Source organism: Protopterus annectens, chromosome 1.part0 (assembly GCF_019279795.1).
Source record: "Protopterus annectens isolate FY-2018-M chromosome 1.part0, PAN1.0, whole genome shotgun sequence".
In the NCBI taxonomy this organism is placed as follows: domain Eukaryota; kingdom Metazoa; phylum Chordata; order Ceratodontiformes; family Protopteridae; genus Protopterus; species Protopterus annectens.
The window spans coordinates 1,846,269,362-1,846,341,450 of NC_056725.1; positions in this window are offsets into that span (position 1 = coordinate 1,846,269,362).

Here is a 72,089-nt window from a genome sequence, read left to right on the forward strand (position 1 = left end):
TTGTTGCTATTGCTCAATAACTGTGGAATGGAGTTCTGCAATTTTGTGACTGAAGTAATCATCCAGGGTGTGAAGTCTGTGGTTAGCTTGGTCATTTTCTAGAGGCTTGTTTGTCATACATTTCCTGCTTGCTGAGTATAGCTGATAGCACCTCTGTGTTATAATGCGACGTCAGTGAACTAGTTGTATATACTGCATGTCTGTTTGCCTTAATCTTCTAGGAAATGTTTGTGGCCTTTAGGAATGTATTAAGAGGAGGAATGTATGTTACCGGTATGAGATATCCCCCAGCTGATACAGCATTTTTTAAGTAAACCAAAGTACTCATAGACGAGCTTGAAAAAAATTACAATATGTGATTACAACTCACAGTTGCAGAAAAAAACTATGAAAAGGAAGCTGGCACGTCTGATAAATAAGTGTGCAAGTTTACAAATGAGCAGCACACAGACTAATGGTGAATGGAGATGAGTACTCACTATTGTGCAACCCACAGTGATCACTTTTCTATTAGCATCTTATTATGAAGCTAATACTGACTGTCTAGTATATCTCAACAAATTGTTTCCATAATTCCCAAGGAGAGGCAGCCAAATTGTCTAGTAGCTATGGGCAACAACTTTAACATTGCTCTCCATGATCAATTAGAAATCATACACACACATCTGAGAAGATCAGTGCCAGACTTGCTTACGTGAAAACTTGCCTGCAGATCCTAATTCTGGTAGCCATTTGGGTGGTGATATATCTAAGTTCGGCTGAGTTTTCTTACTTTGCCTCTTAGTGGAGAATGGGGAGCCACTGTGGGACTTGATCATTACATTAGCAGAGTACAACATTAGGAATCAGTATATCTTTGATCACGTAATTACTGAATCATTAATATTTCTGTGGACTGCCAAGAAGAGTCCTTTTACATGGAGAATCAATCACAATCTCTTTAATGTTCAGTCCCATTTGGAGAAGATGTATTCAAGAATGAAAGAGTTTTGGACAAATTATAAGTGCTATGATGATCTCTAAGTTCATCTAAGGGAAACCCTGAAGCTTTGGTTTAGGTACTGCATCATGGTTTAGGAGACTAAATGTAAAAGGAATAGACACTGGAACACTGTTTCAGTGGATGGAAGAAGAGGAACAAAGAGAACAAACCGAAAGCTGAATCTGACAGTAATTATTTCAGGGCTAAGAAGTAAATACATTTAAAATCATGTGTAAAATATCCCTGGTCATGTTTAGGATAGTATTTTGGTACTGAGGTCATGGAGATCAAGTGGGTAACCTGTTGACCTACCAAGTAAAGGCTAGGCAAATGTAAAGACTATTTACAACTTTGAAGATCTTTATAAATCCTGACCAAGGTTTAAAGATGGAAGGGTAATCCAGAGTCCCATTATTTGATAAGCCATTTGTAATAAATGAGAATATCTAAATAGACCTGGAACCACAATTACATGAAGTAAAGCACTGGGAGCCAGAAAGGAGTTGAAGTTGAAGAAATTGCCAAGTAGGGCTAGTTTGCTGTTGAATTAAACAAGGTAACATGTGTGCATAATGCATCGGCCTTGGGCTTTGCATGAAAAAGCTTTCAAAACAGGTTATTTCCTCCTACCACCACGGGGGTAATTCTTATACTGCTTCCTAAAACAGGACTTCATCATGATATAATGAAATCAGTGTAACAGAGATGAAGTTAGACTGGTTTCATTACATCATCTTCTTCCCACACTCTCTTTAATGTGGACGCCAATATATTAGGTACATTTTTAGCTGACACAGAGATGAAGGTTTTTCAAAGGTTAGCCCCCTTAAACAAGCTGGTTTTGAGAAGGGATGATACACTCTAAACCATTAGTGATGGCTACCTACGCTTACTCTGGCAGCATTGACTATAGCCACTCCTGCTTTGGTACTCCTCCCACCATAAACAAGACCATCAATAATTTCTTTGGAAAGAAACTTTCTATTTAAATTGGTAAAAGCCAATGACTTCACAACCCTTCTGTACTATTAATCTTTTCCTTCTGACTAATTTGCTTAACAATTGTACCTATGCTTCACATACATGTCTGTTACAGTGCATTTATACTTTTAAGACCTATGCAAATTATATTTTGTAATGAATAACTGTTATTGCCTTATCTGAAAATTTTATAGTGGTATTCCCTTGGAAAGCAACATAAATCAGTAAATAAATCACAGCAACTCTGCAAAATATCAGTAATATTCTAACTACTCTGCTTCATAATTCTCAGGAAGCCAGTTCTGACTGCATTACTGTTTTCACATTTGCTACAGTTAGGACTTTCAGTTTATTTATTTATTGATATGTATTAACATTTGATTACCAGGGAAGTCCAAATGAGTAGGAACCCATTTTCAGTGGAGGCCCAGGGAGAAAATCTCTAAAGTATTACAAAACATTTTAAGAACGATAATTTTGGTCTTCAAAAATAAAACAAAAAGATCTATCCTTTACATAGTTATACCAGATTAGACATATATGACAACATTGGTTAAGAATAGAAGTTGTATGACAATGATTTAATATTATGATAAACTTTAACCAGTTTAAGACAGTTTAATACAAATAAGAACTGCAATATGAAATGTGAGAAAAGCAGGCTTATGGTATATTTAGGGAGAAAGCCAGGGGGAGAGAAATTGATAGAAGTATGAATGTAAGTAAAGAAAGGAGAGTAAGGAGAGGTAAGTTATGAATAGGTACTTGTTCACATTTCAGGATATAGTTTTTCCTTGTGTCGAACAAGAACAGAGCCAGCGTTTGGAAAGAAACACTTTCAGAATAGTTTTTGAAGGACAGGTAGCAGGGTATTGACCTGATGGATAAAAGTAAGGGGTTCCAGGCTTTAACAACATGGGGCAAGTATAGATAATGCCATCAGATTTGATAGGTTTGTGGACAGACAGGAGTGTTTAGTCATTGGATCATAATGACGAGTGGACAAATAGGTGTATGGAATGCTATTTAGAGCTGGACAAGCAGATGGATACTGGATAATTTTATAGGTGGTAAGAAGCTGTGTGTACATTAGTTGATGGGGTACTTCTAAACAATTTAGCTTTTTTACTGCTATAACGTGGTGGGTTTTATTTTTATTTATTTATTTATTGCATTTGTTAACCGGGAAAGTCCACTGGGCCTGTAAAGGGCCCATTTTCAGTTGAGGCCCGGGGAGAAAAGCTCCACATTAATTACATACAAAAGTAAAATAATAATAATACATAGAACAGAATGGTATGAGCAGTGCATTCAAATTTAAAGAAAAAATAAATAGCAAAAATAGAGATAATGTTTACAATCAGGTATAAATGCGGCAGTAAAAGATGACAAGTATTTAAATAACACATGAGAATAAATATTTCTGTAGAATCTTTTAGCAGAGTGGGTTGACTATAGGGTAGAAAGGAGGTAGCAGCAGGGATATAGGAAGAAAGTCAAGTTAAAGTGACAGAAAGTGGTTAGTATGGTATTGTTGAAGGAGAGGAGATGTCTATAATAGAATAGTTAAAGTTGAGACTGCAGAGAGAGAAGTCGGGAGTTGGGGTTATATGTTGGGGTACAGGAGCATAGCCAGTGTGAGGAGAGATGCAATTTGAGGGATTTTTAAAGGAGCCAGAGTTGCTGATAGTCCTGAGTGAAGGAGGGAGAGCATTCCACAACTTGGAGACAGTATGAGAATACAACATTTGGCCGGCTGAAAGCTTGGGTTTCTCAACAGTCATTAGCATTCTTTTTGCAGACCTGAGGTGGTGATTAGGATGGTACATAATCAGTATGAAAAATCTTTTGAAAAATAATTCTATCAAATCTGATGTTGAGCACCACAAACAGGCCACCGGAGCCACCACTGGGGCCGTCCACATCGCCACACTCACCAACGGGGCACTGTAGAGGCAGGAGCTGAACACCCTACTCCACATGCCCCTGCTTAAGTTCTGCAAAAACTTTTCTTTTGAAAAGAATATTTGCCACAAATTTAGATTCTTTGTTATAGCCTTGTTTAAGTTTTGATTTTTGTGATATCTGAAGGTTATTAAGGATAGGAGCCCCATAAAGACATGTGGGAAGGAGAAAAATAGTGCAAGTGCAGTTTTAGTTACAATGGTGAGAAAGCTTTTTGCACTGTAAAGCTTCCCTAGATTTTGATAACTTTTTCTTATCTAATTTTGTATAAGCAAGTTGAATTTAAGATTATCATCCACCATCATCCCTAATAATTTGCTATCACAATGATGATATTATCAAGAGACGAGACTTTAAATTTTGTTTTTGCATGAGATGAGGATTTGGGGAACAAAAGTAGCATTTTTTGTAGGGTTCAGCTTGAGTTGTGATTTACAAAGCCATGTTTCAGTGGCTATTAAAGCTTCCTGAGTAATGTTTTGGTGGTTTGCAATGTTCTCAGTTATACAAATGAGTGTGGAGTCATCTGCGTACTGTATTAAAGAGGCCTGTTTTGGGGATGTGTGATGGGTGTTGCTGAGAATATTAAAGATGAGGAAACCAAGGATAGAGCCTTGTAGTACACCCATGGTGACCAGAAGGTATGGAGAGAGGATGGAGTGCCATTTTACTGACAAGTAACTACTGGACTGGTAGCTTCTGAACCACAGAAGGGTGGGCTAAGAGAAGCCTAATGAGAACATTTGAAGTAAAAGTTTGCTGTGACAAACTGTCAAAGGCTTTTAATATTTGTAGAATATTCTTAGAATTTCCTAGACGAAACATAAGCTGTCATCATCACAGTAAACACTTAGGATGTTTTTCCATCTGCTTTTCAGGCACTCATAGTGAGTAATATTAGAAACATTTATTTATTTTTAATAGTATCCAAGCTGTTTCCTAAACAAATTTTCAAAATATTCTTTAGTTACACTGATTTCATTGCATCAGTTTTCTCAAAATCCTTACTGATTTTCCAAGAATCTTGCCTGGGACATTATCTTGTACTTTTTCCAGATCCCTCCCCCCAAAAACCCACACCACACCATCTTGACATCAGACAACCTTTATTAATCACAGAATTTATGAATCACAGAATTTATTAATCAATGTGTGATGAAAGGTGATACTGCCAGCCCAGCTATCTGGAATTTTGTAAATAATTATATCTCATTTGTGAATATCAACATGATTAGTATAGAAGTGTGACAAAGGAGATACTGCCAGCACAGCTATCTGGAATTTTGTAAATAATTATAGGTCATTTGTGAATATCATCATGATTCATATAAGACCTTGTGTTACAATTGTATTAGAGCTGTATGTCATATAGGATGATTTGCACAGATGTGTGCTGAAGAGGTATTTTACAAAGAGGCACAGATATGTGTGCTGAAGAGGTATTTTACAAAGAGCTGTTTGAAATGTATCCACAGTGTACCCTATTAGAATAGAACACAAATGTACTAACACTATTGTAACTGTTTAAATGTATATATTTTAACAGGGGAAACTGCAATGCAGGAGGTTACTTTATGGACAAGCCATAAAAAAGATGTTGTCTTTCAGTTTCAGTGCAGCAAGGAGACACAATGTCTAAAACTAAGGAGCTTTCTGTATTGTCTTGGAAGTGTTTTAGTGTTTTATGACTTCCACCATTTGCCAAAGATCTGAGGAAAAGCCCTTGTCTATGTATTTTTACAGGCAGTTGCTAAATGGTATCAACTGCTATCGATGGTTGTTTTGGGACCTGAGATATAGTCAGATGACAAGAAATTATGTCATTCTGCAAACTATCCCAGCAGTAATATTTGAGATATTAATTTGAGAGGTCTCTGAGAGAGAGAGAGAGAGATAGCATTCTGTATTCTGTCTTGGACCTGACCAGAAGACCCATTCACTACACATTTGCCTTGCTCTGAGTAAGTAAGTCTAGAGAACAGTATAATTCTCTTAGATATAGTCAGGAATATAGCAAACCTTAGCTTAGATATGTTTCTTTATTTATTTGAGACTGTCCTAGAATGTTGTTTTAAATATTTCCTGTGATTTTAAACTATGATGTCACTGTAATTATATATTTAGTATTGTCTTGCTCTTTTAATATTTATTATTAAATATGTTTAAACATTTCATTGTGGCTGATCTGTCTAGAGATATTTAACTTCTGAAATGACTTGCATATTCATTTGGTGACACTGTGAGCCACTCCAAATTGCCTTGCTCTTGGTCAAACTACCATTTGTATTAGTAGCTGATAAGGGGTTCTGGTGGCAGTGATAACCACCTTATAGTCTGAGCAGAATGTGGCATAGCTAGTAAACCTGTGCCAGCCTTTCCCAGGTGTGTGTGTATGTGTGTGTGTAAAACAGATCTCCAAGAGTGTGTGTGTGTGTGTGTGTGTGTGTGTGTGTGTGTGTGTGTGTGTGTGTGTGTGTCAGCTACTTGGGCAGGGACATGAAGCACTGTAAAGAGAGTGTTGGAGGACTTGGCTTGGAACACTGGCTAAGGACTCAACTCACGTCTATATCATATTATCATATAATGTAAATAGCGGACGCTATTTCATCGTACCGATAATATTGAAACAACAAAATATTGAACAAACGGAACAGCAAATTTTTTCCAGGGAAAAAAATTTGCTGCTTCGTAAAAAAAAATAAATAAACTTAAACACAAATTTAAGTGGGGGGATTCACCCCACCCCCCATGTGGAGGGCTGTGTCCCCCACACCCCCCTACATAAATATACCAACTCCAAGATCGCACCATAGTGGAGGAAATGGCAAAGGCCCGTAGACGGCCCACCAAATTTTTTTCCCTGAGAAAAATTCGATGTTCCGTGACTTCGCTATTTTGCCATTTCGACAGTATCGGATCGATTAAATAGCATTCGCTATTTAGTCCATTCAATAGTGTCATATAGACCCACTCAACTCTATAGCTGTGCCAGTGGTGAGTCTTATTGGGGATCTGGAGAAAGAGGGAGAAACCAGCCCCGGACTGACTGTGGTATTTGTGTGTTCTTAAGGGAAATTGCACTTAACGCGGAAAGCTGAATCTGGAAATACTGTGTGTATGTGCATCTCATCCTCCAGTGTACATCCCCCGCTGTTGCCAGTGGCTCCTTGATTACTGGTCCAGTGGTGGGATGTTACACAAGGAATTTAATAATCACAAATATAATACATACCTTCAAACATAACAAATTATCATTGGCAGCATCACCCACTCACCTCCATCCCACCATAATGTAAGCAGCACTACCCCAACTGCTCACTTATTCAAACTTCACACCAGAAGCAGCAGGAAACCACTCAGTTCAATAACCAATCAACCACCTTGTAAGATCCAAAACCTAAACACCAGAGGTGGGGGGAGAGGGACATCCTAGTCCCTATTCTCTGCCTGTTAACCTATACACCTATGAAAACACCAGACTCTATCAGTGAACCAAAAAGTGAGGGCAGGAAGGGTGGGCAGCAGGCTCATGCCTAAGACTGATGTCCCCACTCCAAAGCTCCTGCATAAAACTGAGTTAATTCCTCCTTCCCCTTACCTCACTTCCTCTCCAACCATCTCTCCTCCTTAACCTTAACCCTTTTCCGCATGTCCCTTTGCAACAACACCATCCTCCCCTTATTTCTTAAAATCCTTTGTCCACCCACATTTCCCCCACCCCCTGTCCTTAATCCAGCAGGTGTCTCTAGACAAATTAGTTTGCATACAAATCGTGATTCTGCACTTGCCCTCCCTGTTGAACAAAATCTTGCTCCCGGGGTATGTCAAAGCAATGTACAGAGCTGTTGGAGATGTGATTTAACAATAAAAACAGACTGGTAACATGTTCTATGAATGCCATTTGATTAAACCATACTGGGATAAAATAAATTAGTTTCTGCAAATGGTATTCAATGACAAATTCCAGATTTCTAAATCTCTTATTTTGTTTAATGTGCCTGTACCTGACTGTGTACCAAGGACAAAATATGTAATCTTGTGGACTCTTTTAGCCATTGCAAGGAAGAACATTACATCAAACAGGAAATTCAAAGCTTCTCCAACTGTTAAGCAATACAGGAATATGGTGTCAGCAGTATTGCAGTTGGAAATGAACGCTATTAAAGGAAGAACTGAAAGAACTACATCATCATATACAGCATAGCAAAAAGTAACTGAAATACTGGAGAGTAATGACTAGCAAATTATAATCAGGAAACAATTGTATAGAAAGTCAGTTATATGCCAACAATAGACACCCTTGTAAATACTTTATTTTGGTTTTAATGTTGATATCTGTATATTTCTTTTAGCTAACCTGTTTAAATAATTTGTAAATACTTCGCTGTCATAAATAATTTGTATACATGTTTTTCTTTTTGAAAAGGAATAAAAATATTTTCAAATAAAACAATGTACAGAAATGTATACACTGTATTATGCAAACTGAAATATTTAATGGTAGTTGCTAAGAAGTATGGCATTTATCAGCAATAACTATTTCTAGTGTGATATTTCTGAACTGAATCAGGAGTTTCTCAGGCCAAAAATAATTTATAGTAACCTCTGTACTGCCTTCAGGAGGTCTAAAGAAGTCCGGTTATGAAAGGATGAAAGCACTCAAATCCTAAATAAAACTGGAATTCTTGAGTTCCTAGAGTTGAGGAGTTTCAGTTTAATCTTTTAAGTGTTTTTTTTTGTCTTAAATTATGTTTTTGCTGCATTTGCCTTATGGCTTTTGAATTCCTACAATATCTCATGGTAACATATCTGTTTACCAGTATAAAGAGACAGGAAACCACCATTATTAATAGAAAACTGAAAAAGTTAGGGATTTAAAAAGAGTATATAAAAAAGGAGGCTTATACTTTGTGTAAATGAACACATTTCTGGATCTCACAGTAGATATTCTATCAACGATGACAATTAGCAGCAAATAGATTTGTTTTAATACCCACAAGGAGATCTCCCTGATTGGCTGTTATAAGACAAAACTGTTTTTAACAAGGTCAACTTCCCATTCAACAAATCGGAATACAGAGGTAATCCAGAAAGCTCAGGTCTAGTATCTGACCTGTGACCCAGCAGGTGACAGGAGTAACAAGAAACTGTGTACAGAGGATTAGTGTACATAAAATCACTTTAGCTAGCAGATCTAGGAGAATCTGTTTCTCACTCTCTCTCTTTAATGCCCCTCCTGTGGGAGGAATAAGGATGCCTTTTTGAATTTTTAAAACAATGACTTCCTTAAAAAGTTTTTTTTTCTATGTGTGTTTCCACAGGTAGTCATACTAAAGTCGCATACATTATCATTTTTTTGTTTGTTTGTTTGTTTATTGAAAGCAATGTTAAACCGCATAGGGTTAGTAAAAAAGTATCTTTAAACCAGTCTTCTAGAACACACTGTCAGCATTTGAAAATATTTCTGAAAAAGAAATTAGTGAAGTGATGAAAACAAAACTTAAGAATCCATTTTACAATATGACAGAGGAAAGCAGAGACACTATGGCTGAATTAATTATGTTTGGTGTTAAGTACATAAAGTCTGACAAGGGGGAGAGATGATTATGAACAATTTGTTTTACAGCAAAGGTATGTTAGGAACTACTGATTGCTGAAAAAGACTATAAGAAACTCAGCATGAAGTACATTAAGTTAGAATATAAATATGGGGATGATATGTTCATTCAGTGTCTAAAGGGGTGATTGCTATGGCTATCTAGTTTTTTTATTGTATAATGAACCGAAGTTAGTGATATTCTTTAGAATACCCAAGATACACACATATCAGGGAAAGCTACTCTTTTGACTGACAGCAATTGCTGAATGGTATAAGATGAAGACTATTTATTTTAGGTGGTATCTTGAGACTGATGGTAAGTTCCTTGTACTCCTATATTAACAATATCTGTCATTCCTTGAGTAAGTTGCACTGGTTAAACAAAATCACTACTCCTGATAAACTGATTGGTTATAGTAGATGTAACATATTTATATGACTGCATTCTACAGCTAGAATTGCGCAATCATTTGCAAATAACCTTATCAGACAATCGGAAAGTATGTATTTGTACTTTTCAAAGTGTTGTTACCAAATATTGTTATATCTGAACTTTTGGAATGGTTTCTTATTTTTATGGAAAAGGACTAAGCATGATTTTGAAATATTTTTGGAAGACACGAACAAGAGCCCATCTTTTTTTGATATGTTTCTATGATCATTCCAAATATAGTGCTACATTTTCTAGAGGCTAACAAAATTATGGGCATAAACAGAACATTTAGATCTGACTTCCACTGGAAAAACACATTCCACAATATGTATTTACAGAATAAGAGTAATCATCCTGCTTATGTCCCATGTGAAATGTTGTTAGTCAAGTTGTGGGCTCTCTAGATGCTCTTGAATTCATTTGATAATGCTTACTTTTAACTTGAGTATCATTGTCAAGCCTTCCTTCAGTGCTAGCTGATTTGTTATTTGGCTCTCTAGAATGGTTTCAAATGATGTTGAGTACCAACATGAAGTCAGGCAATTGAAATGTATTTGAACAGAAGTTATACCACTAATTTATTGGAACAGTCCATCACTTAAGAAAACCTAGACAGAGAAGACCATCATAGACTCATTATTAGGAAAGGTTTAAAGACATATTAGTTTGAAGGAACCAGAAGAAGGTAGGCATGTTTTTGTTCTGCCATTTATTGTAGATGCTTGCACATTTAGGAAAATTATTAAAACATAACTGGGGAATGGTAAGGCAGAGTGAAGAAATGCTTAAATTCATAGTTGAGAGCCCAATGCTTTTACCTGGTAGTGTTAAAAATCTAAAAGGAATTTTAGAAAAAAATAAGTTTACCAGCAGCTTTACTAAAACAAACAAACTACCAGGGATTTACAAAAATGGTTTATGCAAGTAGTGTAGAAAGCTGCTTGATGGCCCTTATGTTAAGTTGGCATGTCTGCATAGAATATCATTTGAGAATGGATACTTAAGTTGTAACACATTAAGATTTGTTTACAATGGCTTGTATTTAGGTTGTAACAGCTTCCATGTTCTATTATGCCACCAAACAGAATGGCAAAATATTTTTTTTTTTACAAAGTGAAAAATATGTGCCTTTAGTGTATTGGAGAAGCTTAAATTAGACCTAAAGGGTAAGGATTATAATAGTAAATTAGAAAAAGAGAGAACTATTATGGCAGTTACATTTGAATTCTACCACTGTCCTTGGGATAAATAAACACATTGATATTGTGTCTCTTAAAGTTGACAACTTATGTTAAGCACACTTTTTCACCCATACAGTTTTATGATTTTAAATGGATGTTTTAAGGATATAGGTTAAATAAACATCAGTATCATTTATTCATTTAATTCTAGTACAACTATAACACAATTGTATAAAGAGTCTAAGAAACAATATATTACTTTTAAGTAGTAAACGACTGAATTTTATTTTATATGTCTTTGTACTGGTTGATTGTCATAAGTTGTAATGAATACATATGTTTTATAAAATAAACTATTTTTATTAGAATTTTTGTTCTGAAGTTGTCTTGATGTTAATTATGTGAGATGAAAGCACTAAATATGTTAAATACTCTGGTGTTTGAAACCATGCAGTGAGGCTTTGCCATTCTGCCTCTGGCTTGATTATTTTGATAGCTGTCTCAGCTCCTTCTCTTATCACTGAATAATGCACAACTCCTAACTCATTATCTGTCACTGTGTCTTTAAGCAGTCACCTATAAGTCAGTATTAACTACCAAAGACCCTTATTTCTGCAAACTTCACTCATTTAACCACTGACAATTGGGGCAACTCAGGATAAATCTGACTAGGCTTTAGGGCTGTTAGCCTAGTAACTTCCCATAAACATATGAACCTATAAGCATCCATTGATTCTTAAACTTTTTGGTTTCTGTAAATGCCTTATGCAGGAAAGAATTTTGTTTGGTTCACAATATGGCTGGACTTTTTCTCTAAGTACAGCTAACATGTTTTTATCCTCTTTCAACATAAAAATATTAAGTATTATTAATGCTTTCTTACATGACACATAAAAAACAGGCACATTATACCTTTCCTGCTTTCATTACAATTCCCTTTACAGTGAGATATATCTCATACTTTTGAATCAATTTTCCAGACAATTCAGACAAGCTATTGTGCAGCTTCATACTAACTGGAAAGATGGAATTCTGAGTGAAAAGACAGGAGCAATGGAGTAATACAATTTAAAACTTACTGTTTTCAAGAGAGAGAGGAAGGGAGATACAAGAATTAATAATGTTATTTATATATAACATATTGTAAGGAAACTCATTTCATTTTACAAATGTGGACATGATAAAATATGTTTTCAACAAATTTTGTATCAACAATTGGAAAAATAAATTGGCTGCTATAGCAGGTAACTATTGCACAGTAGTAATAAAATTTAGAAAGGATAGATTACATTCTGAACAATGTACCTTCAGAAGTAACATAACCACAATTTCTGGAAATAAATATAAACATATATCTGACACAATATAATGCATGTGTAATGTCAGTAATCACAGAATGTAGAGGAGACAGGCATGATATGCATCTATCATACATTTGGAACAGATGAATTCTCAGAAGTCACATGGTGTGCACATTGCCCCTTAAAGCTATACCTACTGTATCAGTTCTATACAAACCTATATGCTCTCTATATAATATTTGAAACTCTGCAAAAATGTCTTGATGGCATTACCCAGAGCATGAGATTTCCTCAATAGTCAGCTGTATGAATTAGCAATTTTTGGGCACTTTGCAAGAAATGCTGATTCTTCTGATGGGGTAACAGCCATAGGTATGTTTCTGTAAGCCATGCTACAGTTACCCTAGAACTGACTAAAATTATAACAGCAGTGTAGAATTGCAAATGTAGAGATGTTTGGGAAGACATTTCTCCCACTTACATAACAATGTTGTTCAAATACATTTTAATGGCATGCTGTGAGATTCAGAACACTTTCAACAACTCAATAAGTTGACACCTGCAGGGTAAGGACAATTCATAGACATAATGAGTGCGAGTGGGAATGGGAAAACCACAGTAAATTCTGAGGCGTGTATACTATGCAAATGGTATAATGACATGTTAATGAACATCATTATTAAAATAAGGGCACTTGTGAATACAAATGAGAGTAGACAATATAGAAAAGAGATCCAGAAATGTGTGTGTGTGTGTGTGTGTGTGTGTGTGTGTGTGTGTGTGTGTGTGTGTGTGTGTGTATGTGTGTGTGTATAGTGAGAGTATATAGTGTCAGACAAGATCGATACAAATTTGAAGAAAATTTATATAAAGACTGTCACACTGCCAGCCCAGCTATCTGGAATTTTGTAAATAATTCTATGTCATTTATGAATATTCTTATGATTTATATGGAACTATATGTTATGCATATATTAAACTACTGGTACAGAAGTGTGTGTGTGTTGAACAGGGTTTGTACAGTACTGAGGTTCAAGGATGCATCCACAGTGTACCAACTATATACCTGTACAAATGTATGTTTTAATATTCGAAACTGGAACATACAGAGTCAACTTGCCAAACTTCAAGAAAATAAGTTGAAATGAAATTATTTTACAATTGTGTTATAAAAGTTAGTTTCAATGTTGAAGGAGACAGAATGTCTAGAACTAGGGTGCCTTCTGCATTGTTTTGTAAGTGTTTTATGTCTTCTAGCATTTGCAAACATCTGAAGGCTATGCATTTCCACAGAGATGTTAAATGTTGGATACTGAGGGTTCTACCTTGGGAACTGAAAGTCAGGTGACAAAAAGTGATGTTATCCAAGCTAACCCAACAGTAATATTTGATATTAATTTAAGAACTCTTTCAGAGAGAGAGACTGTGCATTTTGTATTTTGTCTTGGACCTAGCAAGAATATCCACTCATCTCCATCTGCACCTGCTTTGCTAATAGTAAGTAACTAAAGTAATTTCTTGTAGATATAGTTAGAAATATAGTAAAGATTAGTTTAGATGTTTTCTGTATTTATTTTTTTTATTTTACATTTGTTGACCGGGCTAGTCCAACTGGCTATATGTCCATTTTCAGTAGAGGCCCGGGGAGAAAAGCTTCAAGACAGATACATTATACCAAATGTATAAGGTTACAATTTAAAACAGTATATATAAGGTTAAAATCAAGTTAACATACCAGATGTTTCAAAACATTTTACAGTGCATCGCAGAAAAATATTTACAAAAATATAGCACAAGATATTCACATGAGGTAGATTGAACTTTTCCAGGTTTACAATTCCTGAGAATGGTTGCATAAGAATATTTACAACATATAGAACAAGATATCCATGTGAGGTAGATCATAACTGTATGCAAGTTTACAATTCCTGCAATGCTTGCAGTAAAGAACATTGAATCAAAAGTCAGAGTGGAGTTCGGAGAAAAATTAATAACAAAGGTGGTAGGTTAGTCAGGGTTGGTGCAAGGGCATAACCAGTGTGTTTTAAGGTATATTTTGAGTTTTTGTTTGAAGTGGGGTAGGAAAGGAAGTAAAGTAAGTTCACTAGGTAGAAGGTTCCAGTTTTTCCCAGTTGTGTTTGAGAAAAGAGAATTATCTGCCATGTTGGGGTCTATATTATATCCTCGAACGCTTAAAAAAGCGAATGCTGATTGATTGAACTTATTTTCGCGAAACTGAAAAATATCGAAGCAGCAGAAACTCAAATTTTTTCATAGGGAAAGAATTTGGTTGTCCGTTTCTGTTGCTTTAGTATTTTCAGTGTTATGGTGGAAAGTTACCGGTCGGATTCAGGTAAGTGTGCGGTTGTGTGGATGTGAGTGTTAGGGTGATTTAGGTGAGTTAGGGTTAGGACTCGGGTTAGATGTGTGTGCGATTGAGTGGACATGAGGGTTAGGGCAGATTTAAGTGAGTTGAGGTTAGGGAGCGGGTGAGGTGAGTTTGCGATAGTGACAGACCTTAGGGTTAGGGTTTGGGTTAAGGTATGTGGGTAGTTAGTGGTGTGTGCATAGTTTAATGTAGGGTTAGGTATCAGATTTTAGGTGTATGTGTGTGGATTTCTGTTTGTTTGGTGTGCTTGTGTTGTGTGTATGTGTTTTGGATCAGCGATTTTTTTCCCTGGGAAAAAAAATCGCTGATCTGACAGTTCGAGATTGTAAGCTTTCGCTTAAATTAGGTCGATCAATCAGCGTTCACTTTTTTAAGCGTTCGATGATATAATATAGACCTCTATGTTGTTAGACTTACTAATGCTAAGTAGAAGTTTATTAGCTGAGCGTAAGGTATTATGATTTTTATAAGGAGTTATGAGGTTTGAGAGTATTAGAGTGTTGTTAGGCTGGTTGAGGATCTTATGGGCAATGGTAAGTTTTTTAAAATAAAGTGGATTTTGCAGTTCAAGCCATCCTAGCTGTTTTAGATTCAGACAGTGATGAGTTCTAAAGGGATTACCAGTTGCAAATCTGGCAATGTTATTATAAGAGGTAGTTAGTTTGAGAAGATTATGCTTTGATAGGTTGGTGTATATTGGTGAGGCAAATAAAAGTGTTGAGATTAGATGGGAGTGGGCAATAGTAGTTCTGGCTATTGGAGTGAGAAAGTATTTGATCCTGTATAGGGTGCCCATTTTTCTGTTCACTGTTTTTATAGTGTTATTAATATGGGTATCGAAGTTAAGGTTATTGTCTATTGTAATTCCTAGTAGTTTGGTGGTAGAATCAGGGGATATGAGGGTACCATTGTTAGAAATAACAGAGAAATCTAAAGGCATGGATTTACGGGTAGGAGTAAAGAGAAGGAGCTTTTGGGATTTAAGAGGAGACAACATTTTAAGAGCCAAGTCTCTACTATGTTAAACTTCTTCTGAGTTAGGCTTTGTAGTTCAGATGAAGATTTAGCAGTGCAGATTAAAGTTGAATCATATGCATATCGTATATAGGTTGCTTGAGGAATAGCTAAGTAGAGATCACTGATAAATATAGAGAATAAGAGAGGTCCTAGAATGGAGCCCTGTGGGACACCCAGTGAGCCTGGCAGGTGGGATGATAGTTTATTCTCCCAGAGCACAGCCTGTTGCCTACTGCTGAGGTAGGAACTAAACCATTGTACAGCCAGAGTATCAAGAGAGAGTGATTTCAGAATATTTATAAGTAAAGAGTGGTTCACCATATCAAATGCTTTTTGAGAGATCAATAAATAGAGTGGAAGAGAGAACATTGTTATTGCGGTTTCTGTTAATAGTATCAGTAAAAGATAAGAGAGAAGTAGTAGTACTGTGGAATGGCCTAAAGCCATGTTGGCTTTCAGCTAGTATGTTATGTTGAATTAAATGGTTTAAAAGCTGATGGTGAATGCATTTTTTCATTATTTTTGTTAAGGGGGATAGTAGGGCTATGGGTCGATAGAGTAATCATTAAAATTGCCACCTTTATGTAGGGGGATAATGTGTGAGATTTTCCATATGTCAGGGATGCTTCCCTCATTAGTAGTTCTATTAATCAGGATGGATATCGGGTAACCTACTTCTTTAGCTGCTTTTTTCAGGTATTCAGCTGGGATCTGGTTGGCAGAAGGAGTACAAGGCTTAAGTTTTAGAATGAGTTTGTAGATAAATTTAGTTGAGGTGGGTTGTAATCAGAAGGAAGGAAGAGAGCTGGGAGAAGAGTTAAGAAGACTGGATATGTCAGGAGATAGCTGACTGGCTAGTGATTGGATAGCCTATGTGAAGAAGGAATTGAAGGCATTGGCAGTTTGGATAGGAGTCTCATGTGTTGCACCTGTTGGGGTTGGTGTACAGGAGTGACCTGGGTATAGGAGCCTATTGATACTTGCCCAGAATCTTTGAATATTGTTTGGTGTGTTTGCTGCATTTTACAGAAAAAGTTTTTTTTGTCTGAGAGTATTGCTTTTTTTGTCATGTTTCTCATTTGTCTAAAGATTTGTTGATCTGATGTATTTTTGGTAGTTCGCCACCTAGTCCAGGCTTTATTTCTGAGGAGGATTTTTTTCTTGGTTTCATTAGTAAGCCAGTGGGCAGGTCTAGACCTAGTTCTGATAGTATGTCTAGGTGCATGCTGGTCCGGGATTTCTAAGAACTTAAGAGTTAAAGTATTTGACAGCCTCTTCAAGTGGGAGGGTTTTTAGTTGAGACCAATCACAGGCACTGAGTTCACTCTGGAACAGCCCTTGGTTAAATTGCTTGTTGGACCGTATAGTCCTATATGATGCTAGGTGAGAGGTATCAAACTTTTGCCTGATTATGTAGGTCAAGGAGTGGTCACTTACATCGTCAGGGAGGATACTAACTTTATAGGTTTGGTGGTAATTATTAATAAGGATCCAATCCAAAGTGCTCTCTTTTTTGTTTGGTTTGTTAATCCATGTTGGGGAGGTAATGGTCTGAGAGAAGCCATGAAGGTTAATATGAGAGGTAGGAAGTTTACTACTGATGCACTTCCAGTCTATATTGAAGTCCCTTAGCATAATTGTTTCCTGTGGGAAGGTTGATGAGACCCAACTAAGAATATCCTCCAGTGTACTGATATTGTTTCCAGGAGGTAGATAGATTCCAGTGTACTGATATTGCTTCCAGGAGGTAGATTGCTTTTGCATCATCTTAAAAGTACTTAATTGTATTTATTACTGCTTGGTGTAACTCATTCTAAGCCTTTTAGTTTAAGCACCTGGGCTTCAGACCAGTTTTACATTAAGAAGGTTTGTGGTCTGCACTGTAGTGGCAGAACAGGTAGCTTACATCCTTCTAAGTTGGGAACTGCTGATTGAGGGCTCAGTGTCTGTTATTCTAAAAGTGTATTAATTCTGGTTTAAGCACTTGGGCTTGAGGCCAGTTATTTTACACTAAGAGGGTTTGTGTTCTGCACTCTTGTGGGAGGAGAGGCTGGACTCTGTCCTTCTGAGCTGGGAATTTCTGGTTAAAGGCTTATAGTGCCTGCATATTTGAACTGCTTCTTACTGAAATTGGTACACCTTGTTTACTGTAGCATAGACGAGATCCAGGCCTGCTGAATCTAGCTTTGTTTGTATAACTTGAGCACTAATCCAGGCATTCTTTAAAGTATTCAGTTGTATTTATTACTACTGGTAGTAACTTGATTAAAGTGTAGCTATCATTTCTAAGTCTTTTGGATTAAGCACTTGGGCTTCAGACCAGTTGTTTTACATTAGGAAGGTTTGTGGCCTGCACTGTGGTGGCAGGACAGGTAGCTTACATCCTTCTAAGTTGGGAACTGCTGAATGAGAGCTCAGTGTCTGTTATTCTAAAAGTGTATTAGTTCTGGTTTAAGCACTTGGGCTTCAGGCCAGTTATTTTACGTTAAGAAGGATTGCGGTCTGCACTCTTGTGGGAGGAGAGGCTGGACTCTGCCCTTCTGAGCAGGGAATTTCTGGTTAAAGGCTTATAGTGCCTGCATATTCTAACTGTTTCTTACTGAAATTGGTACACCTTGTTTGCTGTAGCATAGACTAGATCCAGGCCTGCTGAATCTAGCTTTGTATGCTTGTTGTTTGTTTTTTTCCCTGAAACGCTAATTCCACCTAAAGCGTGGCCTTTTAGCACTTCTGTGGATCCCTAGTGATATCTGCATTGCTTACTGTACTTATTTCCTTGTTTCACCTGAAAGAAAGTTACTGTTTGTTGTTTTTGCATTTAAGTTACCTGTAACACATTGCATTTAAGTTACCTGGCACTTGCTCACTAAAGCAATTATATAAGTCAGCTCTAAAAAATTAAAAGCACTACACCCTCACAAACTCCCCTTGAGTACCTTGTCCCCCATTGGCCCTTTTTTTCAATGATAAAGGAATTCCCAATACTATTCTAGCATGTCCAAAGGTCAGTTGTCAATCTCCTCTCCGGTCCAGCTGGTGAATCTGGGAATCTTGAGGCAATGTTTCAACTGCCTTAGGTACACAGACAAACCTCTCCTCCTCCCAACAAATTCCAACACATGTGAGAGATGCAACCATATAGCCAAACTGGAGGCTAAGCTCTCTCAACTCAGTACTGGCATAACCAGTCAGGAGGAGAAGGAAACCACACTTACTACAATTCCAGTCTCACATAGACCTACCACGACAACAAACCAAACACATAAACACACAAAAACATACTTGAAGGCTCTAAATAAAAATCTGCCTAAGCAGCAGAGACCTCCAAAGCAGACACCCAAGCAACCGCTACCCCAAAACAAAACACGTGCAACACATAGCTCACAAAGCCAGTGTGCTGAACAGTCACAGCCCTTAAGGCTAAACAACACACCTGATACACTTGTAATAGGTGACTATCGTCAGGCACACTGACGTCCCGCTCACCAGGCTGAACAAAAAGAAGGTCACAGTGAGCTGCCTGTCGGGTGCTAGGATCCGCCACATAACACAAGCACTCAGGTCACTCCAAGGCAAGTACAAATATGACTCAGTCATTGTCCATGCTGGTGTGAATGACCTGAGACGTACCTCCCTGGACTACATGAAAAGAGACATAGAGGAGCTCTCTGAGCATGTAGCCCAGGCCGGTATGACCCTGGCCTTGAGTAGCATCTTACCCTCACCAAGAATGATGCCACAATATGAAGACAAGATAATCAATTTCAACAATTGGCTTAAGTGTTGGTGTCATTCAAAGGGGATCCAATGCCCGTCAGCCTGGGATGACATGCTCGACAAGCCATGATGCTTTGCTAGGGATGGCTTGCACCTGTCACCCCTGGGCTTTCGGATATTGGCAAAGGCTCTTGCTACCCCCATAGTGCCTTTTTTAGGCATGGCTCAAAAGACAAACCCACCTCCATAGGTATCACAAGGGATAAGAAACTAAGAGTAATGCTACTCAACGCCAGAAGTCTAAACCTCAAGATGCATGCACTCGAAACTCTCCTTAGCATGGAGAACATCGATATCTGTGCAGTAACAGAAACCTGGTTCAAGGCTCCCGAGAGCACCCCAGCACTACCAGATTATACCTCATACCATGCCTTTCGGCCCCAAAACTTGGACCGAACCACAAAGGAGGGGAGTATCAATATTCGTCAAAGATACCCACACCTCCAGGTTGGTGGCACAGCACGAAGCATCAGAGACTATCCATGTGCAACTAACTGTGGGTAAAACTGCCTTCCAGTTTATAGCCTGCTACAGACCACCCTCCCAAACACAGGAACCCCATTCGGCCTTCCTGAGAATACTGGAAAATATGAAGGTCTCTCCAAACACCATTATATTGGGCGACTTCAACTACCCACACATAGACTGGGAGCATTACTCTAGCTCCAACAACCTAGCCCAAAGGTTCCCAGAATTTATAAACTCAAATGCTATGGAACAACTTGTTACCACACCCACAAGAGGGGAAAACATACTGGACCTGATCATCACCAATATGGGGACACTATGCTCCAGACCAGAAGTGTATCCCTCACTGGTAAGATCGGACCATAAACTAATCTCACTGGATATTCACATCCCGACCCCACCCCCTGCCCAGAAAACCACAGTGAAAAACTTCTCTAAAGCAAATTTCACACGCCTCAAAACCAAAGCGAAATCCTTCAAAGCCGCCGGGCCTGTGGAAAATACGGCCCAGACCGCAGAATCCTTTATTAACACATTCTATGAACGCCTACAGGAATGCATGGATCATGCAATCCCAAATAAAACCAAGACCCAATCCTCTAAAGGCAGACGTCCTGTCTGGTGGACCCCAGCCATAAACAAACTATACAATAGAAGGAGGAAGCTACTACATGACAGAGCAAAATCCCAAAAAGGGAAGGCATCTCTGATCAGTATTAGCAAAAAACTACGGGCACTCATAAAATCGTCTAAGGCCAGCTTCGAGAGAAAAATTGCACAGGACACTAAGGATAATCACAAGGCTTTCTTTAGTTATGTTAGGAACCTGGGTGGGAATTCCCAGATATGCTCAGAATTAGTCCAAAATGACAAAAAATACACAGAGCCCACAGACATGCCAACATCCTAGCTGACAGGTTCAGTGCAAACTCCCCCCCCCACCACCAAAAGGGCAAATATCTATCCCAATTGAGTGCTGCCCCCCCTGACATCTCAGATGCTCAGGTAAGAGCCGCCCTCTCCAAAGCAAAAAACACAGCATCAATGGGACCAGATGGTGTCCCGGGCTGCGTCCTTCATGAACTCCAAGAAGAGCTAAACCCAAACATAAAACTACTGTTCAATCTTAGCCTTACAACAGGATATGTACCCAAAGAGTGGCGTACAGCAACAGTGGTCCCTCTCCACAAAGGTGGTGCCTCAACGGATCCTGGAAGCTATCGCCCCATAAGCCTGACTAGCTTGGTCTGCAAAGCTATGGAAAGGATCATCATGGACCTCATAAATAAAGATATTGGGGACCTACAGACACTGGATCCTACCCAGTTTGGCTTTGTTAAGTGCAGATCCTGCCTCTTAAACCTGATCGATTTCTTTGAAACAGTCACCAAGGCCATTGACAAGGGGAAGGTGGTCCACACAGCCTACCTGGACCTCGCAAAAGCCTTCGATACAATACCCCACTCGGGCATTATATATAAGCTCACCAGCTTAAATATAAACCCCTGTCACTAGATGGGTTGCCAACTGGCTCAAGGACAGAACCCACATGGTTAGAATTGCTGGAGCCATGTCAGACTCCAAACCAGTTACAAGTGGCATCCCACAAGGCTCAGTCCTGGGACCTCTTTTGTTCGGTATATATTTCTCGGCGGTACAGGCCAACACAGAAGGACTGTGGCTGACCAAGTTCGCAGATGACTGCAAACTGGGCGCCATAATCAACTCTCCAGCCGACACAAGCATCCTCCAAAAGGGCCTCATAGAAACAGACAACTGGTGCCAGAGCCATGGCCTCAAGCTAAACGCCAAAAAGTGTATAGTCATCCCTTTGGCAAAACAAAGTGCCCACAAATTACCACATAGATGGTAATCCATTAAGTACAGAAGAAGTCATTAGGGACCTGGGGACCCAAGTTGATAGCAATCTCTCATTTGACAACCACGTGGCCAAAGTGGTTAGAAAAACATTTTATATAGCCCACCTAATCATGAAGGGATTTACATCTAGATCAGGGGAGGTCATCGTGCCTCTTTACTCATCCCTCATCAGGCCCATAATTGAGTACAATGCCCCTTTTGGGATGTACCTTACCAGACACTTGCAGCAACTGGAAAGACCCCAAAAGTACCTCACCAAGAGGATCAAAGGGCTCAAACAGATGCCATATGCTGCCCGGTTAAAGAAACTCCAGCTCTACTCAGTGGCATACCGCCTGCTCAGAGGCGATCTGTGCCTGACGTATAAAGCCATGTCCAACCCTGAATTAATGGACATGCTGCACCTCAGAAAATCCAAATCCCATCGAGCTACGTGCTCAAGAGACTTGAACCTCAGCACTGAAATAAATAGGACATGCTGGAGGGACAGATTCATAACCCAGAGGCTCCCTTCACTCTGGAATAAAATCCCAGTCCAGGTTAGGCAGAATCCCACATTGACTCTCTTCAAGAGGAATCTTGATGAGTGGATGGGAGATCATAGGTTTACCCCGGCTATCACTTCTGTGTCACTGTTAGACAGAGGCACAGTATACTAACCTCAAAAAAAAGGCATAGCAAAATTAATTTAAAATGGGTGGCGAAAGCCAAACACACTCTGGCTAGGCTTATAAATGCCCTAGGGCAGATAACCTAGTATGAACCTATGAACCTATGAACCTATATATAAGGATTTACTAGAGTTAAGCTGTAATTTGGAAATAAGTACTTCAGCATTGTTGTCCTTTTGTGGGTTATAGGGTAAAGAGTTGACTTGTAGTCCATCCTTAAAAAGAAGTGCTACTCCCCCTCCCTTTCTCTTTTTATGGTCAAGTCTCAATATGTTATATTTATTTGAGACTGTCCTGCAATGTTGTTTTAAAATATTTCCTATGATTTTGAACTCTGAAGTAACTGTGTTTGTTTACTGAGTATTGTCTTGTTCTTTTATTATTTATTATTAAATATATTTAAACCTATCTTTGTGGCTGATATTGCTGAGACATATTTAAGCTCTCAGAGTACTTGCCTATGTATTTGGTAACACTGTACAGGCCACTCCTAAAAGCCTGGTGCTTTGTCAAAGCTACCATTTGGATTATTAGTAACATTACACCGTAGGACTGAACACCCTTTGTTAAGGGTCTAGAGTAGCTAATAAATGTGGTTGGTGGCAGTGATAACTACCTTATCTCATTCCCTCCAGTAGAGCTCTTTTGAGTGTGTACCTTTAACTCCTAGTGGGCGTGGCTTCAACATTTAAAAATTGAAGTTATCACCTTACAATTTTAACAAATTCCCATTGACAGAGGTCATATATCAATACAATTGTGTTTGCTATCATGTATGCTTCAAGATAAAATTTTCCGATACCTTGTATGTAACTTGGTTTTGGAATTATTAATGCAAATATGAACAGGCAATATTTGACGCCTAGAGGAGCAGTAGGGTGTAACTGCAGAAATGCCTGGAGACATCACTCGGCTGTAATGAGTCTAGGCAAAAGCTAGTAAACCTGTGCCAGCCTTTCCCAGGTGTGTGTGTGTGTGTGTGTGTGTGTGTGTGTGTGTGTGTGTGTGTGTGTATCAATCAAATCTCAAAGTATGTGTGTGTGTCAGCTACTTGGGCATGGACATGAAGCACTGGTTGGACAGAGAGGGTGCTGGAGGTCTTAGCCTGGCCACTCAGCTGAGATCTCAACCCTATAGCTGTGCCAGTGGGGAGTCTTATTGGGGATCTGGAAAAAGAGGGAGAAAGCACCCCCAGACTGACTGTTGTCTAAAGGGAAATTGCAATTTATTGTGTGTGTACTTGTCATCCTTCTAGTGTGTACATCCCCTAGCTGTTGCCAGTGGTAAGGACTGAAGCTCCTTGATTACTGGGCCAGTGCAGGGGCATCAAATATTAATTGGTTGGCAGTGGTGAGATATCCACATACCATATTAATTGGTTGACAGTGGTGAAATAGCCACATCACATATTAATTTGCTTGTAGTGGTGTGGATATTGAATTCCTGTAGCCTGTGTACAGTGGTCATTGAAGGTGTTTTTAGTTTCAATCAGCCATGCAGTGAACATTCATTGTTTCATATCACAATTGTTTTATTTTTTTTATTTTTTGTTAGCTTAGTTAGGGAGAGCAGGCAAGCATGTCAGGAGAGGAGTATGGCAAGCTGACAAAGAGCCATTTGATTGAGATGTGCCAGGCTAAAGGACTGGTGCATGCCAACCTGACTAAGGCAGACATTATTGTAGCTTTGGGCACAGCTGCATCACAGACCAGTGATCAGGAGGACAACCAGGCTGGCCTTGGAGATGTACGACTCTCAGAAAATGGACAGTTCAACCTTTCCAAAGAGGACTTAAAAATCCATCTGGAGTTAAAGAGACTTGAGCTGGAGGGAGAGAGACTGAGACATCTAGAAGCTGAAGAAAATGAGAAACTGCGACATCTAGAGGCTGAAGAGGAGGAGCAGGAGAGGCAGAAGCAACAAAAAGGACATGCTAACTCTTCACCAGAGTCATGTTGGTAATGGTGAAGGGAGTAACTGAACCCCAGAAGCTACAAAGGTCAGTAAATTTCTTCCACAATTTACAGAGGGGGATAATTTTGATAGTTTCATTCATATGTTTGAAAGGGTGTGTAAACAGTATAATGTTGACCAAGGGCTCTGGATAAAGTTCCTGAACAACTTACTCTATGGTAAATCTGTAACTGCTATTTCTAAATTGTCTGATACTGATTGCATAAATTATAATAACAGTCAAAATGTGTTTGCTAGTATGTTTTAAGTTAACACGAAGCTTACAGAAAAAAATTTCATGAACAAAGACGCAAGGCAGATGAAAGTGTGTATGAATATATTGCTGAACTAAGCACTTATTTTCATAGGTGGGTAAGTGGATGTCAGGTCACCACTTTTGAAGGGCTGGCAGAATGTTTGGTGAAGGAACAAGCCCTTAGCACTTTGCCTGAGGACATGAGAATCTGGTTAGCTGTTAGATAATGCACTACTGTAGATGAGTTGGGGAAGAAGGGAGACCTACACCTAGCAAGTAAGGCATCACTGCACAGGAAAGAGACAGCCAGTGCTGCTCATGGGTCTAAGGGAAGCCATGGTGGGCAGCTCAGAATGCCCCAATAGAGTCTGACAGTCACAGGGGAAGCCACTAGTCCAGGTACACATCCAGTGGGGCCATGTAGCATATAGATGTCCACCGAGGCAAGGTGGGGAACAAAAGGTAGGAGAGCCAGTAAGTGGGAATGACAAAATGCCAGCAGTAAGTTGTCTGGAGACAACAAGGGTATCAGACTACCACAAGAGGTTATATCCTATATTAGTGGATGGGAAAGAGGCCACTGCTAAGAGAGACACAGCCTCTGACCTAATCATTATGAAGCCTGCAATGGTTACAAAGGAGCACTACTTGCTTGGGCAGTCTACTCTAGTTAGAGCTTTAGGAGGGACCCCATTCCAAATAGCTTTGGATAGGGTTCATCTTGACTGGGAGGGTGGAAAAGGAAGCAAGCAAGCAGGTGTGTTTGAGGTTATCCTTGCAGATGTCCTGATAGGGAATTATATTGATAATGCAGGACTATGTGTGTATGCAGTTACATGCAGTCAGGCTTGGAGACATGCATGTGGGTCTGGTAGCCTGCAGGGGACCCAGACAGACTGCACACTTGCAGCCAGGACTAGTGAGGTGGTTACTTCAGAGAGGGAGCTACCCTGTAGCAGTGAGACTGAAGGTGAGCCACAGCTGCTTGTGGGTACTTATGTTCCCTCAGACGGAGTGACTGCAAGGACAGAGGTGAAGGTTTTGTATTAGAACAGTACTTCACATTTATTTCTGCACAGATGTGGTCGTGCCACTAGCGATTGACAGGGGAAATGGGTGTGGAAATGCCCGATGACTGACAGGCATGCTAATTCACATGTGAGGAAATGTATGTATTCCTGTAAACTGTTTAATATTCATGCATGATACCAGCTTCAACCCCGTAAAGCAGCCTTTATTAAACAACCCAGTTCCATCTTACTAAGGATATCAAATGCAAACTTAACCACAAAATAATTATTACTTTTTCTCTTTGCTTTTGCAGGGGGAGGCAAGCCCCCCTGCACCCCCCTTATGGGGGCACTGCTCCTCCCACCCCACCCCATACTACTTCAACATGCCAGCTTCGATATCTCACTATATTGAGGAAGAGGGTATGCAAAGACTAACCTACTCATGTCTTTCTGTGCTGTTTAAGGTGCTTACTGTATACATTTCCTTGCATTAATTAATGATTTGCTTCTCATTCTTGATTTCTCATTCAACTGTCATGCTATCATCAGTTGCTGCATTTCAAATAAAATGCCACTCTAGTACTGCCTACTTGCCAACCTCTGCAGTTCACCACAAAAATGAATATTCAGCAGAATGAACAGCACACCAGGAATTGTCGGCCTGGAGGCATGATTATGGTTGTATTTGCCACTGCGCATCCTGCAAGGTACTGTTCTAATACAAAACCAAGGTGAGTAGTAGTACCCAGGCTGACAGTGAGGCACCGCTGTCAGAGGATGCCAGACATCCTGTGGAAGGGGAGCTGGGAATGGTTACCAGGAAAGAGGTGAGACAGGCTCAGCTCTCCGACCCTACAATACAATGCCTGAGGGAGTTAGCCAATGAGCCACCTGATTCTCAAGTGAAGGGATAATCTGGATACTGGGACAAAGGGTTACTGTATAGAGTGTGGACCCCAGAGGGAGAGATAGAGGGTGAGAGAATACAGCAGTTGGTAGTGCCCATAAACTACTGTCTGGCACTTCTAGCCTTAGTCCATGATATTCCCTTTGTAGGTCATATGGACATAAAACATATAAAGAGACATATTATGCAGAACGTTTATTGGACTGGGATTTCCAAAGATGTAACAGGGTACTGCAGGATCTGTGAGCAGTGCCAAAAGGTAGGCAAACCAAGAGACAGGGTGAAAGCTCCTTTGATGCCTTTGCCTGTGATTGAGGAGCCATTTCAGAGGGTAGCTATGGACATTGTGGGGCCTCTGAATATCCTAAGTTCCACAGGAAAAAATGTATATCCTAGTGGTAGTAGATTATGCTACCAGATACCCTGAAGTGGAGGCTCTGTCCTCCATTGAGGCAGAAAATGTGTCAAATGCTTTGTTGCAAATTTTCAGCAGGGTAGATTTTTTAAAAGAAATACTGATTGACAGAGGTACCAATTTCATGTCAGACCAGCTGGCTTGTCTGTGTAAGTATTGTGGGATGAAGCACCTAAAGACCACCCCTAGCATCCCCAGACTAATGGTCTTGTTGAGAGGTAAACTCTACACTCAAGATGATGCTACAGGCATTTGCAGACCAGTTTAAGAGGGAGTGGGACAAATATTTGCCTCATCTGTTGGTTGCTTACAGAGAGGTGACCCAGGAATCCACAGGTTTTTCCCCCCTCTGAATTGCTGTATGGGCATAGGGTGATGGGACCTCTAGATGTGATTCAAGATGAGTGGGAGGGTGAGTGTGAATCTCACAAGGAGTCTGTTGGGGCATATGTCCTAAACCTCAAGACAAGTCTCAGGGTACTCATGGGCTTGGCCCAGGAGAACCTGGCAGAAGTGCAACAGCAGAAAAAGGTCTGGTATGACAGGAATGCTTGAGCTAGAGATTATGCTGTAGGGCAGCAGGTAATGGTTCTCATTCCTGTCTGTTACAATAAGCTGCAGACATGTTGGGAGGGACCCTACAAGGTAGTAAGGAATGTCGGTGATGTTGACTACATGGTAGACCTGCTAGGCAGAAGGCAGGGGCATAAATTGTACTATGTTAACATGATGAAACCTTACCATGATAGGGATGCCCTTGTGCTGAGTATTTGCAGTGGATGGCAGAAGGAGTCTGAGTGGGTTCTGGTGACTGATAGCCTCAGTGAGACTTGGACTGACACCTCAGTGGAAGGGGTAGCAATGTCCCAGCAGCTATCCCCTAACCAGGTTTGAGAAATCCAAGCAGTGTTACAGGAGTTTGGGGACATGGGAAACCAGGGTGCACCCACCTGGTGCAACACCATGTGGATACAGAAGCCCAAAGGCCTATTAAAAATGCCCCATATAGGGTGCCTGAGAGAGTCAAACAGAGTCTGAGGGAGGAGATACTGGAATTGTTGGAACTAGGGCTAATCTAGGAATCCAGCAGTCCCTGGGCCTCCCCAGTTGTGCTGGTACCAAAGAAGGATGGCAGCACAAGGTTCTGTGTGGACTACAGGGAATTAAATAGTCACACAGAGTCAGATGCTTACCCCATGCCTAGGACAGATGAAGCCCTAGAACAGCTGGGTGGGGCTAAGTATCTTACCACTATTGATCTTGCCAAGTGTTACTGGCAGGTGCCCTTGACTTCCATTGCTAAAGAGAGGTCAGCCTTTGTGACTTCTTTTGGCTTGTATGAGTTCATGAAGATGCCCTTTTGGATAAAAAGTGCCTCAGTGACTTCCCAGAGGCTGGTAGATCATATCCTAGCAGGAGATTTTGCTCTTGTTTACCCAAATGATATTGTCATCTACAGCCATTCCTGGCAAGAGCTCCTTCAACATGCCAGGGAGGTGTGGCGCAGACTACAGAGGGAAGGGCTGACCATTAAGCCCAGCAAATGTCAGTTGGGTATGGCAGAGGTCTCCTACCTGGGACATAGAGTGGGAAGTGGTAAGATCAGGCCAGAACCTGTCAAAGTGGAAGCCATTCAGGAATGGCCTGCCACTGTTACCAAAAATCAGGTAAGGGCATTCTTAGGGACAGTGGGGTACTACAAAAAGCTTGTCCATAGTTATAGTACCATATCTGCTCCCCTCATGGATGTGACAAGGAAAAACAAGCCAGATAAGGTAGTGTGGACGTCAGCATGTGAGCAGGCATTCCAGAAGCTTAAAGGAGTTTTGGGAGGACTCACTGTGTTAGCCGGTCCAAATTACAGCAAAGAATTTGTTGTGCAGTTGGATGCTTCAAACCATGGGGTGGGGGCTGTACTTAGCAAGGTTTCCTCATAGGGAGAAGAGCACCCAGTGGTATATCTCGGTCATAAGCTCCAACCCAGGGAGGAATGCTATGCAGCTGTAGAAAAGGAATGTTTAGCCATAGTGTGGGCACTGCAGGAACTTCAGCCTTATCTGTATGGAAGTTTCAGACCACAATTCCTTAACACAGCTACATCAAGCCAGCCTTAAAAATGCCAAGTTACTAAGGTGGAGCCTAGGGTTGCAAGCATATGATATGATAGTGGAGCACCACAGTGGGGATAACAATGCCAACGCAGATGGGTTCTCAAGACAGGGAATGCAGTAAGGTATTCCCAGATAGGCTAAACCTTCTCAAGCAACATTTCTCTAGGGTCACTTGAAAAACTAGCTTGATTTTTCATGGGAGGGGGGAGAAATATCACACTGCCAGCCCAGCTATCTGGAATTTTGTAAATAATTCCTATGTCATTTATGAATATTCATATGATTTATACGGAACTTTATGTTATGTGTATATTAAACTACTGGTATAGAACTGTGCGTTGAACAGGGTTTGTACAGTACTGAGCTTCAAGTATGTGTCCACAGTGTACCCTACTAGAAAAGAACATAAATGTATATAAACTACATACCTGTGCAAATTTATATTTTAATAGTAGAAACTAGAACATACAGCATTAACTTACAAAACTTCAAAAAAAATAAGTTGAAATTAAATTATTTTACACTTGTGTTATAAAAGCTTCAATGCAGCAAAGGAGACATGATGTCTAGAACTAGGGTGCCTTCTGCATTGTTTTGTAAGTGTTTTATTGTTTTATGTCTTCTAGCATTTGCAAACATCTGAAGGCTATGTATTTTCACAGAGAGATGTTAAATGTTGGATACTGAGGGGTTTAGCTTGGGAACTGAAAGTCAGGTGACAAAAAGTGATGTCATCCATGCTAACACATCAGTAATATTTGGTATTAATTTAAGAACGCTCTCAGAGAGAGACTTTGCATTTTGTATTTTGTCTTGGGCCTAGAAAGAACATCGACTCATCATCACCATCTGTACTTGCCTTGCTAATAGTAAGTAACTAGGGTACGGTAATTTCTTGTAGATATAGTTAGGAATATAGTAAAAACTAGCTTAGATGTTTTCTGTATTTATTTGAGACTGTCCTGCAATGTTGTTTTAAAATATTTCCTTTGATTTTGAACTCTGAAGTAACTGTGCATTGTTTTGTTCTTTTATTATTTATTATTAAATATATTTAAACCTATGTTTGTGGCTGATATTTCTGAGACATATTTAAGCTCTTAGACTACTTGCATATGTATTGGGTGACACTGTACAGGCCACTCCTAATAGCCTGGTGCTTGCTCAGAACTACCATTTGGATTATTAGTAACATTACACAGTAGGACTGGATACCCTTTGTTAAGGGCCTAGAGTAGCTGATAAGAGTGGTTGATGGCAGTGATTACCTTATAGTCTGGGCAAAAGGTGGCATAGCTGGTAAACCTGTGTGAGCCTTTCCCAGGTGTGTGTATGTGTTTGTGTTTGTATATCAATCAAATCTCAAAGTGTGTGTGTGAGCTACTTGGGCAGGGACATGAAGCACTGGTTGGACAGAGACGGTGCTGGAGGCCTTAACTTGGCCACTCAGCTGAGATCTCAACCCTATAGCTGTGACAGTGGGGAGTCTTATCGCGGATCTGGAGAAAGAGGGAGAAACCAGCCCCAGACTGTGGTCTCTGTGTGCTCTTCAGGGAAATTGCACTTTTCTGTGTGTGTACTTGTCATCCTCCCAGTGTGTATGTCTCCTAGCTGTTGCCAGTGGTGAGGATTGAGGCTCTTTGATTAGTTGGGTCGTGCAAGGGCATCACAAAAATATTGAGCCTAACAGGAAACAATTTTATACATACATAAGAGGTAGAAGGAGTAAAAACATACACATTGATAAACTGTATATAGATTCTAAAATTTATTCTCAACCACAACAGATTATAGAAACATTTACAAAATCTTATGCAAAACAGTTTGACTCCACAAAGAGGATGATACGTTGTCCTAGCGACATACAGGTTACCTCAGATAATGGAGTCAAATTAGATTCTATTGAAAATGAACTATGCAAACTGGCTCCAAACAAAGCACAGGGAGGAGACTGAATAAGTAATAATGACCTGAGAACTCTTTAGCAAGAACTTATATCTATTACTTATTAGGTCATATAAATATGGGGAGATTCCTCAGATAGGAGACATGCACTTATTAAACCCATCTTTAAGGGAAAGAGGAGTAGGACAAACACAGAATCATATAGACCCTTAAGCCTACTTTCATATTGTGGAAAAATAATGGAGAGGGAAATATTGGATAAGTTATTGTCAGAATTGAAAAGGTCGGGTCTCGACACCATATATCAGCATGCATATGTTGAAAATAGATCTATTACCACCTGTAACATGATGTTCTATAACAATATAATAACAGCTATGAATAAAAAATGTTGCTGTGATGCAATTTACATAGATTTAACTTCAGCATTTGTCAGAGTCAAACACAAAACACTGATCAATAAGTTAGTACAACTAGGTATTGATGTACTCTTGATAAGATGGCTAGCTGCATGGCTTATAAATAGCATGTGGCAGGTATCATACAGAAAGTGGACAGGTGAAATTCTTGGCTATAGTCAGGGTGTCCCGCAGGGCTCTGTCCTAGGCCCTTACTTGTTTAGACTGTATCTTCCAGTCTTAGCTTTTTCATCTGAGGTTTCTATAGACTGCATGTAGATTACTTGAAATTGGGTAAACTGATTACATGTGTCACAGATGCCTGCGAAAGAACTTAACTAAATTGACCATTTGGGCACAGGAGAATGATATGATTATAAATCATTAAAAACTACTCATATGAGATTTGGATACATAAATTTAAAGTTAAATATTTAATACAGCAACAGTGATTGAAACTGTAAAGTCATTTAAGGACCAGGGTATATGGGTAGATCTAGCTTTGAGTTTTTCTAATCATATCAACCAATTGGTTATTGATAGTTATAGAACTATAGGTTGTATGAAAAGATTTTTAAAGTCTATGACATCAGAAATGATAAAGTCATTGTTTGTTACATATATTAGATCCAAACCTGAGTATAGAATAACAATGTGGAAACCTTATAAGAAAACAAACATGTGTAAACAGAAAATAGTACAGCAGAAATATACCAAGTCATACATGGATGTGAAAATTTAAGTTATTATGAAAGACTAAAATATCTGAACTTGTTCAGTGTTTCGAATAGATATTTAAGAGGATATATTATTCAGGTATATAGGACATGTAGATACAACTACCTCTAAAAATGTTTTGGGTTATCAAAAAGTACCAGAGAATCATCAGACAACCTATGTAGACGATTCTATAGGAGTAAGAATTGTACTTTTTGGTTCTCTGAGAGATCAGCTGATGCATGGAACAGACTACCAAATTACATTAAAGCAAGTACTAGTTTAGATATTTTTAAGAACAGCCTGGATACTTATTATGGGAACAATTGTTTTAGTATATTGACAGTGTCCATACCTTGCATATATGGTTTTCTCATTTACATCTGATCTGTGATGCTGGATAGGCTTTGGAAACATTGTTAATGATGCCTTTCAGAAATCTACAGACTATGGCAGGGAATAAATATGACTATACACTATCACAAACCAAGAGGTTCTCCTGTTCGATTCTCGGCTGGAGCACCTTCTGTGTGGAGTCTGCACGTCCTCCCTGCAGTCAAATGATGTCTAAAGACATGCAGGTAGGAGCATGCATGAATGCGTGTGCCTTCTTTGAAGGTTGAGTGTCGGGCTGGCAACTTGGCACCGTAACAATCAACTGCCAATCAATTGCGGACCAAAGTTCCACTATGGCGACCCCTAACCGGGATAAGCCGAAAGACATACATACATACACTATCACAAACCTCATTCATTGTTGAATGTAGACTAGTCCTGCTGAATGCCCACTTCCACTATGAGTGTATCTGGGAGTCCCCTTCAGTATGACCCTGCTACATGTAGTAAGATATACTTAGTATGCTCTATGTTACATATCATCACTATATTCATACAGTTGCAGGAAGGCAGACACATTCGGGAAGAGGTAGTCCCAGACCTGGCACTGAGGGAGGTGCCTGATGAGGAACCTGTGGATGTACCAGCTGCAGGGGGGAACTACACTAATGAAAGCAGGTTCAATATGCAATGGGACTGGGTAGAAGACAGCATCTGACTCTTAACTATGGGCTAGAATATACAGATAAAAGTGAATCAAGCAAACCTTAACTCAGGCTGTGCTGATCAATTAACAGAGTGGCCATGTTATGCATCAGATATATTCTACCCAAGTGACAGAGTATAGAGGGCAGGTCATAGTTATTTTCATATACGGTGTGTGGAGAGCAGAAAGATATATGTCATCAATGGACAATTGTTTATGTACTGGCCTCTGTGAACATAATATTCATTTGTGGATGTCAGGCCTGGATGATGAATCTGGGGTGAACTGGAAAGGAAGGATGCGCTGTCTCCGTTGATGTGTGTGTTTGTGTGTGTGCGTGTGTGTGTGTGTGTGTGTGTGTGTGTGTGTGTGTGTGTGTGTGTGTGTGTGTGTGTGTGTGTGTGTGTGTGTGTGTGTGTGTGTGTGTGTGTGTGTGTGTGTGTGTGTGTGTGTGTGTGTGTGTGTGTGTGTGATTGGAGGTAGGTCTTGTGGAAGTCTGACTGTGAACATGCATCAGCAGATGTTGCATCCCTGTGGTGGGATCTGATAAACAGGTCTGGGGTAGCCAGGGGAAATGTAAGCCCAGACTATACACATCTATGTTCACAGGTGCACCCTCTTTTGGGAGGGAGAGGGTCACAGGCATGATCTAGATGATGCAGAGAAAAAGGAGTGTTCTGTGAGTAGTGGCCTCTGCCATTGATTGTTTCTGCATGGTCATCCCACCAATATGGATAGCCACATGACAAGCTACTTAACCTCAACACCAGATGGCAGAGTGGAGGTGGTTGCACTATGTGTCCTGACTATGTCCTCCACCTATCTGTCCCTTGAGGAGTGGTTCCAGCCCAGTGACCTGTAGCTTATTGGCTGTTTTGGGCCATTTCCTATCTCTTCTAAGCCCCTGTTTTAAAGCCAGCTTTAGCGCGCTTTTGCGCTTGAAATTTAAAGTTTGTCCTGTTTGTTGCATTTGCCTGTTGAGGCTACACACTCAAGTGCGCTAGCCTGTGTTACATATTTATTGCATTTTCCTGCTGTTTGTTGCAAAAAAGAAAGAAAAACAAAAAAAAATATCCTTGTTTCCCGCCTTTCCTGACCTAGAGTAGTCCAAATACAGGCGTTGCTGTATTCTGGACTTTTGGAAAGTTCCTGTGTTGCCCATTTCCTTTCTTGGATAAAGGGAGGCTTCTTTGTTCACCAGTGGCAGTGGGGAGCTTAGAGCAGCCAATCTATCCCTGGAGGAGTGTTCCCAGCACAAGAATCTGGTAGTCTATTGGCCGTTTTGGGCCAGTTTCTAGCTCTTTCAAGTCCCCCTGTATAAAACCCGCTTTGGTGCGGTTTTTGCACTTGCTACTACTCAGCCAAGCTCCTCGTGGTCCTGCAGAGTGGTGCTAGCAGCAGAGAGGCCAAAAGAGCAACTGCTAACCTGGTAAAAGTGTTTTTTTTTCCTGGTACTACCTGGGTGACTGTCCAATCTAGCTAAACTGCAAGTATTTCTGCTTCTTGAACTGTTTTAAACTGTTTAAAGTTGTTTTTGCACCTGCACTTTTAAAGTTTGTCCTGTTTGTTGCATTTACCTGTTGAGGCTACACACTCAAGTGCGCTAGCCTGTGTTACATATTTATTGCATTTTCCTGCTGTTTGTTGCAAAAAAGAAAAAAAATATTCTTGTTTCCCATCTTTCCTGACCAACAGTAGTCCAAATACAGGCTTTGCTGTATTCTGGACTTTTGGAAAGTTCCTGTGTTGCCCATTTCCTTTCTTGGATAAAGGGAGGCTTCTTTGTTCACCAGTGGCAGTGGGGAGCTTAGAGCAGCCTATCTATCCCTGGAGGAGTGCTCCCAGCACAAGAATCTTGTAGTCTATTGGCCGTTTTGGGCCAATTTCTAGCTCTTTCAAGTCCCCCTGTATAAAACCTGCTTTGGCGCGGTTTTTGCACTTGTTACTACTCAGCCAAGCTCCTCGTGGTCCTGCAGAGTGGTGCTAGCAACAGAGAGACTAAAAGAGCGACGGCTAACCTGATAAAAGTGTTTTTTTCCTGCTACTACCTCGCCGACTGTCCGATCTAGTTAAACTGCAAGTATTTCTGCATTCTTGAACTGTTTTAAACTGTTTAAAGTTGTTTTTGCACCTGCACTTTTAAAGTTTGTCCTGTTTGTTGCATTTACCTGTTGAGGCTACACACTCAAGTGCGCTAGCCTGTGTTACATATTTATTGCATTTTCATGCTGTTTGTTACAAAAAAGAAAAAAATATATCCTTGTTTCCTGTCTTTCCAAGCCTAGAGTAGTCCAAATACAGGCTTTGCTGTATTCTGTACTTTTGGAAAGTTCCTGTGTTGCCCATTTCCTTTCTTGGATAAAGGGAGGCTTCTTTGGTCACCAGTGGCAGTGGGGAGCTTAGAGCAGCCTATCTATCCCTGGAGAAGTGTTCCCAGCACAAGAATCTGGTAGTCTATTGGCCGTTTTGGGCCAATTTCTAGCTCTTTCAAGTCCCCCTGTATAAAACTCGCTTTGGCGCGGTTTTTGCACTTGTTACTACTCAGCCAAGCTCCTCGTGGTCCTGCAGAGTGGTGCTAGCAGCAGAGAGGCTAAAAGAGCGACTGCTAACCTGATAAACGTGTTTTTGTTTTTGCTGCTACTACCTGGGCGACTGTCCAATCTAGCTAAACTGCAAGTATTTCTGCTTCTTGAACTGTTTTAAACTGTTTAAAGTTGTTTTTGCACCTGCACTTTTAAAGTTTGTCCTGTTTGTTGCATTTACCCGTTGAGGCTACACACTCAAGTGCGCTAGCCTGTGTTACATATTTATTGCATTTTCCTGCTGTTTGTTGCAAAAAAGAAAAAAAATATATTCTTGTTTCCCATCTTTCCTGACCAACAGTAGTCCAAATACAGGCTTTGCTGTATTCTGGACTTTTGGAAAGTTCCTGTGTTGCCCATTTCCTTTCTTGGATAAAGGGAGGCTTCTTTGTTCACCAGTGGCAGTGGGGAGCTTAGAGCAGCCTATCTATCCCTGGAGGAGTGTTCCCAGCAGAAGGATCTGGTAGTCTATTGGCCGTTTTGGGCCAATTTCTAGCTCTTTCAAGTCCCCCCTGTATAAAACCCGCTTTAGTGTGGCTTTGCGCAATTTTGCGCATAGCGCAGCATTGGGCAACACTGCTTAATTGGGTTTAAAACATTCTCGGATCCACAAAGTCTGCTCTTCACTTTTTCCCTTAGAACTGATCTAGTTCTCATAATAAACACCCTATTCCTACTCTAAAGCCTGGCACTTGCTCACTAAAGCAATTATATAAGTCAGCACTAAAAAATTAAAAGAACTACACCCTCACAAACTCCCCTTGAGTACCTTGTTCCCCATTGGCCCTTTTTTCAATTATAAATGAATTCCCAATACTATTCTAGCATATCCAAAGGTCAGTTGTCAATCTCCTCTCCAGTCCAGCTGGTGAATCTGGGAATCTTGAGGCAATGTTACAACTGCCTCATGTACACAGACAACCCTCTCCTCCTCCCAACAAATTCCAACACATGTGAGCAATGCAACCATATAACCAAATTGGAGGCTAAGCTCTCTCAACTCAGTACTGGCATAACCAGTCAGGAGGAGAAGGAAACCATACTCACTACAATTCCAGTCTCACATAGACCTACCACGACAGCAAACCAAACACATAAACACACAAAAACATACTCGGAGACTCTAAATAAAAATCTGCCTAAGCAACAGAGACCTCCAAAGCAGACACCCAAGCAACCGCTACCCCAAAACAAAACACGTGCAACACATAGCTCGCAAAGCCAGTGTGCCAAACAGTCACAGCCCTTAAGGCTAAACAACACACCTGATACACTTGTAATAGGTGACTCTATCGTCAGGCACACTGACATCCCGCTCACCAGGCTGAACAAGGAGAAGGTCACGGTGAGCTGCCTGTCATGCGCTAGGATCCGCCACATAGCACAAGCACTCAGGTCACTCCAAGGCAAGTACAAATATGACTCAGTCATTGTCCATGCTGGTGTGAATGACCTGAGACATACCTCCCTGGACTACATGAAAAGAGACATAGAGGAGCTCTCTGAGTATGTAGCCCAGGCCGGTATGACCCTGACCTTGAGTAGCATCTTACCCTCACCAAGAATGATGCTACAATATGAAGACAAGATGATCAATTTAAACAATTGGCTTAAGTATTGGTGTCATTCAAAGGGGATCCAATGCCTATCAGCCTGGGATGACATGCTCGACAAGCCACAATGCTTTGCTAGGGATGGCTTGCACCTGTCACCCCTGGGCTTTCGGATATTGGCAAAAACTCTTGCCACCCCCATAGTGCCTTTTTTAGGCAAGGCTCAAAAGACAAACCCACCTCTATAGGTATCACAAGGGATAAGAAACTAAGAGTAATGCTACTCAATGCCAGAAGTCTAAACCTCAAGATGCACACACTCGAAACTCTCCTTAGCATGGAGAACATCGATATCTGTGCAGTAACAGAAACCTGGTTCAAGGCTCCCGAGAGCACCCCAGCACTACCAGGTTATACCTCATACCATGTTTTTCGGCCCCAAAACTTGGACCGAACCACAAAAGGAGGGGGAGTATCAATATTCGTCAAAGATACCCACACCTCCAGGTTGGTGGCACAGCATGAAGCATCAGAGACTATCCATGTGCAGCTAACAGAGGGTAAAACTGCCTTCCAGCTTATAGCCTGCTACAGGCCACCCTTCCAAAACCAGGAACCCCACTCAGCCTTCCTGAGAACAGTGGAAATATGAAGGTCTCTCCAAACACCATTATATTGGGTGACTTCAACTACCCAAACATAGACTGGGAGCATTACTCTAGCTCCAACACCCTAGCCCAAAGGTTCCTAGAATTTATAAACTCAAAAGCTATGGAACAACTTGTTACCACTCCCACAAGAGGAGAAAACATACTGGACCTGATCATCACTAACATGGGGACTCTATGCTCCAGACCAGAAGTGTATCCCTCACTGGTAAGATCAGACCATAAACTAATCTCACTAGATATTCACATCCCTACCCAAGCCCCTGTCCAGAAAACCACAGTGAAAAACTTCTCTAAAGCAAATTTCACACTCCTCAAAACCGAGGTGGAATCCTTCAAAGCTCCCGGGCCTATGGAAAATACGGCCCAGACCACAGAATCCTTTATAAACGCATTCTATGAACACCTTCAGGAATGCATGGATCATGCAATCCCAAGCAAAACCAAGACCCAATCCTCCAAAGGCAGGCGTCCTGTCTGGTGGACCCCAGCCATAAACAAACTATACAATAGAAGGAGGTAGCTACTACATGATAGAGCAAAATCCCAAAAAGGGAAGGCATCTCTGATCAGTATTAGCAAAAAACTACGGGCACTCATAAAATCGTCTAAGGCCAGCTTCAAGAGAAAAATTGCACAGGACACTAAGTATAATCACAAGGCTTTCTTTAGTTATGTTAGGAACCTGGGTGGAAATTCCCAGATATGCTCAGAATTAGTCCAAAATGACAAAAAATACACCTAACCCACAGACATTGCCAACATCCTAGCTGACAGGTTCAGCGCAAACTTCTCCCCCCCCTTCACCACCAAAAGGGCAAATATCTATTCCAGCAGAGTGCTGCCCCCCTGACATCTCAGATGTTCAGGTAAGAGCCATCCTCTCCAAAGCAAAAAACACAGCATCAATGGGACCAGACGGTGTCCCAGGCTGCGTCCTACATGAACTCCAAGAAGAGCTAAACCCAATCATAAAACTACTGTTCAGTCTCAGCCTTACTACAGGATATGTACCCAAATAGTGGTGTACAGCAACAGTGGTCCCTCTCCACAAAGGTGGTGCCTCAACGGATCGTGGAAACTATCGCCCCATAAGCCCTACTAGCTTGGTCTGCAAAGCTATGGAAAGGATCATCATGGACTTCATAAATAAAGATATTGGGGACCTACAGACACTGGATCCTACCCAGTTTGGCTTTGTTAAGGGCAGATCCTGCCTCTTAAACCTGGTTAATTTCTTTGAAACAGTCACCAAGGCCATTGACGAGGGGAAGGTGGTCCATACAGCCTACCTGGACCTCGCAAAAGCCTTCGATACAATACCCCACTCGGGCATTATAGATAAGCTCACCAGCTTAAATATAACCCCTATGTCACTAGATGGGTTGCAATCTGGCTCAAGGACAGAACCCACATGGTTAGAATTGCTGGAGCCATGTCAGACTCCAAACCAGTTACAAGTGGCATCCCACAAGGCTCAGTCCTGGGACCTCTCTTGTTCGGTATATATTTCTCGGAGGTACAGGTCAACATGGAAGGACTGTGGCTGACTAAGTTCGTAGATGAATGCAAACTGGGTGCCATAATCGATTCTCCAGCCGACACAAGCATCCTACAAAAGGGCCTCATAGAAACAGACAACTGGTGCCAGAGCCATGGCCTCAAGCTAAACACCAAAAAGTGTATAGCCACCCCCTTCGGCAAAAACAAAGTGCCCACAAATTACCACATAGATGGTAATCCATTAAGTACGGAAGAAGTAATTAGGGACCTGGGGACCCAAGCTGATAGCAATCTCTCATTTGACAACCATGTGGCCAAAGTGGTTAGAAAAACATTTTATATAGCCCACCTAATCATGAAGGGATTCACATCTAGATCAGGGGAGGTCATCGTGCCTCTTTACTCATCCCTCATCAGGCCCATAATTGAGTACAATGCCCCTTTTGGGATGTACCTTACCAGACACCTGCAGCAACTGGAAAGACCCCAAAACTACCTCACTAAGAGGATCAAAGGGCTCAAACAGATGCCATATGCTGCCTGGTAAAATAAACTCCAGCTCTACTCAGTGGCATACCGCCTGCTCAGAGGCGATCTGTGCCTGACGTATAAAGCCATGTCCAACCAGGAATTAATAGACATGCTGCACCTCAGAAAATCCAAATCCCATCGAGCTACGCGCTCGAGAGACTTGAACCTCAGCACTGAAATAAATAGGACATGCTGGAGGGACAGATTCATAACCCAGAGGCTCCCTTCACTCTGGAATAAAATCCCAGTCCAGGTTAGGCAGAGTCCCTCATTGACTCTCTTCAAGAGGAATCGATGAGTGGATAGGAGATCGTAGATTTACTCCGGGTATCACATCTGTGTCACTCTTAGACAAAGGCACAGTATACTAACCTCGAAAAATGGCATAGCAAAATTCATTTAAAATGGGTGGCGAAAGCCAAACACACTCTGGCTAGGCTTGTAAATGCCCTAGGGCAGATAGCCTAGTATGAACCTATGAACCTATGAACCATCCATGGAAGCCATCACCACTGTAGACAGAGGTAGAGCAGCCATGGCAAGTACATACACCATGATGTTGGCTGCACAAGACTCTTGCTTCATTCAAATGCCCTGCACCATATATCTGTGATGCTGCACATGTGGCCCGTGCATTCCCAGATGTCATTATGCAAAACATGTGCAACCCCTACCCTCTCAGCAAGGGCTATGGTGGTGTCAGCCTGTCCCTGTATTATGGGTGTGGCCATATGTTGGGTTGTGACTACTGATACAGCTTGCTTAGGTCATGAATGGTACTCATGGCATGTACAGTGTCTGATATGGCATCAGACACTTTCTCCAATTTGCTCTGTGGAGCTTGTGGGAACCAAGGGTCATCCATCATAAAGGAAGATATCCCTCCTTGGGTAGCTCTGTCTATGACATTCTGTCTTTTTGTTTCTTTCTGTGCTCCTTGAGTGGGTTCCACAGGACCAGAACTTATTACTGCAGAATGGGGTGGAGTGTAGATTTCACACTGCTTGTGTCCAGCATTAGCACAGTGATCTCTGGCTATACTGAAGTTTGTCTGCATGCACCATCAGAGCCTGACACATCTCACAGTGGTATATAAATGGTAGTAGAGCCTGGCAACACATTTGCTGTTAAAACACTAAAACAAATTACCCATAGTAAGACCCATCACCAATACTGAATCCCAGTGTGTAAATGAATACGAACTATGTAATAATATAGTGATACAGTGGAATACTGGGTAACCTACCTTATGCTAATGGTCTGTTCATCTGAAGCCGTAATATGTGGATACTTGATCATATTAAGATATACCCTACAGATTCATCTCCAAATTATATTATTTGGAGATGGGCTACCTCTACACCTAGATCCAGGACTCTACAATGGGGTCTGGATATGGCAGGATCCTCATGCAGAGCGGTGAGGAACTCCTCTGTCCATATTAAAGGTAGTTTGATTGATTTTTGTTATCCTCTGCTCCTGAAACTGGCATTGAGCACTTATCATGTCAGCATCCCAGCATCTCACTTGCAATTCCTGCCCTGGCCATCCTCAGCACTAATGCTATTAACCACCTCCTGCCAGGCACAGTTAGTAAAGGGACAGTCTGATTCATCTTGACCAATCATTTGTTAACTAGGGAGATGGAGAGCCTATAGAAAGATCTGATTCTCTGCAAGGGAAAACTTGCATTTCCATTGTTTTCCATGTTTAGACATCCTGCTGTGGAAAAGAAAACGTATGTGAGAACATCCACATCCCTTCTTCAAATATGCCTTCATTGATATAAACCACAGACAGATGATACGCACTACCTGTAGTCTGACATAGCCCCCCTCAACAAAAATGAGCAAACAAAAAAATTGCACAATAAAGTGCAATGAACTGAAATGTGGAATTCAAATGACAACCACATTTAATAGCCTCTGTCAGTTTACCACCGACATGTTACACCTTCCAATGGGTGGTCATGCATAGGCCCTATGTATGACAGTATACATGTTTAGGCATAGACATATTCATAATATACTGTAGCATAATGAAACACAGTCTGCAAGAATGACCTCAGAAACTAAAAGATAGTCTTATGTTTCAAGCAAATTAGCAAAAGTATAACAGTATAATTATACATTTAGTACGTAAACATAAAGGTGTTAAAAATAAGACAAATTAGAATATCACACAAAGCCAATCATAAACAGTCTAAAACCACAAAAAAAAATCTGAAAGATCTAGTAATACAGTCTCCTATAATAACAGATAATAGAGGAATAGAACACTGCATTGTGTCTTTGTGGATTTAGAGAAAGCATATGACAGGGTGCCTAGAGAGGAGTTGTGGTATTGTATGAGGAAGTCGTGAGTGTCAGAGAAGTTTGTAAGAGTGGTACAGGATATGTACGAGGGTAGTGTGACAATGATGAGTGACAGATGCGTTTAAGGTGGAGGTGGGATTACATCAAGGATCAGCTCTGAGCCCTTTCTTATTTGCAATGGTGATGGACAGGTTGACAGACGAGATCAGACAGGAGTCCCCATGGACTATGATGTTTGCAGATGACATTGTGATCTGTAGTGAGAGTAGGGAACAGGTGGAGGAGACTCTGGAGAGGTGGAGATATGCTCTAGAGAGAAGAGGATTGAAGGTCAGCAGGACTAAGACAGAATATATGTGTGTGAATGAGAGGGAGGCTAGAGGAATGGTGAGGATGTAGGGAGTAGAGGTGGTGAAGGTGGATAAGTTTAAATACTTGGGATCAACAGTTCAGAGTAATGGTGAGTGTGGAAGAGCAGTGAAGAAGAGAGTACAGGCAGGATGAAGTGGGTGGAGAAGCGTGTCAGGAGTGATTTGTGATAGATGAGTACCAGTAAGAGTGAAAGGGAAGGTCTACAAGAGGGTAGTGAGACCAGCTATGTTATATGGGTTGGAGACAGTGGCATTGACAAAAAGGCAGGAGTCAGAGCTTGACGTGGCAGAGTTGAAGATGTGATGATTTGCACTGGGTGTGACGTGGATGGACAGGATTAGGAATAAGTATATTAGAGGGTCAGCCCAGGTTGGAAGGTTTGGAGACAAAGCCGGAGAGGCAAGATTACATTGGTTTGGACATGTGCTGAGGAGGGATGCAGAGTATATTGGGAAAAGAATGCTAAGGATGAAGCTGCCAGGTAATAGGAAAAGAGGAAGGCCTAAGATAAGGTTTATGGATGTGGTGAGAGAGGACATGCAGGTGGTTGGTGTGACAGAGCAAGATGCAGAGGACAGGAAGAAATGGAAACAGTTGATCTGCTGTGGCGACCCCTAATGGGAGCAGCCGAAAGAAGAAGAAGAAGAAAAGGAAGAGAACACTGAGGCAGCTGCCCATCAAACAAACTTTGGACAGTACTTCTTCCACCACTTCCAACTCCTCATCAGATGGTGACAACAGGAACAAAAGCTCTCAATTACATCCTTTTAGACAAATGTCCAGTCCTACAGCAGCTCATAATAGTAATATAGATCCTGTTATTAATGTGGTAATGCTTTGGTCAGAAGTCAACTTTCAGACAATAATTGACTCCTTCCTCTCTGTATAGAATCATTCAACAAAATATGTTAAAGTTCTTAAAGGCCTTGTACAATCCTAGTATAAATTATATCCCAACAGTTTTAAAATCTGCTGTTCGGCAGAACATATTCAAATAAAATGTGTTAAGCCTCCAAAATAGTAGCTGGAGGAGGAGGAATACCACAACATGGGAATACCAAAACACTGAAATAGCAAAACATGGGAATACCAAAACAAACTGATAAAAGTTTTAAAACCAAAAGACAAGATTTCATAATATTAGTAATATTATTATAGTAGTTTCAATTCCAGTAAACAAATGGTACTGAATAAAATCAGTAGTACAGACAGAAGCTGAAGCGATAGTTATTTATAATGTATGATAGGTGGATATTAATCTTTTTCTGGAAGAGTGACTTCCTCAGACAAGGTTTTCTTTAACTGGCTGTGTTTATGATGATAAGTCATAGTTAGTCAAGTAGAATATGTTGCAGATCATATATTAAAAGAGAAACATCAGAAGCAAGAGAAATCAATGGTCATACAACTGCAGAAATTTAAGACACATTCCATAAAGAAAAGTAGGGAAACAGGACATGAAGTGGGACAGGAATGTTCAAACCTCTTCAACAAGCATTTAGACTTGATCAGCAAGTCCCTGCAACATAACAACAAGGTACAATTCATCACAATCAGACAAACATATAATATTATTTAAACTCAAACATTTGCTTTAATTGTGGGCAGGGAGGCTACTGGTGTAATATCTGCCCTTTCTAACAAGCCATTCTTAAAAGTGAAATGACTTTTGCATGACTCAAACCCATTTACTCTGATCCAAACTGCAAAGCAGAACTTCCAACCATAACAGCCCCCAAATTGCAACAAAAACAGATACCATAGACAGGAATCACACTTATTTCCCTTACAATCAGTAGACCTGAAAGGTCTCTTTGTTGAAATAAAATTATAAGACCGTAATTCAAATTGTAACTTAGCACAGATCCCCCACCATGCCCCAGGATTCCCACTCGTCATTTCGTGATACACTGGAAAATATTAGGGTACAACCCAACACCCTAATAATGGGCGATTTCAACTACCCCACCATTAACCGGGAAAACCACTCATGTACCAACTCTTTTGCTCAACGTTTTCTGGAATTCATAAATTCCAACGCCTTGGATCAACTTATCCACTCTCCCACCAGGGGCAGCAATATCCTGGACCTGGTCATTACCAACATGGGCGACTGGTGTTCCACACTAGAGGACAATTCCTTGTTGGTCAGATCCGACCACAAGCTAATCACCCTAGACATCCATATCCCGCCCCCACCACTCCATTACGGAAACCACCATAAAAAATTTCTCCAAAGCCAATTTCATGCTTCTTAAGACAGAAATGGCAAATTTCACGACACCCATGCAGACAGACAATAGAGGTATGACTGCTGAATCCTACACAAATGCACTTTATAAGCACTTACACGAGTGCATGGATCATGCTATCGCTAACAGAACCAAGATGCTATCCTCCAAAAAAAGGAAGCCAATCTGGTGGTCCCCTGCCATAAACAAACTCTACAACAGAAGAAAGAAACTGTTGCAAAAAAGAGTAAAATCCCATAATTGGAGGAACTTCCTGGTCAGCCTTAGTAAGAAGCTGAGATCCTTCATAAAATCCTGCAAAGCTAGTTATGAAAACAAAATCACCACTGATTCTAAAGACAACTACAAAGCATTTTTTAGCTATGTCAAGAATCTCAATGGCAACACTCAGATCTGCTCTGAGTTACAGCATAATGGCACTAAATATACAGAACCAACTGTTATTGACAACATCATGGCAGATAGGTTCAGTGTTAACTTTACCCCCCCCCCCTCACCCCTTAAAGGGCCTATCTCTATACCAGAAGAATGCAAAGTTTCTGTAGACACGGCTGCACAGGTAAAAATCACACTCTCCACAGCTAAGAACACAGCATCCATGGGACGGGTATAACATCCCAGGCTGCGTTCTACATGGACTACAGAATAAACTGGCACCCCACCTAAGCACCATGTTAAATCACAGCCTCACCTCAGGCTTTGTACCCACTGAATGGCACACAGTGATGGTTATCCCACTCCACAAAGGGGGAGCCACCACGGACCCTGGGAACTACTGCCCCATTAGCCTAACGAGTCTGGTCTTCAAGGCCATGGAATGTATCATTATGGAACTTATAAACAAAGACATTGGTAATCTCCAAACTCTGGACCCCACCCAGTTCAGGTTTGTAAAAGGCAGACCATGTCTCCTAAACCTGATAGACTTCTTTGAAGCAGTCACCAAAGCCGTAGAGGATGGTAAGGTGGTTCACATAGCCTATCTAGATCTCACCAAGGCTTTTGACACCATCCCCCACTCTGGAATTATAGATAAACTCACTAAACTTGGTATAAATCCCTATATCACAAGATGGGTTGCCAAGTGGGTCACTGACAGAACCCACCCTGTGAAAGTAGCAGACTCCAAATCCGACTTCAGACCAGTGACAAGTGGAGTACCACAGGGTTCAGTCCTGGGACCTCTCCTGTTTGGTATCTACTTTTCTGAAGTACAGGCTAACACAGAAGATCTTTGGCTAATGAAGTTTGCAGATGAATGCAAACTAGGAGCCATAATCAAAACTCCTAACGATGTGGACATCCTACAAAAGGGCCTCACTGAGACAGATGCCTGGTGTCAAAGCCATGGCCTTAAGCTCAATGCCAAAAAATGCATTGTCATCCCCTTTGGTAAAAACTCTGTACCCATGAGCTACCACCTAGGTGGTAGTCTACTTAACACTGAAAGTGCGATAAGAGACCTTGGGACACAGGTGGACAGTAATCTCTCCTTTAATCACATCACCACAGTAGTCAGGAAATCCTTCTACGTGACACACCTCATCACAAAAGGTTTCTTATCCAGGAAAAAAGAGGTCATTGTTCCCCTCTACTCATCACTCATTAGACCCATTATAGAGTAGAATGCCCCTTTTGGTATGTACCTCACAAGACATCTACAACAACTAGAAAGGCTGCAGAAATACCTCACAAAGAGGATTACTGGCCTCAAACAGATGCCCTACCCAGGCCATCTCAAAAAACTCCAGCTTTACTCCATCGCATATCAGCTACTCAGAGACGATCTCTGCCTAACATACAAAGCTATGTCAAACCCAGAGCTGTTGGACATGCTCCACTTAAAGAAATCCCAATCACTCCGAACTACATGCTCTAGGGACCTAAACCTTGTCACCACAATAAACAGAACAAGCTGGAGGGATTGATTCCTGTCCCAGAGACTTCCCATACTCTGGAACAAACTACCTATCTGTATCAAACAAAGCTCCTCATCAGCACCCTTCAAGAAAAATCTTGATGATTGGATGGGAAATAGGAAATTCACACTGGGGATAACCTCTGTGGCTCTGCTTGACAGAGGCACAGGAAAATAATTTTTTTTGTGTGGCGAAAGCCAGGGTACCTTTTTGGCTAGGCTTTCATAGGCCCTTGCCTAGTACCTACCTATGAACCTATGAACAGAAAATACAAGTGTACCTTTTCTTATAGACACCAGAGCTACTTATTACATGGTAGCACTGCTTGATGCTAAAAGGTTTCCTGTTTCAAAGAGTACATTTAATGGAATGGAAATTTCAGGAATGCCAAATGATTAACTATGAACAGTTCTGGTATCAGTTCAGACTGGTCCCTTGAAATACATTAATGCATTCATTGTGGGAACTTTAGCCCCATTAAATCTTTCAGGTAGGGATGTCTTATGTAAATTCAGATGTAGCACTTATTGCACACCTTACAGAGTTTTCATAAACATTTCTAGTGAATCCTTTCCCTCACAATTGAATGAATCGTAACATAATGAAAAAATTAGTTTCTAAAGTAATAAATGATTAAATATTCCATCATTTCATTCTATCACAACCTTGTACTTTTCATAACAATAAACCTAGTTACATAAAATATACTGAACTTGTGAAAGTTACCTTAAAATCTCAGAAGCTCCTCCAACAAGTAACATATCTTCTCTCTACAAAAGCAAATAAATGAAACCATAACATGACAATATATCATAGTCTACATGGTGCAGCGATTACAATATATCATAGTGCCAACAAAAATTCCTTGTAACGTAGGTTCATAGGTTCATACTAGGCTATCTGTCCTAGGGCATTTATAAGCCTAGCCAGAGTGTGTTTGGCTTTCGCCACCCATTTTAAATTAATTTTGCTATGCCCTTTTCTGAGGTTAGTATGCTGTGCCTCTGTCTAACAGTGACACAGAAGTGATACCCGGGGTAAACCTACGATCTCCCATCCACTCATCAAGATTCCTCTTGAAGAGAGTCAATGAGGGACACTGCCTAACCTGGACTGGGATTTTATTCCAGAGTGAAGGGAGCCTCTGGGTTATGAATCTGTTCCTCCAGCATGCCCTATTTATTGCAGTGCTGAGGTTCAAGTCTCTTGAGCATGTGGCTCAATGGGATTTGGATTTTCTGAGGTGCAGCATGTCCATTAATTCCGGGTTGGACATGGCTTTATATGTCAGGCACAGATTGCCTCTGATCAGGCGGTATGCCACTGAGTAGAGCTGGAGTTTCTTTAACCAGGTAGCATATGGCATCTGTTTGAGCCCTTTGATCCTCTTGGTGAGGTACTTTTGGGGTCTTTCCAGTTGCTGCAGGTGTCTGGTAAGGTACATCCCAAAAGGGGCATTGTACTCAATTATGGGCCTGATGAGGGATGAGTAAAGCGGCACGATGACCTCCCCTGATCTAGATGTGAATCCCTTCAGGATTAGGTGGGCTATATAAAATGTTTTTCTAACCACTTTGGCCACGTGGTTGTCAAATGAGAGATTGCTATCAACTTGGGTCCCCAGGTCCCTAATTACTTCTTCTGTACTTAATGGATTACCACCTATGTGGTAATTTGTGGGCACTTTGTTTTTGCCAAAGGGGATGACTATACACTTTTTGGCGTTTAGCTTGAGGCCATGGCTCTGGCACCAGTTGTCTGTTTCTATGAGTCCCTTTTGGAGGATGCTTGTGTCGGCTGGAGAGTCGATTATGGTGCCCAGTTTGCAGTCATCTGCGAACTTGGTCAGCCACAGTCCTTCCGTGTTGGCCTGTACATCCGAGAAATATATACCGAACAAGAGAGGTCCCAGGACTGAGCCTTGTGGGATGCCACTTGTAACTGGTTTGGAGTCTGACATGGCTCCAGCAATTCTAACCATGTGGGTTCTGTCATTGAGCCAGTTTGCAACCCATCTAGTGACATAGGGGTTTATATTTAAGCTGGTGAGCTTATCTATAATGCCCGAGTGGGGTATTGTATCGAAGGCTTTTGCGAGGTCCAGGTAGGCTGTGTGAGCCACCTTCCCCTCGTCAATGGCCTTGTTGACTGCTTCAAAGAAATCGACCAGGTTTAAGAGGCAGGATCTGCCCTTAACAAAGCCGAACTGGCTAGGATCCAGTGTCTGTAGGTCCACAATATCTTTATTTATGAGGTCCATGATGATCCTTTCCATAGCTTTGCAGACCAAGCTAGTCAGGCTTATGGGGCAATAGTTTCCAGGATCCGTTGAGGCACCACCTTTGTGGAGAGGGACCACTGTTGCTGTACACCACTCTTTGGGTACATATCCTGTAGTAAGGCTGAGATTGAACAGTAGTTTTATGTTTGGGTTTAGCTCTTCTTGGAGTTCATGTAGGACGCAGCCCGGGACACCGTCTGGTCCTATTGATGCTGTGTTTTTTGCTTTGGAGAGGGCGGCTCTTACCTGAGCATCTGAGATGTCAGGGGGTTCAGCACTCTGCTGGGATAGATATTTGCCCTTTTGGTGGGGGTGGGGGAGTTTGCACTGAACCCGTTAGCTAGCATGTTGGGAATGTCTGTGGGGTCAGTGTATTTTTTGTCATTTTGGACTAATTCTGAGCATATCTGGGAATTCCCACCCAGGTTACTAACATAACTAAGGAAAGCCTTGTGATTATCCTTAGTGTCCTGTGCAATTTTTCTCTCGAAGCTGGCCTTAGACGATTTTATGAGTGCCTGTAGTTTTTTGCTAATACTGATCAGAGATGCCTTCCCTTTTTGGGATTTTGCTCTATCATGTAGTAGCTTCCTCCTTCTATTGTATAGTTTGTTTATGGCTGGGGTCCACCAGACAGGACGTCTGCCTTTGGAGGATTGGGTCTTGGTTTTATTTGGGATTGCATGATCCATGCATTCCTGAAGGTGTTCATAGAATGCGTTTATAAAGGATTCTGCAGTCTGGGCTGTATTTTCCACAGGCCCGGGGGCTTTGAAGGATTCCACCTCAGTTTTGAGGAGTGTGAAATTTGCTTTAGAGAAGTTTTTCACTGTGGTTTTCTGGGCAGGGGGTGGGGCTGGGATGTGAATATCCAGTGAAATTAGTTTATGGTCTGATATTACCAGTGAGGGATACACTTTTGGTCTGGAGCATAAAGTCCCCATGTTGGTGATGATCAGGTCCAGTATGTTTTCCCCTCTTGTGGGAGTGGTAACAAGTTGTTCCATAGCATTTGAGTTTATAAATTCTAGGAACCTTTGGGCTAGGGTGTTGGAGCTAGAGTAATGCTCCCAGTCTATGTTTGGGTAGTTGAAGTCGCCCAATATAATGGTGTTTGGAGAGACCTTCATATTTTCCAGTGTTCTCAGGAAGGCCGAGTGGGGTTCCTGGGTTTGGGAGGGTGGTCTGTAGCAGGCTATAAACTGGAAGGCAGTTTTACCCACTGTTAGTTGCACATGGATAGTCTCTGATGCTTCGTGCTGTGCCACCAACCTGGAGGTGTGGGTATCTTTGACGAATATTGATACTCCCCCTCCTTTTGTGGTTCGGTCCAAGTCTTGGGGCCAAAAAGCATGGTATGAGGTATAACCTGGTAGTGCTGAGGTGCATTCGGGAGCCTTAAACCAGGTTTCTGTTACTGCACCGATATCAATGTTCTCCATGCTAAGGAGAGTTTCGAGTGTGTGCATCTTGAGGTTTAGACTTCTGGCGTTGAGTAGCATTACTCTTAGTTTCTTATCCCTTGTGATACCTAAGGAGGTGGGTTTGTATTTCGAGCCTTGCCTAAAAAAGGCACTATGGGGGTAGCAAGAGCCTTTGCCAATATCCGAAAGCCCAGGGGTGACAGGTGCAAGCCGTCCCTAGCGAAGCATCGTGGCTTGTCGAGCATGTCATCCCAGGCTGACAGGCATTGGATCCCATTTGAATGACACTAATACTTAAGCCAATTGTTGAAATTGATCATCTTGTCTTCATATTGCAGCATCATTCTTGGTGAGGGTAAGATGCTACTCAAGGTCAGGGTCATACCGGCCTGGGCTACATGCTCAGAGAGCTCCTCTATGTCTCTTTTCATGTAGTCCAGGGAGGTACGTCTCAGGTCATTCACACCAGCATGGACAATGACTGAGTCATATTTGTACTTGCCTTGGAGTGACCTGAGTGCTTGTGTTATGTGGCGGATCCTAGCGCTTACAGGCAGCTCACCGTGACCTTCTCCTTGTTCAGCCTGGTGAGCGGGACATCAGTGTGCCTGATGATAGAGTCACCTATTACAAGTGTATCAGGTGTGTTGTTTAGCCTTAAGGGATGTGACTGTTCGGCACACTGGCTTTGTGAGCTAAGTGTTGCAGGTGTTTTGTTTTGGGGTAGCGGTTGCTTGGGTGTTTGCTTTGGAGGTCTCTGCTGCTTAGGCAGATTTTTATTTAGAGCCTCTGAGTATGTTTTTGTGTGTTCATGTGTTTGGTTTGCTGTCGTGGTAGGTCTATGTGAGACTGAAATTGTAGTGAGTGTGGTTTCCTTCACCTCCTGACTGGTTTCGCCAGTACTGAGTTGAGAGAGCTTAGCCTCCAGTATGGCTATATGGTTGCATCTCTCACATGTGTTGGAATTTGTTGGGAGGAGGAGAGGGTTGTCTGTGTACATGAGGCAGTTGTAACATTGCCTCAAGATTCCCAGATTCACCAGCTGGACTGGAGAGGAGATTGACAACTGACCTTTGGACATGCTAGAATAGTATTGGGAATTTCTTTATAATTGAAAAAAATGGCCAATGGGGAGCAAGGTACTCCAGAGGGAGTTTGTGAGGGTGTAGTGCTTTTAATTTTTTAGTGCTGACTTATATAATTGCTATAGTGAGCAAGTGCCAGGTAACTTAAATGCAATGTGTTACAGGTAACTTAAATGCAAAAACAACAAACAGTAACTTTCTTTCAAGTGAAACAAGGAAATAAGTACAGTAAGCAATGCAGATATCACTAGGGATCCACAGAAGCGCTAAAGAGCTAGATAAAGAAACTGCACAAGATTTGAGAGCTGTTAACTCAGTAGTTTTACTGACGTTTCTCATAGTTCCAAGTCCTACTACAATTCTAAGTTTAATAACGCAAATGCTATTTCTGTCACTAGCATTTCTTCTTTTCTTCTGCATTTTCATTTGTCCTTATTTATCCTGATGGCCAGTATCTATTCACTTTTACATACTAAGGTCAGCAACACACTGGAACTACTTTAGAACAAGGTTATGTAGAATCACCTATTCTTTTCCATGTGAAATTAATTAGCATTTAGATAACATATAATTTTCCTGTCGTATTACCCTATTTCAAAATGTAGATTTTTTTGTTGCTCTTAATATTAGATTTTATTATTCATTGTCAACAAAACACTATTTTCCCTTAATTAGCAGAAGTAGGATTTAAGGTTAAAAAAAAATGCAGTTACAGAAGCCACATGTTCAATACTTGTGACAACTTATATCTTTTGGAGCTAGCCATGTCCTATTATCTCAAAGTACAGCAATTCAATCTTTGCTATGCCCAGTAATTCCTAAGCAACTCAGAGCCTTTCTTGGTCTTGCAGGCTATTGTAGACAGGGTATTTGTAATTTTGCAGAAGCCATAAAGCCCCTTTTAGAATTAATAAAAAGCTTACTGCAGAAGTTTTACCTTGGCAAGAACATCACAAAAAAAAATTGTTCATTTTAAGATGAAGTTTTATCCCACTTGCCTAAGGATTATCAGACTATTCTAAGTTTTTGTTCTAATATAATGCAGTGGCATTAGGATTATTACCACAATGAAGAAATGATGGATTCAGATCAAGGAATATTTAATGCACATTTAGATACTATAGCAGTTGTACTTCCATATTACCTTAAAGTGATTGCTGCTACAGAAAGATTTGTTGACATGGCATAGTCTCTTACTCTCAGACGTGAAACACTCACATTCCACACTCCTGTACTGAATAACAGCACTGTATATTTGTCAGCCTTTCAACTGTCTGAATATGAATATGTTGTGTAATCCCTTATTAAAAATTATTTGATGCCAACCATTAAATCCCATACCTCTTATTCCTAAAGAAGAAGGAGAAACTTATTTGCAGACTCCAAATCTGACCTCAAGGCAGTGACAAGTGGAGTGCCACAGGGTTCCGTCCTGGGACATCTCCTGTTTGGTATCTACTTCTCTGAAGTACAGGCTAACACAGAAGGCCTCTGGCTGATGAAGTTCGCAGATGACTGCAAACTAGGAGCTATAGTCAAGTCCCCAAATGATGTGGACATCTTGCAGAAGGGTCTCACTGAGACAGATGCCTAGTGTCAGAGCCATGGCCTCAAGCTCAATGCCAAAAAGTGCAGTGTCATCCCCTTTGGTAAAAACTCTGTACCCATGAACTACCACATAGGCAGCAATTTACTTAACACCGAATGCATGATAAGAGACCTTGGGACCCAGGTGGACAGTAGTCTCTCCTTTGATAGTCACATCACCACAGTAGTCAGGAAGTCCTTTCACATGGCATACCTCATCATAAAAGGGTTCTCAACCAGGAAAAATGAGGTCATTGTTTCCCTCTACTCGTCACTCATTAGACCCATTATAGAGTACAATGCCCCTTGTGGAATGTACCTCACAAGACATCTGCAACAGCTGGAAAGGCTGCAGAAGTACCTCACAAAGAGGATTACTGACCTCAAACAAATGCCCTACACTGACCACCTCAAAAAACTCCAGCTTTACTCCATAGAATATCGCCTACTCTGCGGTGATCTCTGCCTAACATATAAAGCTATGTCAAATCCAGATCTGTTGGACATGCTACACCTAAAGAAATCCCAATCACTCCAAGCTACACGCTCTATGGACCTAAACCTTGTCACAACAACAAACAGAACATGCTGGAGGGATAGATTCCTGTCCCAGAGACTTTCTATACTCTGGAACAAGCTACCCATCTATGTCAAGCAAAGTTCTTCATTTGCACTCTTCAAGAAAAATCTTGATGAGTGGATGGGAAATAGGAAATACACCCCGGGGATCACTTCTGTGTCTCTGCTGGACAGTGGCACAGGAAAATAACTTTCTTGGGTGGTGTAAGCTATGGTATCATGCTGGCTAGGCTTACGTAGGCCCTTGGGCCGATAGCCTAGTACCTACCTATGAACCTATGAACCTATGATTGTGCTTCTATTCTTAATTATACAATGATTGCTCATTACTATGCAAAAACAAGCACGTTGATTGTGTGTCCATTGTAAATTGAATGAATACCAACAGAAAAAAGTCCAGCCGCTAATGTACCACTAAGCAGCTAGACTTTCTATCAGTACATTCTTCGGGACAGAGCAAAATATGGGAAAAACCAGGTATGTTCTGCAAAAGAAAACAGAAATGTACCTTATTTTTCTTTGTATTTTTGCACTGACCCTTGGAAAATCTTGGCAGTTAAAAAGAAGTACACAAAACAGCATCAGAGATTCTCTCTTCTCCTCTACTTCTTCTGCACTGTATTGATGTGCTCTGCAAGGTTGGGTATGCAAGTGCTGTACACTTGTGCAGTATATCAGTAAAAAAGGAAAACGCACAAAGGAAGATGACAGCTCCATTTTACAAAGACATTATTTAAGAAAGGTAAGCACTGTAGCAATAATCCACTACTGGGTGTGAGTATACTGGGATTTACCCACAGATAGCTTTCTTTGATCACTTGAGCATTGCCCTCATGATCAAACCACACCAGCCGTAGGTAAATTCTGATATAACTGCACCCATTTGTGGATTATTGCTTAACTATGTGCTTCATCCTAGGCCTGATATAAAAGCTGTTCCAATACAGAATCTAGACCATTTTTCATAGATGAGTCACTTAGTCGAAGAGAAGATGGATCACTTATGACACCATTTGCAGTTTGTACAATCAATGCAGTTTTGATAGCTGGACAGTCGCATGGGAACATATTAACAAAAGTTACAGACTTAAAAGCAATTACTGAAGCATTTACAATAGTCCAGGGAAAGATAGTAAACATTTAAAATGATTCACAATATGCATTTGGGGTGGTACGTGACTTTTTCAGTCTTTGGAGAGAGCACTGATATTTGGCCTCTTCCAACTCTCTCAAAAAAGAATGCTAGATTTGCAAATGAGCTTTAAGATGCAGTATTAACTACCAAGAGATAGCTCAGATAAAATGTGCTGCTCGCACAAATAGCAATTCATGCATTTCAAAAGGAAATTTTCTCACAGACAAAACAGCTAAACAGGCTATATAATCTTGTCCAGGCTTTTTCATTTTTGCAGCTGTTAAAAACTAATAATTATTCATCAAAGAACAATCTGACTTTCAGGAATCAAACTGGTGATGCTAAAAAGGTAAAGTGGATATTTAAAGACTAATCAAAGGATATAGCAAGGACGTGGAGTTAACCACTTCTCCAAACACTATGAGTTAATAATGAAGGATATAACAACAAGATCGGAGAAGTGGAACACAGCAGGCAGAGACGAAATCCTCTTCTAGGTATAATATCCACTGCTACACAATATGTAATAAAGAGATATCCGGACACTCGGAAGTGGTCTAAAAGTTTATTGCAAAAAACGAGTTAGCGCTTTCACCTATTCAGGCTTCCTCAGACTCAACACTACTATACTAACAATAATTGATTATATACGCTAGCAGGCGGGAAAAACATTCAATCAAGGCAATTAAAACATCTGCAAACAAAGCAAAATAAAGTGCTAGTGTAAGCAACCATTTGAAACACTAGTAAAAGATATATGGTGACAATAAAAGCTTATAAAGAGGCTATATAATCAATGTAAAAGAATAAATAACCCCAATAATATATATATATATAAGTGGCTATATACTGAATAAATATAACAAATCACAAAGTTTAAAAAGTATACAAAATATAAAAGTAAAACACATAAAAATACATAGCTCAAGTGATATATTATGTATATACCTTTAATCTCCTCATTTTCAGGAAGGGTTTAACAGATAATTTAACATTCAAGCCTGGTGGGGTATCAGACCTTAATCTCATGATCCAAAAATTCTCTCTGCCTTCTGTGTGTGTCCTGATGTCCCCTCCTCTGCTACTAATGCTAACTGTCTCTAAAATCCATAAAACTAAAGACATGGAGAGGGCCACATTCAAGTACATGTCTTGCTAAAGCATTGTTCTTATGTGCCATCCTGATACTATAAAGATGTTCACGTATGAGATCTCTAAAGCTCCTGTTGGTCTTACCAACATAAAAGGAGCGGCACATGGAACAGTTGGCAAGATAAATAATGTTACTGGTCATGCAATCCCCATATGCCTTGAGAAAATACGAGTGATTGGTTACTGGATGTGTAAAAGTGGAACTAAGATTAATGTAATTGCAAAAATTGCAATGACCACAACTGTGTGTCCCACTAAGTTGAGTGGAAAGTTGTGAGTCTATGGATCCCCTGTCACATAATAATCTTTTAAGATTCTTCTTGTTCCTCTACCTAAAGACTGGAATTTCACCCAAAGTGTCTCTAACCTGGGAGTCTGCCATCAGAACCTTCCAATGGGTCCTAACAACATCCTTGATATCACCAACATCAGTGGTATAAAAAATGGAAAAAGCTGTGTGATGTATATTAGATGTACTAGACTGTCTGGCCTGGGCTGTCTGGTTGGCACCGACAGGTGGATCAGAGAAATATGGGGCAGCAGCTCCTGTTCTTAGATCTAGTATATTCTCAGTGGCTCTAAATATATCATTGGTGCTGTAACCTCGATGTAATAGCCTGTGATGTAGTTCCCTCATATCCCGGTCAAATCCAGAGTCACTAGGATTGTATCTTGAAACTCTGGTGGCCTGTCCCTTAATAATGTTGTTGAAAACATAGGGGGGATGCATAATGAGGCGGTGTAACAGAGTGTTCATGTGGCAGGGCTTCCTGTAAACCCCTGTGTTGATCAACCCACTAGGTAATTTCTCAACGAAAATATCTAAAAATGATATCTTAGTAGCAGATATTTCATGGCTGAAGCTAAGATAAGTGGTAGATGTATTTATGGAATGTATAAAGCTCAGTAGTTCTTGATGATCACCTTTCCATAGAAAGAAAAGATCATCTACAAAGCGTCTATAGAATGAAACATGTTCCATAAAGGCAGGTAGACCATACATGTACTCATGCTCCCATTCGGCCATGAACAGATTGGCGTAGCTATTGGCACAGGAGGTGCCCATAGCTACACCATCCTTCTGTAAAAAGCATCTCCCCTTAAAGTAAAAAAATATTGTTGGATAGGACCAAATGTAGTAAGGAAATCAATAAAGTGACCTTGGACTCAATCATATTTGATTCACCAGTTAGGTAGCGACCAACCATATCTATACCCACTTGATTAGGTATGACAGTGAATAAAGATTGCACATCCATTGTCACAAAAATGAAATCAATGTCTTCTGGTAGACCTTTCAAGTGATCATAGAGATCTAACAAAAACTGTCGTGTGTCCCTTAGGATATAGGTATTCCTATCTACAATGGGTCTCAAATTATTGTCTATAAAAATGGAGGCTGGTTCAGTTATCCATCCCCTACCAGCTACAATTGGTCTTAGGGGTGGATCACTCAGGTCCTTATGTATTATTTATTTATCCATAAATACATCTACCACTTATCTTAGCTTCAGCCATGAAATATCTGCTACTAAGATATCATTTTTAGATATTTTCGTTGAGAAATTACCTAGTGGGTTGATCAACACAGGGGTTTACAGGAAGCCCTGCCACATGAACACTCTGTTACACCGCCTCAGTATGCATCCCCCCTATGTTTTCAACAACATTATTAAGGGACAGGCCACCAGAGTTTCAAGATACAATCCTAGTGGCTCTGGATTTGACCGGGATATGAGTGAACTACATCACAGGCTATTACATCGAGGTTACAGCACCAATGATATATTTAGAGGCACTGAGAATATACTAGATCTAAGAACAGGAGCTGCTGCCCCATATTTCTCTGATCCACCTGTCGGTGCCAACCAGACAGCCCAGGCCAGACAGTCTAGTACAGCTAATATACATCACACAGCTTTTTCCATTTTTTATACCACTGATGTTGGTGATATCAAGGATGTTGTTAGGACCCATTGGAAGTTTCTGATGGCAGACTCCCAGGTTAGAGACACTTTGGGTGAAATTCCAGTCTTTAGGTAGAGGAACAAGAAGAATCTTAAAAGATTATTATGTGACAGGGGATCCATAGACTCACAACTTTCCACTCAACTTAGTGGGACACACAGTTGTGGTCATTGCAATTTTTGCAATTACATTAATCTTAGTTCCACTTTTACACATCCAGTAACCAATCACTCGTATTTTCTCAAGGCATATGGGGATTGCATGACCAGTAACATTATTTATCTTGCCAACTGTTCCATGTGCCGCTCCTTTTATGTTGGTAAGACCAACAGGAGCTTTAGAGATCGCATACGTGAACATCTTTATAGTATCAGGATGGCACATAAGAACAATGCTTTAGCAAGACATGTACTTGAATGTGGCCCTCTCCATGTCTTTAGTTTTATAGATTTTAGAGACAGTTAGCATTAGTAGCAGAGGAGGGGACATCAGGACACACACAGAAGGCAGAGAGAATTTTTGGATCATGAGATTAAGGTCTGATACCCCACCAGGCTTGAATGTTAAATTATCTGTTAAACCCTTCCTGAAAATGAGGAGATTAAAGGTATATACATAATATATCACTTGAGCTATGTATTTTTATGTGTTTTACTTTTATATTTTGTATACTTTTTAAACTTTGTGATTGGTTATATTTATTCAGTATATAGCCACTTATATATATATTATTGGGGTTATTTATTCTTTTACATTGATTATATAGCCTCTTTATAAGCTTTTATTGTCACCATATATCTTTTACTAGTATTTCAAATGGTTGCTTACACTAGCACTTTATTTTGCCTTGTTTGCAGATGTTTTAATTGCCTTGATTGAATGTTTTTCCCGCCTGCTAGCGTATATAATCAATTATTGTTAGTATAGTAGTGTTGAGTCTGAGGAAGCCTGAATAGGTGAAAGCGCTAACTCGTTTTTTGCAATAAACTTTTAGACCACTTCCGAGTGTCCGGATATCTCTTTATTACATATTGTGTAGCAGTGGATATTATACCTAGAAGAGGATTTCGTCTCTGCCTGCTGTGTTCCACTTCTCCGATCTTGTTGTTATATCCTTCGATATTTAAAGACTGTTCTTATGCTCCATACTCACTTTGGTGCTATCATGATGGATGGAGTGTCTCCCCACGGAATTGTTTTTCAAATGGTCTGAGCTTACAACTTGCCTTTGCATTTGGGAAAAATGTTTCAATACGATAAATTTTAACTGACTGGTATGCCCATTACATTTATGAAATCATACAGCATATGATTTTATTAATGTAAAATTTGTTTATAGCATAGCTCATCTAAAGCTGCTAGTACCCCCATTTATATACTACCCAAACCAGAGGGATCTATGTGCTGTATTCAGCTAGACTTCTGTTAATTGCCTCTACGTCAGACATTTCATTATGTGCTAGTACTTGTAAATATGCCTTCTGCTTAGGTAGCAGCATGCCCTTAAAAGAGGTGTCATGCAATTGCAGTTGTCAAGAAGATAATAAAAGCTTAATTCCAAGGTTTAGTGAATCCTGTTGCATTAATTCTGACAGGGAGTTAAAAGTTTTGAATGGGACAATTCAGTATCAGTCTCCATAAAGAGCATAAAATTCTGGGGTAGTGGAACATATGAATTTTACTACTAAAACTAGATTAGCAAAACAATGTCAAGAAACTGGTCTTAAATGATATTTTAATGGCATAATTTCAACCCACTAGATTTAGGTTATGACTGAAAAGGGTCTCTTGACCAGTCCACCTACCTGGTTATCAAAATATGATAAACAAACAAACACAATAATAATCTGCTTATCAATAAAATAATTAAAAGTCCAAATACTTTATTTGTAGTTCTTCCAAGCATACAAGGACTGATTAGTCCTTCTTGAAATTATTCTGTTGATGACATCCTCATGGGACACACTAAAAAGAATACCAGCTACACCACTGCCCGCTAATCTTGTGTTAAACATAAAAGATAAGACTATATGTATCGTAGGCAGCTTATTAACATTTTGCAAATTATCTAGAATAAAGCAATGCAAAATCAGCCTGACTTAGCTTTCATTCAAAAAAAAATTGCACTTTATTCATCTGCTTTTACTGTATTTGTGTTTCCTCCTACTTTATTTTGCTTTTATTAAAAGTACTCAATTTGATTTATTCTGCTACATTTATTACTGCTTGGTAGTAGCCTGATTTAATTGTAACTGTTATTCTAAGTCTTTTGGTTTAAGCACTTGGGCTTCATACAGGTTGTTTATACATTAAGAAGGTTTGTGGCCTGCATTGTTGTGGCAGGACAGGTAGCTTACATCCCTCTAAGCTGGGAATTGCTGATTGAAGGCCCAGTGTCTGCTATTCTAAAAAGTGTATTAGTTCTGGCTTAAACACTTGGGCTACAGGCCAGTTATTCTGCATTAAGAGGGTTTGTGGTCTGCACTCTTGTGGGAGGAGAGGCTGGATTCTGCCCTTCTGAGCTGGGAATTTCTGGTCACAGGCTTATTGTGCCTGCTTATTTGAACTGTTTCTTTCTGAAATTGGTGCGCCTTGTTGCTGTAGCATAGACCATATTCAGGCCTGCTAAATCTAGTTTTGTTTGTATAACTTGAGCACTGGTCCAGGTCATCTTATCTTTTTTTTGGAGACGGTTCCCCTGCACCCTAGTAGCAGGACTGAGCAGTTAGAACTTGTCTGATTGAAGACTGCTGGAACAGGGCTCAGTTTTGAGGTTTTTTTCTGGTTAATTGGGTAACTTGTTTAAATCAGTTTGTTCGTTTTCGATTGTTTTTTTATATATATATATATATATATATATATATATATATATATATATATATATATAATTGCAATTTATTCATCTGCTTTTACTGTATTTATGTTTCTTCCTACTTTATTACTAGGGGCATTGACTACAACTCTGATCTGCGATATATTACAATAAGTATCCTTTTCTGTGCATTTAAAGTGTTTTTTTTATTGTATCTGTTTTATTTTCAGAAAAACATATATATATACATATATATATATATATATATATATATATATATATATATATATATATATATATATATACTTGTTTCCCACTTTTCTAAGCTAGTATAGTCCAGTTTTCAGGTTAGTGCTGAATTCAGGGTTGTGTTACAAATCTCTGTGTTTTCCCATACCTTACTTGGATAGAGGGAAGTTTCTTTGTTCACCTGTGAGAGAGGGGAGCTTTGTGCGGCCTATCTGTCCCTGGAGGAGTGGTTTCAGCCCAGAAATTAGTAGTTTATTGGCCATTTTGGGCAAATTTCTATCTCTTTCATTTCCCTGCTATAAATACCACATTTGACCAGTTTTGCATGCCAGGCAGCACTGGCTAGCTAGGGTAAAACTATTCCGGCCTCCACAAAGTCTCCTCTTCAATTTTTGCCATGGAACTAGACAAACTTTAAACTTCATTTCTTAGTCTGGCACTTGGTCAAAACTCATAGCAAGCACTTATAAACCCTAGCACTAGACCCACCTGTACTGTACAGAAGGACAAGGCTCTCTGTTCGACCTTACCAGCCATCCAGTAAAACAGTTCACTGTACCTATCCAGGCATGTCCAAAGGGCAGTTTCAGGTGTACTCTCCAGTCCAACTGGTGAATCTGGGCATTTTGAGGCAATGATGCAACTGCCTCATGTACACAGACAACCTTCTCCTCCTACCATCAAACACTAATACATGTGAGAGATGCAATTATACAGCCAAACTGGAGGCTAAGCTCTCTCAACCGAAGACTGAATCAGACAGACAAGAGGAGAAGGGAAATACTTGCAACACACCACCAGTCTCACATAGACCCATTAAACCAGCACCAGCAAAAAACACACATAAATACATGAAAACATACTTGGAAGCTCTAAACAAAAATCTGCAAAACCAAAAGAGACCTCCAAAGCAACCCTCCAAGCAACCTCCACCCCCCAACACAAACCATGAAAAATATTCTTCACAAAACCAGTGTACCATGCAATCACAGCCCTTAATGCAAAATAACATACCCAACATACTAGTAATAGGTGACTCTATAGTCAGGCACACTGACGTCCCACTCACTAGGCTGAATAAGGAGAAGGTTACTGTTAGCTGCCTGTCAGGTGCCAGGATCTGCCACATATTGCAAGCACTCAGGTCACTCCAGAACAAGTACAAATATGACTCTGTCATTGTCCATGTTGGTGTGAATGACCTGAGCCATACCTCCTTGGACTACATGAAAACAGACATGGAAGAGCTCTCTGATCACGTAGCCCAGGCCGATATGACCCTGACCCCGAGTAGCATCCTACCCTCACCAAGAATGATACCATGGTATAAAGAAAAAAAAATCTCGATTTAAACAATTTGCTAAGTTTTTGGTGTCATTCAAAGGGGATCCAGTGTCTGTCCACCTGGGATGACATGCTTGACAAGCCACACTGCTTCGCTAGAGACAGCTTGCACCTGTCACCCTTAGACTTTCGAATACTGGCCAAGGCTCTTGCCACCCCCATAGTGCCTTTTTTAGGCAAGGCTCAAAAGACAAACCCACTGCCATAAATAGCACAAGTAACAAAAAACTGACGGTAATGCTACTCAATTCCAGAAGTCTAAACCTCAAAATGCATGCACTCAAGGCACTCCTCAGTAAGGAGAAAATCGATATATGTGCAGTAACAAAAACCTGGTTTAAGGCTCCAGAGAGCACCCCAGCACTACCAGGCTACAACTCATACCATGCATTTTGGCCACAGAACGAAAACCAAAATACAAAAGGCAGGGGCGTATCCATATTCATCAAGGATACCCACACCTCCAGGTTAGTGGCACAGCACGATGCTTCAGAGATCATCCACGTGCAATGAACAATGGGCAAAACTGCAATTCAAATTGTTCCAGGACCCCTATTCTGCATTTCTGGAAACACTGGGAAACATAAAGGTCCTACCAAACACCCTAATATTGGGTGATTTCAATTACCCAAACATTAACTGGGAGAACTACTCAAGTACTAACTCCCTTGCCCAACATTTCCTAGAATTTATAAACTCAAATGCCCTGGTTCAACTGGTCAACACTCCCACCAGAGGTGACAAAATATTGGACCTGATCACCATCAACATGGGCGACCGGTGTTCCACACCGAAAGTCAACCCCTCGCTGGTTAGATCTGACCATAAACAAATCACTTTGGATATCCACATTCCGCCCCCACCCCGGACAAGGAAACCACAGTGAAAAACTTTTAAAAAGCAAACTTCACGTTACTTAAGACTGAGGTGGAAAGTTTCAAAGCCCCCATGCTGAAGGACAAAGCTGTCCAAGCTGCAAAATCCTTTACTAATGCATTCTACGGGCACCTACAAGAATGCATGGATTGTGCCATCCCAAGCAAAACCAAGACTCACTCCTCCAAGAAAAGGAAACCTGTCTGGTGGACTCCTGCCATAAACAAGCTATACAACAGAATGAGGAAACTAGTACAGAAAAGAGTAAAATCCCAAGAAGGGAAGCCATCCCTGATCATTATCAGCAAGAAACTACGATCCCTCATCAAATCATCCAAGGCAAGCTTCGAAAACAAAATTGCCAAGGACTCCAAAGATAACCACAAGGCATTCTTTAGCTATGTCAAGAATCTATGTGGCAATGCTCAGATCTGCTCAGAGTTAGTACAGAAAGGCACAAAATACACTGAATCAACCAATATCGCCAACATCCTGGCAGACAGGTTCAGCGCAAACTTCACCCAACTCTCACCCCCAAAAGGGCTCATAATCATACCAGAAGAATGTAGAGCCCCTGAAATCACAGACACTCAGGTTAAAACAGCCCTCTCCAAAGCCAAAAACACAGCATCAATGGGACCGAATGTTGTCCCAGGCTGTGTCCTACATGAGCTCAAAGATGAACTAACCCCTCACCTAAACACACTGTTCAAACTCGGCCTCTCCACAGGCTACGTACCCAGAGAGTGGTGCACAGCAACAGTTATTCTGCTCCACAAAGGTGGAGCCACAACAGATGCCAGGAACTATCACCCTATAAGCCTGACTAGCTTGGTCTGCAAGGCTATGGAGCGCATCATCGTGGAACTCATTAACAGAGACATTGGGAAACTCCAGACTCTGGACCCTACCCAGTTCAGCTTTGTTAAGGGCAGATCATGCCTCCTAAGTCTGGTGGACTTCTTTGAGACAGTTATCAAGGGTATAGACAAGGGAAAGGTGGTACACACAGCCTACCTAGACCTCACATAGACCTTCAACACCATTTCCCATTCTGGTATTATAGACAAGCTCACCAGCCTGAACATAAACCCCTACATCACAAGATGGGTTGCCAACTGGCTCACAGACAGAACCCACATGGTGAGAGTTATGGGAGCTAGGTCTGACTCTAAACCGGTTACAAGTGGAGTTCCCCAGGACTCAGTACTAGGACCCCTCCTATTCTGCATATACTTCTCAGAGGTACAGGCAAGCACAGGGGGACTATGTCTGACCAAGTTTGCAGACGACTGCAAACTAGGGCTATAATTAACTCTCCGGCTGACACAGACATCCTCCAAAAGGGTCTCACTGAGATGGATACCTGGTGTCAAAATCATGACCTCAAGCTAAATGCCAAAAGGTGCATAGTCATCCCCTTTGAAAAAACAAAGTACCCACAAACTACCACATAGGTGGTAGCCCCCTAAATACAGAAGACATAATAAGAGATCTGGGGACCCAAGTAGATAGTAATCTCACCTTTGATAATCACATTGCCAAAGTGGTTAGAACATCCTTCTATGTGGCCCACCTAATCACAAAAGGGTTCACATCCAGATCAAAAGAGGTCATTGTGCCCCTCTACTCATCACTCATCAGACCCATCATAGAGTACAACACCCCATTTGGGATGTACCTTACAAGACACCTGCAACAGCTGGAAAGACCACAGAAGTACCTCACCAAGAGGATCACTGACCTCAAACAGGTGCCATATGCAGCTCGACTGAAGAAACTCCAGCTGTACTCAGTTGCATACCACCTACTCAGAGGTGATCTCTTCCTGACATACAAGGCCATGTCCAACCCAGAATTGATGGACATGCTCCACCTAAAGAAAACTTTATCCCCTCGAGCCACACACTTTAGGGATCTAAGCCTCACCACAACAATAAATAGGATGTGCTGGAGGGATAGATTCCTGTCTCAGAGACTTCCCATGCTTTGGAACAAGATTCCAATCTGCATTAGGCAGAGCTCCTCACTAACACTCTTCAAAAGAAACCTTGACAAGTGGATGGGAAACAGAAAGTTTACCCCGGGGATCACTTCAGTGGATCTGCTGGACAGAGGCACAGGGGACTAATCTAAGGGGGCAGCAAAAGCCATCACATTCTGGCTAGGCTTATAAATGCCTTCGGGCAGATAGCCTAGTACCTACATATGAACCTATGAACCTATGAACCTATTTGTCACATGAAACCAGGAGACATTATATATGCATTCATTAAAAGAAAACGTTCTACATCCCACTTAGAAGTTTCTCTCCCCAAGTGTTGATCTCATCTGCACCTGCCATCCATTATGAAGTATTGAGTATGTGTGGACTCATATTTGCTACCTCAAAAAAATTCTTTCAGCTGGGGGAGAAGGGGCAGCAACATCTGCAGCATTTGGTTCAATAATAGCTGATCTTGCAACATCTGTTCCAGCAGTGTCAAGTTCATTATATCAGATCCAACAATGAACACATCTTCAACTGCCACAGATGAACTCCTCCAACCAAGAGAAGAAGATGACTAAAGAGCTGTCAGCAGAACAAGTGCCAAAACCCAATGTGCCATCTGACGAGGAGTTCAGCAATTGACTATTATTCCTGGTATCATCACATAGTGGATCTGGAGACATAGCACTAACCCAAGAATGAGAAAATGAGTCAGGTGACCAAGTGACACTCAGGAAGGTGTGCATGTTCCATAACCAGAAGTGGGGATTAGCCTGAGTTAGTAAAATGTATCATCATTATCAAAGAAGTTTACGTTAATGTCTACATTTTTTGCAACCTCTGCAGCTACATCCAAATTGGGGTTATGGTGCATTTATTACGGTCTTTGTCCTCACAATCATAATCATATTGCTTCATTTTTTGTCTTCATCTGTAAGTACTGACCATTGTTCTACTATGATTACCACTACAAAGTGAAGTCCTACTTCTTCAGCAAAGATAGCACTGTGCCAACTAAAAGTCTTTGTAACACACTCAAATTACCAGCAATAAAGCTGAGCAAAGAAACATACTGATTCCTAAATTCAGTACTTTTCTAACTGTACGTCATACTTATGCAGACATTATGCAATTCTCAAAGAGCTCGGTATGCACCAATATAACTCATTCTAATCATTATGGAATGCCCTTGGCCGCTTTCCTTGTTCCTGAGGATGATATTTAAGAAGAATAGGCAAAGCATTAACTGGCAATCAAATCACCTAATATGTCGTAACTAACTATAACCAGGTTGTATCATTACACAAAGTAAACACATCTAGAGGCTATGAATGTTAAACAAGACTGGTCCTGGGAATTAGTGCATTCAATGTTATCAGACAAATGAACATGGAGGCAGGACTGCAATGACTAGTAATGGTGCAAGACCAGTATTATGTCTGTGAAAACAACATATCCATGGCCTCCAGCAAATCAATCAGGAAATTACTATTTTGGATATACTATTCCATTAATAAAATACATTAAAGGCTTGCCAAGATGAAGAATTATTAATGTTCAATGGAAAAGAGAGACTCAGACTGTTCAGACCCAGACTGTTAAAAATCTAGCTGGTAAAACTGATGCATCCTGGGTTTATTGTCATGATTTAGAAAGTGCTACATTCAAGGGACTTGAACACACGAACTTGGGTTATTATGTTATATCTTGCGCAGGCACACTTTCAGCTTATGCAATAGTTAAATATATTTGCCAGGTGAGAAAATTGTTGAAGTTATTTGAAATTTTTAGTAATGCCCCTTTTGAATTTATTAATCAAATTCCAGTAAAAATAATTGACGTGTCCTGTTTTTTCAAAAGTGCTGTTCATTCTTGCAAGATAATAAACATGCCATTTCAAACCAATTAGTTACTGGTAGGGTTTCAGAAAGGTTACCACATGTTTTTAATCATGTATGCTAGCCTATTTCTATTTCTTAGATAGCCCTACTTAACCATTTACCTCAAAGGTGCAGTACTGTAGAGGGCTGGCCCTCTGGCCTACAGCAAATGCTAATGAGGCATCCATGAGAGTGGCATATGATAATTAGCCATGTGCTCCTTCCCTTAAAATGCATGTAGTAAGTGCTTTATGGAGTTAAGTGATTCATAGAACCAGTTGGCTGCATAAATCCTTACTGCCAGGAGCAGTAATTAACTCAGCCAAAAGCTTGCATTAGGCCATTACTTTCAATGGGTGGGATTACATTAGCGGTAAGTGTAAGAGAGTTTTGTGGATAGCTAGGGTTGGTGGTATTTGCTTGTGTGCATGTGTGTGGTTATGTGTGTGCAAGTATATGCGGAGTCATGGGTAGTGTCAGGTTAGTGTGTGTCTATGTGTACACATGTGTCTGTGTGTGTGTGTGTGTGTGTGTGTGTGTGTGTGTGTGTGTGTGTGTGTGTGTGTGTGTGTCATGGTAAATTGCAGTTATACATCTCAACTTCCCCTAGACTAATGAGCAATGGATGTAACATTAAGGGACATTAGCAACCAGGAAAATTGTTAAAATTATGAATATAAACTTAAATAATTAAGGGAAGTCGGTTTTTGCATTTTGAAATTTGTATGGATTAGGAAGCACCAGATTCCAGGGTCAGTCTTTAAAATTACCCTTAACCACTTAAAAAGTTCAAAGAATTCAGGATTTGTGCCACAAAATATGGACACAAATAAGTAAGAAACTGTAATGTCTGACAGTATTGACTAACTGTAATGGTCTATGAAATATGGGAAATGTTTACAAGACATCTGGACAATGCCGGGGGAACATTAAATGACACCAAGGAGTTTTTTTTTTTTAATTATTCTACTCCATTTATGAAGTTAATAGAGTGACATGTCTTGCATTCAGATGAAATTTACAGAATAATAAAAGTATGAAAGTGTAACATTTGATATTATTCAATGACTGCAATTATCTGTGATTTATAGAAACATTGACAAACCAGGGAGAGGTGAGAGGTATGATGTGTGTGTGTGTGTGTGTGTGTGTGTGTGTGTGTGTGTGTGTGTGTGTGTGTGTGTGTAGGTTTATAGGGAGAAGAAAGAAGGGGGTGAATATGCTAAGACGATGCATTGGTTGTCAGTGATGATTATTGCAAGGGATACAAAAATGGGCCTGTTAGCACTTGCAGTGACTACCAAGCCTATCAGTGACATGCAAATTAGTAATAATAAGGTCTTTCCTCATCATAGCTAATATGTCCCTGAGTTGCTGGTTTCAATGATCATGTTAACAGGCCTGTTTTGTAGCAGATGCATCACTTTCAGCTGTTTCTGAATCTTGACCAGTATAAAAATTGTGGCAGATATTGCAAAAGCTAAAGAAGCTGATAGCGTTCAGTGGACTTAATAACCAATCTTTTTCTTTTTTGCCTAGGTTGGAAGCATTTTGAAATTTCAGATGTTGATTACTGTTATACTTGTTGCATTGTGCTTAATCATTTTTCTTAGAGAGTTAGAAAATGGCAATTAAAATATTTAGACATTTTGCAAAAATATATGACACTGTTATAAAGCAAAAAGTGTATACGTGTATGTGTTTTTATGTTCTAGGGGTCCAACATGCATTTGTGTTAAATAACACCATCTATATCAGAGACTTAAAAAAAAGCACATGAAAGGCTTATGTAAGAATAAGATGGAAGTTGACTGATTTTATTTATATGAAATATTGCAGGAGCTATCAAATTTGTAATGGGAGTAATTAATGAGTGATGCTTCAAAGCATCAAATGGGGACTATTAAGGAAAAATAATTTGATTCAAAATGGAGTCACTATACTTCACCTAGATTTAAAACGGAGTCTGCCACATTTGATTATATTACTTTCCATTTCTCCAAACGAATATAGCATTGTTTGCTTAGATGAATTAAATGAAACCTGTTTCTTCTCATGATAACAAGATGTGACAAAATGTGAGAGAATGTTTCAGAAGTAAATTTGTTGCTTTGAGCAGTGTGTATACACACACTCTCACACACACACACACACACACACACACACACACACACACACACACACACACATCTGTACTTATGTCTATATGTGTCTAGATCTGTATATAGATAAATAGATAAACACATTTTAACATATACCTGTAGACTGATATTTCAGTAAGATTGTTCTAGTCTTTCATTTTTTTTTTATTTTAGAAGTAACACAAATTCAAACTTGGTGAAAAAACAAAAAAGAGAGGCAGAATCGACAAGTCCAAGGAAAAAATATTTAATGTAGTTAGCGCTTTTGTCTGCCACTAATAAGGTCTGAAGAAATTTGCTAATTAGTGGCAGATGAAAGCACTAACTACATTAAATATTTTATCCTTTGACTTGCCGATTCTGCCTCTCTTTTTTTTTTTTTTTATTTTTTATTTTATGTATCAAAAAGCTTTTATGTCTATTGTTATTGAGGTGGCTACCTTTTGCATTGCAGTATGTTTTTAAGGCTTTATTGCTGCCTCATTTGTAATAACATTCTTTTTCTTTCTTTTTTTTTAGTTGGATAATTGTTTTACAAAATATTTACTTGGTTCTACAATACCAGCTTTGATGCAACCATTTGTAATGAACCAGAATGTGTTGTTCACTATATCAACTTATAAATAGGTCCGCCCTCCCAAAAAAAAAAATCAACTTAACTATTGCTTTCAATATTTTGCTATACAAGAAACGGTTAAAAATTGACATATGTAAGCTTACCTGGAAGTTCCTCCTGGGACATACTTGTCCTCCCTGAAAAATCAGCACCAACATCAATCACATGCTGTTGTACATTTTCTGCTGAGCTCTCTGGATCCCTGGCAGTGGAAATAAACTCTTCAATTGGTGTCAGTGGTGGATCTGTAGTAGGCCTCCCCATTATCTAGCTGTCTCTGAGCCACTGCAGCTGCTCTCCTGCAGGCCAATGAAATCATATCATTGGCCCTATGATGCACCTGATCATATGTCCTGCTGTGACGCCCCAACAAATCTGTTTTCTTCCAGATATATCGCCACATCCTCTTTCAAGTAGAAAGGCACCATGTTGATGAAAGGCTTGGCAATCACATCATTCTCAGAGTCATTGAAAGGGGGTTTGCAGGGATTGGGACAATTGGGTGCCACAGTCCTAGGTGATATAAAACACAAAAGATGGGTACTACATATAAATATTACATAAATAAAAGTCCTCATTAGATATAAAACATATTATTAGTTTTTCAATATTATCCACTGGAGAAACACAAAACTTCAGTTATTAAAATATAAAAAAGGTTATGTGGTTGTAACATATCACAGTCACACACAAACCAAGGTCTGGTCTAAAACAAGGACTAACAAGAGAAAAGTAAACCTTTGTAAAAACATTTTTGGTTGTGGCAACACAGGAATGGAACTTGGTTCCCCTACCTATAAAACAACAGGCAAATGGATTTTTTTACCAAACAAGGAATAACAACATATCAGTCAGTTGTTATATGTGTTTTCAAACAGACTGTGACAAAACTGTGTACACATCTACCTCAGAAAAGTCATTTTATGCAATTGACAGTCACCTCTACCTGTGCCCAGCACTCCCCTTGAGGTGTTTATCGGCCATCCTAGAAGGCTAACACCTTTGTGTCATTGACACTATAGGACATTTACATTTTACTGAAGTAACATAGAGAAGTGTAAAGAGAACAGTTGTAATAGTAGCACTTGTGATGAAACTTAATAAGGCAGTGTATGTGAGAAAGTAAAATGCCCTGACAAAAATCCCAATGCTATCAGTAAACTTCTAAGAAGTGCATATAGATAAAAGTTGCATTTGCTAAAGCAAAGATATAAAAAAGTTTTCCTGGATACATGTGAGCAAATCCAGTATGTAATTGAAAAATGCAATCATACCTTATTAAGATCAGTAGTCTTCTGAGCAGATAAATACAAAGTAATAACAATCTTCTTCTAATTTTATCCATACAAACAAGTCTTGTCAATGTCAGGTTCCCTAGCTATATGGTTGCCTTTTAATAGTGTAGATTCAGGCCTCTGAACATGGTGAAGATACAATTGCTGTGTAAACTCATTAGAAAAGCTGAATCCCAAAATCTTGGCTCCATGCAGCAGTTGTAAACAAAGTGCAGGCATTCCCTCAGTGTTGGTTGCTAATGGATTGCAACTATGAATGATTGCTCGTAGGGAGAAGGAAAACACAACAGCAATTCGGACTCCCTTACCTGCAGTGGGTGTGTCACCCAGGTTACACTTACAATCTGTAAAAGTAATTGTATCAAGGTACTAAATGTAAGTATGCAGCACACATTTCTAAGTTTCTGTTCAGTGACATCCAAACTCCCTACCTGTGTTGAAAACTGTATATTATTGCCATTTAATATTCTCATACATTTTAAGGACAATGATACAAAATGCCTTACAGAGTGCATGTCTCAGATTACTGCACACAAAATAGAAGAATGAACACCATTCAAAGATAAGACAGAACTACACTTCTGCAAACAGTAGTCTTAAGTGGTTATGTGATCACTC